The following is a 72,089-nucleotide window of genomic DNA, read 5'->3' as shown; positions in this document are numbered from 1 at the left end:
GACACATGTAGGAACATTTATCTCTGTTAATGTGCTAATACTTTTTGGTCATATATAGTTTATGCAGATTGTTGAATGGTTCTTCTGTGTACAGTGTGTTCACTGCAGTCACCAAGAGACTTACTGTGATTCCCTTTTTATCCCTCCCATCGCTTCTGCCAGACATCAAACATCTCCTGCTCCAGCCATTTGCATATGTTGCTGGCGCGCGCGCAAGCGCGCGCGCGCGCGCGCGTGTGTGTGTGTGTGTGTGTGTGTGTGTGTGTGTGTGTGTGTGTGTGTGTGACAGAGAGAGAGAGATAGAGAGAGAGAGAGAGAGAGAGAGAGAAAGAGATGTGGCCAACCCATGGCACATTTGTAAGTATGGCAGCCCATTATATAATTAATTACTTCGATATCACCCTGCAACAAAAACAAGTAATTCAAATCATCTGGGTACTTATACACAGCATATGTCGAAGTAAATTATATGGTTTGGGATGCAATGATTTTTCACTTCAAACAGGCACACAACACTGCAATCAGTGGAAAACCTTTGCTGACACTGCATCCATCCTTCATTGCCAGCACTTGTAAGCTCTCCACCAAGGCCACTGTGCACAGATGTGGGTCCAGCTTGTGATCTTTCTCACAGGCACAGCATTGGGCGAGATGAATGCATCATCCACTTGAAGCTGCAGAAAGGTTCCAAAGATGTGACGTCACTGGGGGGCAGGGGGGGGGGGGTACAGAAGGATGACTCCTCAAAATTGTACTTCCATGTCTTGTTATGGAGTAGACTTTTCTTATTGGAAGAATAATTGCACACTTTATATATACTCTGGTCAGAGGAGCACTCACATCCCCCAGCTGCCATAAAAAAGACTGGCCAGGACACTGACTATGCAAGTTTTTAATAGCAACTAACCTTAAACACATCAAACAGTCATTGTCTAGATTGGCTAGAGTGCTCTCTACAGCTGTAACAATGTCAGTTACCTCCCCCCCCCCCCCACCCCTCACTTCACAACCAGAGGAAAAATAACTTCTATTAGTTAGCTATATACTGCTTTTTTCTCAGTAACCACAGTTAGCTGTCTTGAGTCAAGGAGTGTTGAAAGCTCACAGTAGGTGGACACACAATACGCACCCTCTTTGGTAAATAGCTCTTACTGCCATTTTTAAGGAATCTGGATGGTTTGATGTCTATTTGAGATACTTTATATAGGCATAAATGTTGCTCTGAGAACAACATGTTTCTCTATCTTTCAACCTATCAGGGACTTGTCTAACCTACTTAACACAAAGTCGTTCTTGAGACTTCCAGAGAATTCAAATGTATATCGCTAGCTAAATATATAAACATATTGTACTTGAGAGATGAAGTACAGATAAATTACTTTTGCTCAAATGTTTCGTTGAGGTCAGGCCTGTTACAATAAACATGTAAGTTGTATGTATTTTAATAATTTATAGAAGCACTTTTATAAGTGAGAATATTCAATGTAATGCTCCACAGAGCTTGCAGTTTTGCTACCTTACATATAAATGATAAATAATTTTATTTATTTTCGAAATAATGACTCTGCCATCGTCTTTGGAAACGCTACAAATCTCTCTGTCAGCATCTTTGGTCACCTCATGAGCATATTGAAGGAAAACATATCATTCTGCAGTTTAAGTGACATACTGTAATAAAAATCTTCTTTCTTCCTCAAATTGAACGATGTCTTTGTTCCTAAAATGGAACACTTCCTTCATCCCTTCCCAATATGGCGTTTATTTGTGTTTTGGGTACATTAAGTGCATCACACATTTTTGTTAGATAGTGGTATTATTTAATAGCTGCTTATAGGCAATATAGTCTACAGATTTTCTAGAGAGCATTGGTACCACTTTTCTAATTGCAAACTTTGTGTAGAGTCATTATTGCACATAACCTCCAGTAAGCCTGTGTCATTTGATTTGAGGGTTTATTGTGACTTGCATCGAGAGTGGGTCAAACTAAATACATTCATACTGTCAGTCTGGTTAGCTATGAGGGATCTTTCCTAAGTGTCAATAAATATACTTGATGAAACTTGCTAAGTGTGTAGAGGGGGCAAAATATTGGAACACATATTTTTTTGTTTGTGGTCAATTTCACTTTTAGGGGGTTAAATGCATCTGAAAAGATAATTTAGCATTTTACATTTAGAGGAAATATCTTAGAAACAATGATAAAAATGATTTTTTCATGGAAGAGTTGATATGTAACTAATTATCTTGAAACCATATAATCAAGTTTTGTAACAATCTGAAATTTTGCAAAATACCTCACCACCATTAAATAATTTTGGAAAATGAAAACTTTTGTTACAACATAAATCAAAGAGGCTTTTCAGTTACAAGCATCCCTCTGTAATGAAACTTCTGTAATTTATGTTGTAATAAAAGTTTTCATTTTTCAGAATTAATTAATTGTGGTAGGGTATTTTGCGAAATTTTAAGTTATTACGAAATTTGATTAAACAGTTTTCAAGACTATTAATTACAAATTAACTTTTATGTGAAAAACATTTTTATATATTTTCTATATTCTGTCTAAACCTAAAATGCCAAATTACTTTTAGGGTGTGTTTTACCACTTAAAAGTGAAATTGGGCACAAACAAAAAAATACAGTTTGCACTACATACCACTAGATATCATCACGATCTTTTATGGACACTTGGGAGTGTTCTCTTCTTAGTACTTTTTTCTGACATGTATTTCCTGTCTCAAATAATAATAATAATTAAAGATCCACAATTCTTACTGACTAGTATTGCAACTCATTGTCTTGAAGGACTCAAAATTAATTTGCTGTCTTAATGTCAGACAGGCACACATTTTCATTTTAGTCTGTGTCACTATACATCATCTCAGCACAGACAGGCGCGTATTTGCATTTCAGTTTGTGTGTTTACACATTGTCTCTTCGTGTTGAAGCTTATATTTTCGATGAGTTACCTCATTGACACTGCTCTGGCATATGTTCGTAATTCAGGTGATGGCGGTGGATTAGTTCTTAATAGTATATGCATGGTAGATGCATGAATATACGCCATTTGTTACATATTTTAGGTGAAATACTTGTACTTGCCATTTGTGATTCTTTACTCATTTTTGATTACATGACTTCTCGTCATGTTCACAGAAGGAAACACTGCTAAGCTAGCATTCTAGATTCATGTTACCTATGAGGTGTGAATGTGCATACAGTGTGAAATACTCCAACAACAATGCAACTTTTTCAATAAATAATTCAAAGCGAAGGGCCTGAGAGCAGGGGGTCGCATAACTAACATTTTGCAGGCTATGCTATGACACCAACATGTTATACTGTCAAAGTATGTTACCCCCTAACCTCACAATTTTTTAACTCTGCTTCTCACTACACCACAGCCCTACAATGAAGGATAATAGCACATGATTGATAAATAATGCAGGTACTTTTGAGTCCTAAATTAATTATGGTTCTCTGCAGGACATGATGAAATTGACATATCATTTAATTGCATTAATAACAAACAAAATAGTTTCTTATAAGAAATACTAACACCCTAATCCTCCATTACAGAGCACTAAGCCAGAATGGAGAGCATATAGTCTGAAAGCAGTGAACCCCTTAATCCTCACAACTACATGAAGTGCAGACAGCAAATGGTGGCACTCACACAATCGAATTATAAATATCGAAACTAATCAGAGGGTGGGGGTTCTGACCTAGAAGGGCATTGGCTGAGATGTAAGTGCCCCATTGCCACACAGCAACTGGCAGGCAGCACAATGACATCGACATAGTGCAGTTGTCTGGCCTACCCTTCCGCTTCGCTCATCCCTCTCCTCACTCCATCCCCTTCTCCAGTATGAACTTGATATGTGTCACCTGTGACCTTGACTATGATATGCAAAATTGTATCAACTATACAAAGACAATAGAAAAAAGTAAGGGCAGTTGCTGAGTAGTGGTTTTTGCCAAACCCACACTGATCCCCCACTCTTCAAACATTCCATTTTCCATGCAGTTTGGGACAACTCACTGCAAAGCCATGGTTGAGTGGATTTTATAACCATGCAGTGAAAAGTTTCTCGCTCACTTTTTAACTTTTAATATATCTGTATGTCCTTACTGTGTGGAGGTGCTTTCTTTCTTTTCAACAGATGCTGCCCCCCTTTCGTTGTCTGTTCATAGAAGGCAGGTTGTACCTGCAAGGCTGGAGGTGTTGAACCATTAGAAATCTAGCGACTTTTTCCGGCGTTGTTGTTGAATCGGCGCCATAGTTGTGCGAGACGCTAAGGTGAGTCATCTCTTCTCATTTATTTTGTCCAGGAAAAAGTCAGTTACTAGTCTAGGAGCTGGTTTTGTACTACAAGTGGCATAACTTGCTGGTGTCAGAGCAGTAGTTACTCGAGCAGTGTCTCCTCACTGAGACGACGCATGCTTGATTACATGCTAATCACTGCAATAGGAAACGAGTCCCTTGTTCACAACACATCTACTTTTCACGAGCTATTCCTCACAGAGTTCTCTCGAGCCAAACAGTCTAAGCCACACCCATACAACAGCTGTGTGACAAGGAGAGTGTGGAGAATGCGTTCTTGTGTTCACAAAATAGTTATTTTCGTGACAAATTGGCGACACACAGGTCTGTGAAAACAATCTTTCCCTATGTGTGGTAAGACCCTTTATATGATGGGGAAATGGAACACTCATCTGACTGGCAGAACGATTGTTGTCCAAGTACACTTAGGTGAGAGAAAATTAGATGTGATTCCCCGGTCAGCTATGCCAAGGAAAGCTGGGAGTGAAGTAAAGAGAGGTATTCTGTGTTAGTATCAGATGGGAGCAGGTATCAGGACTCTTGGTGGAAGATCCAGAAGAGAGTGATCTCCAGTGGGTGCTGATACTGCCTTTTCCTGCAGTTGTGATGGTTTCATCAGCTATGCTCGGGATACCTAAATAGGATGCTAAGCCCAGGTCGAGCTTGATAACGATTATGGAACTATTGAAGACATGGGTTTCACTTAGATACACACCACAGGGTCATGGATCTCATTTAAAATAAAAACAGATACCTCATGTTGTTGGTGCTCATGATGTAGAATTAAATCTTATGCCGCATCCTTCTGTATTCATTGTAGCTACATGCATACAATAAAGCATAAAATGAATTTTTTATATTGATAGAGTATAGTAAGAAATCAATAAATTATTTTGATCCATTTGCTACTTGGTATTTTAAATTAAGACCAGATTTTTTTTCAAAATCACATAAAAGAGAATGACAAGCTTTTTACTGCAGTTAATTTTTATGAGTTTGCGTTTGTTACAATCCTTTAATTCAGTTTTTTGGGTACCAGATCAACAGAAAGACATACCACACTTATAAGGTTTTATCACATTGTCCTGTTCACTGATGTGGACATTGTGAATGCTAATTTTACATTTTGCTATAAAGAAATCGTAACTGGGGACATGTTCTCATATGCCATTCACAATCTCAGGCAACGCTCATATTTCTGTATCTGAAGCTCAGGTTTCTATATTTCCTTAAACATGGTCATTCATTATGTAGTTCAGTAAACTTTGCAGTTGTTGCTAACAACCACTTTTTAGTCTTTTTAAGTACAATGAAATACACACACACACACACACACACACACACACACACACACACACACACACACAGCATAATACTGTTTACTTGAAAACCAAAATATTGTGCTGGTACTTAAGAAATAGAGGGCAGTCAAAATATGCTAATCGATGGTTAAAGAAGGAAAGTGATGTCACAAAATTACAGTGACTAACTTTTGTGGAATGGCAAAAGTGGCGTTAGCCAAGTGGCACCACAGCTATTTGGGTGTTTCCACATACAACTTCACTGACACCTCTCGCGTGACAGCCAAGTGGCACCATTTCTGTTGCCTGCGGAAACCTGGCTATGAAACAGATTCAAACATGCAGCTGAAGTGAGGCCACAGCTAGAAGCATTCAACAATGTCTCTTTGGTTGCATTTATGAACAACCTTTTTGAGTGGCATCATTCAAGTAATGCAACTTTTTCTATGTCATAAAAATTTTAACATGGTTGTAGTTGTTATGTCACCAGCCATCCTCCACCACTGAATAACTACATTTGACTATGGCCTAATGGCTCTGTTTTGAAACACAGGCATTGTGTCAGTTATCATGGAGTAATTGCGCTATATTCTGTTCAACTTCAGTGTATTTTCATTTTGTTACAGAAAAACTGCAATCTTAAAAGATTTTTGGTTCCATAAATTAATAAACTTACCATGTAACAAAAACATGAATTGTACTAACCTTGCAGTTTTTGAGACCAGGCACTTTGTAAACTAGGGATTATATGTGGGAAATAGCTCCTGAGTGTGATATGACAGCTGTCAAACTAAAAATTAGAGGTATTCAAATATCTACATTTACGAATATATTAAGACTCTAAAATCTTGGAACACTGATGTATCTGTGTATAATACAGTTTTTACATGTCAGTTGTTGATTGCTTTGCCATAGCAGACAACATTTTCGTCTCTGAGTGTTTTTTGTGTTTGTGGCCTGTATTTTTACTCTTGCATGAAAACTATTTTGATACCCTACATTTGGTTTTCGTTTTTCTTGTTACTTACTTATCTTAACTCTCGTCACAGCTCTAATATCATAAGGTCAATTCACACATCATGTCACATCACATCACTGCACTGTTCATCACACAACATCACATCAGTTTGATTAGCCCAGTATTAAATGGTGAAAGTGATGTTATGAGTTGATACCTGTCATACAAAAAGTCGAAGTATAGTATCGGAATTGAGGAAATAATAACAACGAACTTTATTAATGACTAAAGCAGACTTCATGGCGTATGATCTTGAACAATTTTGTGTGGTGAAGAGCTGTGAAACACCATTACAAATCAAAGGCATTTATTTGCTAGCGAAAATGTCTACTTAATAATACATCAAAAAATATTTATAAGAAATAAAGAGGGCCTGTTTCATTATCCATTACCTCTTTTTCCCTTGTATAATTAAGCACTTTATAAACAACTCTATTTTTATCCTTCATTAGAGCTGACTTTTTCAATTAAAACGTTATTGAAGGCAAATTGCTTCATCAAAGTATTTTCTTATGTATATAGAGCGTGTCACCACTGTTTTCTCTTACTGTAAAACCTAAATAATTTTCTGCTCTGAGATATCTGACCTTGCTTGTGGATAAACATTCAATAGAAAAAATAACCTGGTTTTCTTGGAACATTTGCAATTTTCCACAAAAAACCAAATGGCAAAATAAATATTAAGAAGAAACAAATGCACAAGATCTACTAATAAAACATGAGTGAATTGAGCGAAAATAGATTAACTTTCGACGTTAGCAGACGAGGACACCATCAAATATTTCTTCCTGAGAAATCTTGACATGACATGATATGATGGTCCTTTGATGGCCCGCTTGAATGCCGCGATTTGAAATGCATTCTGGAATGTTTTGTCATGATGCGACCTCATGGCCACTGTGAATTGGCCCATAACCTACAGCATAACGTTAATACACGCTCATATGTTGCCAGTTGACGACATACTGAAAACTACCACCCATAGAATTTGTGACATCCTGAGTGAACAGCAACTCATGGTGCCACTAAAGATTACCACGAATTGTGACATCACTTTAGCTGCTTGATTGAGTAGTGACTCCAGTCAAGAAAACTGACACTCAGTTGGTACCACTGGGTCTTCAAGTAATGCTCAGGTGGAGTCAAAAAAACGAAAGTGACAAGGCCGCAAGTGAGATGAGAGCTGTTATGGCAGTGGCGCCATGTTTTGCTATTTCCAAACACTCATTTTGAAATTATTCTGACACTGTTTTCAATATGATACCCTCTGGCATTATTTGTACAGGCATTGCGATTGTCAGTGAGGTTCTGGTATTAGAGCTGAGCCAAGAATCCAGCAATAAGAAGAGAAAGCACAAATGTTGGATTTGGTAGTGGAATTCGTGCAAAAATGACACAGAAATATCAAACAAAGTAATGAACATAGCGCTTGCAAATGATGACCCATACATGGAACACTTTAAGATCACAAAAGCTAATTTACTTGTGGAGATGTGGTCTGAGCTCTATAAAAAAATCTGATACATTAAAGATGCAATCTGGCTCAAGTGTAACTAGAAGTGACACTTCGATGTTTGCTCTAATGCAACTACATCTTTCCAATATTTAGGCCTATACCACGTTCTCAAAAGTACAATTTCAAATATTTGTGTGTCGCATTGGATGCAGTGTATGGTGCTTCCAAGATTAATTTCAAAACTAATAATTTTACTCATGTACTCCATATCAGTTAAATAGTGTGAAATACTGAACTTATTTTGCAGCTATGCTTCTTGCCAATACACTAAAAGAGACTACACTCAGTCTGAAATAATACTGCCACCAGAAACCTTGTTACTTCCTGTCTTAAATCTGCAACACAAATGTTTAAAGAGGATTGAAGTTTCCAGTACTAGAATCTGAATTTATTTCCAGTACTGAATTAATTTTCAAGGATTTTGGAATAATGTGAGCTGTTGTGAAATCATAAATCACTACCACTAATTAAAAAAACACCTCTTCTAATAATTTCCGGGTATGCAGCCGGATCCCGTCGACATTCTGCCACGATATTTCGGCCCAGAGACGTCCGGCCATCATCAGGTGAGTACACAACTACTGAAGAGCCCAGGTGCAGTCGCGGTATTTATACCGAGAGAATCGGTATAAATACCGCGACTGCACCTGGGCTCTTCAGTAGTTGTGTACTCACCTGATGATGGCCGGACGTCTCTGGGCCGAAATATCGTGGCAGAATGTCGACGGGATCCGGCTGCATACCCGGAAATTATTAGAAGAACAAATACGCCGGGAAAATTTCAGAAGTCACAAAAAAACACCTGCTTACACAAAAATTCTATCCACACGTCATATAATAGAAACTTCATGTATTTTCACTACATAAATTGACTATTATGCGCTCATAACTGCATTGTTAAAACCTTTATACACCACAAGCATACATCCCATCACTTACCATAATAACCATTCTCAAAACAAAGCTTTTGGAGAGATATTTAATATGGTGTAGTATTGAAACTACAGACTTTCGTACTACTCAAGGATAAATATGAAAACCATCAAGTATGGCATGTTAGCTTCAATTATACTATACGCAGGAAGGCACTTCCACGCACAGACGTAGAACGATAGGTAAACGTGGAGGGGATGAGGTTTGCGCGTGCATGATGGCAGATACTGAGCAAATAAAGTCCGCATTGCCGAACTGTGTTGCTGCAGTCAACAGTCAGGTTAATTTGCCTGTGCTACATCGCATTAGATATTCAAATCTTTAAGGGAAATAACACATCTTGAAACAGATTTCGATCAAGCGACAACATGAGAGAAATCTCACTGCCCACAGCTTTAGTCTGCATGGTGTTGGAAGAGAAGAACATCCAAAGCAGCTTTGTGAAGATGTCAACTACAATTTTTCTCAGACTGACATTGTCTGACAACAAGATAATCGAAATTGGTTGCTATAATTCGTATTTAATGCAACTTCGACTGTATTATGAGTGAAATACAATACACTAGAAAATTAGTTTCAAACTTAAATCGAAATCATTGTATATGGTTGACAACTGTTTCTACAACATGTAATTTCTTAAATTCATATAATTCGTGTGTGTGGGTGTGTCTTATTGTAGTTAAATGTGAATCACTGTACGTAAAAAAGAATTACTGGTAGAAAAGACTAGTGCAGTAGACTATCGTAAAATATTGTCATTGTATATTATTCACTATCAATGAGCGTTATGAGTGTCAACAGTCAGGTTAATTTGCCTACACTACATTGCACTATACATTCAAATCTTTAAGGGCAATAAAATGCATTTTATTGGATTTTCCAATTCGTGCCTTCGAAATTATAGGGGTTACTTGTCACAATACTGGCTTTTTTGACGTATTCGTCCATCCGAATTCTCGCGAATAATTAGGGCATACAGTACGCATGGAAACTTTGACTTCTCCTTTGGCAAAATGTTGAATATTATAGTCTGCATAATTCGTAAGATACAAATCCCTGATCATTAAAGGCTGGGAGCTCCCCACGTACAATGTATGCAATTGATATGTTGACAAACACATTTTGGTAACAATGGAACTTTAAAACCAAGAAATATCATTGCCTTACTCGGTTGCAAAGTCTACAACGTAATACCATCGTCAGTGCTATTTTGAGTCGTGTTGAACCATGTAACGGTAAATTTAGGATGATAGGTTCAGGGCTTATATCCATCTTCACCTCCCTATCAAAGTATTCTTTCTGAAACTTTTCAATGGGCCCAAGAGGGCACAAACGATTGAGTCCCTGTTATCTTATAAGTCTTTTTTCCCACATATCTTTTTACCTACGCCCAAATTAATTCTGTTGGTTTATACTGACATGATATGTGAGTAAATGTAAAACTGTGTGATCACATTCAAGTGACAGGAAAGTAAAATTTGTACGTTCTATCACTTGACTTGTACAAATTAACGAGCTGCAGAAGTTCGCCACGAGTCTGGCTTGTAAGTGCGGAATATTTTTATTTTTAAGCCAGAGCACAACATGTGCTTTCCTGGTGTTTGTACTTCATGTTTTCTCTGTAACAGCTGAATGATAACTGTGAAGGTAATTACAGTGACCGACTTCAAAGTAAGATATTCTTCATTGAACTACTTCTTGAAACTGACAACGTTCATTTCCGAACGATAGCCAGTGCTGTTTATCTTACACCTATAATTTTACTCTCAGCAACAAACCTAGAAGAAGAGAATAGTTATCTGAGAGACTTTTCCTAAGGGAACTTTAAAATCGCTAGTACCATCATTCATTTACCAGCAGATATTCATGGAATGATTCTGATTCACCTACGTTTCATCAGAGTAATACACTTTTGAACAATATCATTCTCATGTATCGTGCATTTTAGAAGGGATATGGTTTGTACCGCACCTACGTCACTTCTTTCAATCAGAAACGAAAATCTTAAAATTCTTTGTACTGACGAAGCCCTACCTCTAAAGCCAATTTTCACATGCATTATTTAACAAGTTGTTGTGATGTCGGGTATTCACTACTTATATACATTTCAAACAGAGCGCATTGATGTATTATTGTCAAAAACCAACTATTTGTGCTACAGGTTTCTTGCGATTTCGATACTTTCCAGGCTACCGAAACCAAATTTTCCTGGAATTTCTATAGCTTTGACATTTTCATTTACTATTCTCTCTTTGACAGAGCACTGAAAGACCTGAGTCGAAACAAGGTCTCAAGAGTAGACACATTCCATTAGAACTACTGACAGCCATGGGTGAGCCAGTCCTGACAAAACTTTACCATCTGATGAGCAAGATGTATGGGACCAGCGAAATACCGTCAGACTTCAAGAAGAACATAATAATTCCAATCCCAAAGAAAGCAGGTGTTGACAGATGTGAAAATTACCGAACAGTCAGTTTAATAAGCCACAGCTGAAAAATACTACCACGAATTCTTTACGCACGAATGGAAAAACTAGTAGAAGCCGACCTCGGGGAAGATCAGTTTGGATTCTGTAGAAATACTGGAACATGTGAGGCAATACTGACCTTACGACTTATCTTAGAAGAAAGATTAAGGAATGGCAAACCTACGTTTCTAGCATTTGTAGACTTAGAGAAAGCTTTTGACAATGTTGACTGGAATACTCTCTTTCAAATTCTAAGGGTGGCAGGGGTAAAATACAGGGAGCGAAAGGCTATTTACAATTTGTACAGAAACCAGATGGCAGTTATAAGAGTCGAGGAGCATGAAAGGGAAGCAGTGGTTGGGAAGGGAGTAAGACAGGGTTGTAACCTCTCCCCGATGTTATTCAATTCGTATATTGAGCAAGCAGTAAAGCAAACAAAAGAAAAATTTGGAGTAGGTATTAAAATCCATGGAAAAGAAATAAAAACTTGGAGGTTCGCCGATGACATTGTAATTCTGTCAGAGACAGCAAAGGACTTGGAAGAGCAGTTGAATGGGATGGACAATGTCTTGAAAGGAGGATAAAAGATGAACATCAACAAAAGCAAAACGAGGATAATGGAATGTAGTCGAATTAAGACGGGTGATGCTGAGGGAATTAGATTAGGAAATGAGACACTTAAAGTAGTAAAGGAGTTTTGCTATTTGGGGAGCAAAATAACTGATGATGATCGAAGTATAGAGGATATAAAATATAGACTGGCAATGGCAAGGAAATCATTTCTGAAGAAGAGGAATTTATTAACATCGAGTATAGATTTAAGTGTCAGGAAGTCGTTTCTGAAAGTATTTGTATGGGGTGTAGCCATGTATGGAAGTGAAACGTGGACAATAAATAGTTTAGATAAAAAGAGAATAGAAGCTTTCGAAATGTGGTGCTACAGAAGAATGCTGAAGATTAGATGGGTAGATCATGTAACTAATGAGGAGTTATTGAATAGGATTGGGGAGAAGATGAGTTTGTGGCACAACTTGACTAGAAGAAGGGATCGGTTGGTAGGACATGTTCTGAGGCATCAAGGGATCACAAATTTAGTATTGGAGGGCAGCGTGGAGGGTAAAAATCGTAGAGGGAGACCAAGAGATGAATACACTAAGTAGATTCAGAAGGATGTAGGTTGCAGTAGGTACTGGGAGATGAAGAAGCTTGCACAGGATAGAGTAGCATGGAGAGCTGCATCAAACCAGCCTCAGGACTGAAGACCACAACAACAACAACAACAACTCTTGCCGACACATACTTCTGCAGCTCGTTCCTGTGTCTTCAAAATGTCAAAAATAAGAGTCACGTTTCTGATCCACGTTCGAAAATGTTGTAAGTACGAGAACAAACCTACTCATCTGCTTGTGAAGCCCCACGTTTATTGCCGTCATCTGACACACATATTTGGAAATCGCACTAAAGCCTGTACAGAGAGAGACATCCACAGCTATGCTGCTACAAGAAAGTAACATTGACAGCTAAATGAATAATTCGGTCTCTCTGTGAATGAACTACATTGTCGCGAAGTACAACAGCGCAGCGTGCGGGAGGGAGATTCTCGCACTGTAGTTGTAACTCGCGGCTAGCTGCTGGGAGAGACAATGAATCTTATTGGCAGCTTGCAGTTAATGAAGAGGGATGAGCAGCACGACTGAAAATTGGGCCTCCTTTCTACATGAAATGAATTTTAATCGGTGGTGTGAGAAGTAAGGGACGTCATCGAGTTATAACTTTTTTAATTTTTGCGATATGGCTAAAATGATGTCACTCGAGTGACGCCATAAGAATTTGGATGTTTCCATATGCAGCTTCGACGACGCCACCCGAATGGTGACCAAGTGGTTTCATGTTTGTAGCATGTGGAAACCCTGCTTAACACATTTTATGTGTCCATCATCTAAGCTCAGCCCAACAGGAATGTTTTCGTTTTCTTGATGTTCGTTCTTAATTTATTACATACTGGTACTCTCCACCTGTAAACATTCTTTAAGTTTCCGTTTGCATACTCTGTTTGTGGTTTTGGTGTTTTATGAGTGAGTATCCTGTTGCTGCCATCAGCAAGGCTATCATTTTCTCCGTATTTTATGCTGCCTGGGAAATCCTTAAATGTCATATGCACTTACTTTATGCCTCTCACTCTGACTGCAACAACATTGTTCTCCCTAGGATTTGTCAGGGCAGTTTTTGCATTAGCTTTACAGTGTTTTCTTACGTTAATAACAAAAAAATGAATTTTATCTCGTTCTTCAGAGAGTTCCAAGTTACAGTAATACAATATATATAGAGCCATCAACAGTTTTATTCAGTAATTTCTTTGATTCTGGTTACGCTAACCGTTCTCAGCAACCGTCTCTTCAGATAAACACCTACTTCTTCAGTTACAGTTTGTGGAGTCGACGTCCATGTTCCACAGCACACTGTCTTATGACTTTAGCCTCACTTGAATCGCGTCATTGGCAGTATGTTGCTAGTTCGCCCACGTTCTACTGTGCATAGGGATGACCACTTTCATTAGTCAACTGTCCCTAATTTCATTGTTCACTGAAGCATATAAAACACTGCAAAAAACACTTCTGCTCACTGTAGTTGCAGTTCAAGATGTATCTCACCAAACGAGAAAATATCTACATTTACATCTATATCATACTCTGCAAACTACCGTCAGAATATGGCAGAGGGTAAATCCCACTGTGTGACTTATTAGGATTTCTTCCCATTCCACTCATGTATAGAGGCTGGAAAGAATTATTGTTTAAATGCATCTGAGCCTACAATCATTATTCTAATCTTATCTTCACGACCCCCATGTGGGCGATACATAGGCAGGTGTAGTATATTCATAGAATCACCATTTAAAGCCAGTTCTCGAAACTTTGTTAATATACTTTCTCGGGATAAATCTATCTACAAGAGTCCGCCAGTTCAGTTACTTCACTATCTCTCTGACACTAGAACGCATCGTTCAAGTGATTTGTAAGCAATCTTCTTCGTAGACTGATTCCAACTGCCCAGCATTTTTCTAATAGGCCGATGCCTACCACATGCTTTACCCATGATTTAGTCTGTATGATCATACCAGTGCAAATCACTACAAAGTCTTACACCCAGGTATTTGTATGAGTCGGCCGATTCCAACAGTGACTCATTGATACTAGAATCATAGGAGACTACTTTTCGTTTTGTGCAGTGCGTGTCTGAACATTTAAAACAAGTTGCCAATCTTTGCACCACTCTGAAATCTTGTTAATGTTAACATTGTCTGCAAGGTCACTGATATACAACATGAACAGAAAGAATCCCAACACACTTCTGTGCGGCACACCCGAAGCTACTTCTACATCTGACAATGACTCTCTATCCAAGATAACATGCTGCATCCTCCCAACTAAAACGTTCTCAAGCCAGTCACAAATTTCCTTGATACCCCTTATGATGGTACTTCTGACAGTAAGTGTCAGTGTGGTCCTGAGTCAAATGCTTTTCGGAAATCAAGAAATACTGCACCTTCGTGACTGTCTTGATCCAAAGCTTTCAGTATATCATGAGAGAAAAGTACGAATTGGGTTTCATATGATCGATATTTTCGGAATCCATGCTGGTTGGCATTGAGGACGTCATTCCATTCAAGATAGCTCATTATGTTTGAGCTCAGAATATGTTCCAAGATTCTACAAAAAATCGATGTCAAGGATATTGGATGGTCGTTTTGTAGAACATTTCTACTACCCTTCTTGTAAAAGGGTGTGACACCGGTTTTTTTCCCCAGAAACTTGCCACATTTTTTGTTTGTTTGAAGGATCTATGACTGATTACAATAAAAAGAGGGGCTAACTCAGCTGCAAATTCAGTATAGAATCCGACAGAGATTCCATTGGGTCTTGGTGCTTTTTCATTTTTAAAGAATTCAGCTGTTTCTCAACACCACTGACACAAGTACTTATTTAATTCGACTGTTCATTGGTTCGAGGATTGGGGCAGTTCTCCTGAGTTCTCCTTTGTAAACGAACATTTGAGAATGGAGTTAAGCATTTCAGCTTCTGCTTTGCTCCTATCAGTTTTAGTTCCTGTCTCATTCACTAGGGACTGGACACTAACTTTTGTGCACTAGAAGCCTTTATGTACGACCAGAATTTCTTTGGGTTCTGTGAAAGATCACTTGACAGCATTCTGCCAGGTAGTCACTGAAGGCATTACGCATTCCCCTCTTGACAACCAAACGCGTTTTATTTATTTATGTGTTTGATTTTTTTTAATTTGTGGTAAGTTCATATGAGACCAAACTGCTGAAGTCATTGGTGCCTAGGATTGCACACTACTTAATCTGACTTAAAGTAACTTACGCTAAGGACAACACACACACCCAAGCCCAAGGGAGGATTCGAACCTCCAATGGGGGGATCCGCGCGAACTGTGGTAAGGGGCCCCAAACCACGCGGTTACCCAGCGCGGTGCGCGTTTTATTCAGCAACTCTCTATCTATAGCCCTACACTTTTTTTTCGCTAATTAGGCGGTAATTTCACTTTCTTTATAAGTTTCTTTACAGTGAATGTATACCATGCATGTTCCCTCGTATTGGGTTGATATCTATCCAGTGCATGGTCAAGTTCCTCACTGAGATATGAGACTACTTATTTTGTATGTAGTTTATTGAAAATACATCTCTTGGTGCTTGATTTAGTTGCACCTGTACTTTAGTAGTCGTTAAACCATTACTGTGCCATTACTGAAATCAGTTTCGATGTAAACATGTGACCTCAAAGAGGTCAGGTCTATTTATTACCATTAGATCACAACTGGGGTTTCTAGCTATCTCTTTTACGTAGTTTCCAGGGAAGTCATTTAGTAATGTTTCACACGATGTCATATCACATCTACTACTAACAAAACTGCGATTTTCCAATTAATTCTTATATGATTAAAGTCTCTATTGACTGTTACTTCACGACTGGGGAACTTATGTTAGCGGGAAATGGGGTACCGACAATGTGGTAGTAGAACAGTGACACACTAGCAAAACTGTTACCTTTCCAGTTAATTGTTGGGTGTTTAAAGTCTCCACTGACGTTTACTGTATGACTTGGGAACTTACATATCTGGTAAATGGGATGCAGACAGTGTGATAGTAGAATGGTGACAAAATGTAGAGATGCGATTTCCACACTGTTTATTGATAGGCGCATATAAATAGCATGTATAACCATAATGAGCATACAGAGCATACTGATCCCTACTGCCTCGTGGGGCAGCAATCCTCATTTACAGAGTCAGATATGTTACACCGCCACACCGCACCGCCTTAGTCCGGAGCACATGAGGAGGGCCTGAAGTGATGAAGGCAGCTGTGTGACAGTGGGTGCGATGGAAGACACGTCCTACTTAGCAAAGTGTGCCAGGTAGTTTAGGTCATGCCAAGGGTGTGACGTTGTGGTACGACTAACGGGTTGCCGCGAGTGGCGTTAGCAGGTAAGGAAGTAGCCTCAGCGACATCTGTAATTGTTGCTGGTTCGGCGGCGGTGTCCGAAGGCGGAGCATGTTGGCGGCGTTGCCTTGCATTGTTGCATCCAGAGGAGGTGTCACAGGTCCGGCAGCAGTGTAAGCTGGGATGGTGAAGGCGAATATTGCATCAGCTGAAAAATGAGAGGTGAGTCCTGTCATGTCAACTTCTGGCGAGACACGAGTGGTGTCCATGAAACTGTGTGACAGTGCTGGCCTGCCCGTGTAGGTAGGAGTAACCATGAGATCGGTATATACGTAACATGACAGATATGTCGTCAGGCAGAAAATTCCGGAGATTCACACGCGCTTGGAAATTTACTGACGCGTCGGTAGAAGCCAGTGGGGCAGGAGTGTCTGTTGTGGCAGGTCCGCTTAAGTCCAAGCCCGTTTAAGTCGGTTCATGTGACTGATGTTTGTTTTCCAGGAATTACAATATCAAAAGTGTTTGTATCATGCTTGAACATTCGACATGGCCCTGTAAATGGCGGTTGTTGGCCAGGTTCCACTGAATCTGTACATATCGTCGCATGAGGACGTGTGACCTGGTATTCGTGAATAAAAATTCGTTGTTACGTGATGGGATGGGGCTGGAATGTAGATGTGCATGACTAAGTCTGTTAAGTCCTAATCTGTGGGGACCATTTCACGTGCTACAAAGTCAGCAGGTAGAGTCAGGGAATGGCTGTATAGTATTTCAGCAAGCGATGTGTCAAGGTCATCTTTATGTGACATCCGAATGCCCAGGAGAACCTATGGAAGGGCTTCCGCCCAATACTTTGAGTGGCACAAGAGAGCAGCTTTCATTGCTCAATGCCACTGTTTCATGAAGCTATTGGATTGAGGGTGGTAGACAGTTGTGTGGGACTGGTGGCATCCACACAGGTGACATAAGTCAATGAACAGCTGGGATTCAAATTGCTGAACATGGTCTGATCTTAACGAGGTCTGGCAGCCGAATTCGACAGTCCAGCTGTTTATAAGGCGGCAATGAGCATAGCCTCCCCCTATTGTGTCATGGAATCTATTATTCACAGAATGTAATGGTAACGATGCAGTTTGGGGAGTAGTTGAAACAGCCCCATTGGAATCGGGAATGTACCATGGAGGGGGAGGGGTGCTGTGTGTGGGGTCTGTTTTTGCCTGATGGCACAGAATGCGAGTCCTGGTCCACGTAGCACAGTCCTTTTTAATGTTAGGCCAGACAAACCATTCTGTGATGAGGCATACAGTAAGATGCACAATACGAAAGATTGTAGAGAAGGTAAAAAATTGTCTTGTGACACGGCTATGGGGCAACTGGCCGGACCCGTCAGTTTCAAACGTCACACCAAACTACTTGTTTGTCGCGCCTGGTAGCGTGCATTGCTGCAGCTGAAGTCCAATGTCTGGTTTGTTAACCAAGCTGTGGAGATTGGATCTGTCGCTTGTGCATCTGCGATTCTATAGAAGTCCAGTTTGACAGAGGTAGCTGTGATACAGGAAAGACAGTCTGCCACAATATTATCAGCACCTTTAACATATGGCATGTCAAAAGTGAACTGTGCTACTAAATCTAGGTGGCAGTGTCTCCTGGGTGCAGAATCTGCTGACAGGTTGCGAAATGCGTCTGCTGATGGGCGATGGTCTGTGTACATGATAAGAGGTCTCCCCTCAACATCTTCTTGAAAAGTGATCAATTGCTTCATATATGGATAGCAGTCCATGGTCAATTGTGGGCCATTTTTTCTGGTGTCGGTAAGTTTGCATGAGAAAAACTCGATTGGTGGAGTGGTTCCACCAATCTCTTGCTACAAATCAGCCCTGATCACGTGATCGTTAGCATCTGACACAATAATTACCTGTGCGTCAGGCAATGGGTGGGTGAAGGTCATGGCTTATAACAGGCGTTGTTGTATTTTTTCAAAGGCCACATGCATTTGTGGTGGCTAATTGAGGCATCGCTTACCAGACGTATTCTTGTCGTGCAGTGTTTGGGTGAGTGATAGCAAAGTCTCAGTGGTGTGTGGCAATTGGCTCCGGTAGAAATTTAAAACCCCCCCAAAACCTATGCAACTCTTGGTAGTTGTTGTGAGGTGGGAGGAGGCGTATCTGGTCAGTTTTAGTAGGAGTAGGACGCAACCTAGACATGACAAATTGTTCAAATGGCTCTAAGCATTATGGGACTTAACATGTGATGTCATGAGCCCCTAGACTTAGAAATACTTAAACCTAACTAACCTAAGGACATCACACACATCCATGCCCAAGGAAGGATTCGAATTTGCGACCGTAGCAGCAGCGCGGCTCTGGACTAAAGCGCCTAGAACCGCTCGGCCACAGCGGCCGGCCTAGACATGTAAACGTGGTGTCCATCAAAGGTCACATTGGGTTGCCAAGGATGGTATTTGTCATCATTTACCATGAACGTTTGAGATGTCAGCTTATCAAGGACGACACGTAGGTGGTCGTCATGGTTTTACTTGTTTTCCAAAAAGATTATGACGTCATCTAGAAAGGCCAAACAAAAAGGCAAATTGAACATTACCCTATCAATAAATCTCTGCTATGTCTGTGCCACGTTTCTTAGTCTGTACAGCATGCAGAAAACTCAGAGAGACAGAATGACGTGATTATCGTAGGTTTTGGTACGTCTTCATAATCTATGAGATTTTGCAGGTATGCTGTTTCACAATCAACAATGATGAATATTTTTGCACCAGTCAAGGTGTGGGTTCAGAATGGGTAGCTGCGAAGATTGCATGGGCATTGAGATAGTGGTAGTCACTGCATTGGTATCAAGTACCATTCATCTTAGGAACTAGTTTAGTTAGGGAGTCCCAAGCACTGCCTGATGGTCTGATTATGCCAGCTCACAAAATTTACTCAGCAAGGTGATGCAGTGGTTCGCACACTGTGTCTCATACAGGAGGACGATGGTTCAAATACACACCTGGTCATCCAGATTAAGGTTTTCTGTGGTCTCCCTACATTGCTTTAGGCAAATGCAGGTATGGTTCCTTTCAAAGGGAACGGCCAATCACCTTCCCCATCCTTCCTTAATCCGAGCTTTGACTCTGTCTCTAATGACGTATTATTGACGGTACATTAAACACTAATCTCCTCTTCCTATTCCTCACAAAAGTTCGTCCACAGCAGCTTTAGCCACTTTAAGTTTATGGGGAGCTAGACAACAGGACAAACAACAGACAGGGGGACCTGATGTGGTTGTAATGTGGTGGTCTGTAGAGTCCTGCATGGCATAGATTGTATGTGGTCTAAAGGGGGATCATGGAGCAAGTCCAGGAAGTGGGGCATGGCTTGATTCTCTCTTGCTGTTATTGTCACACAGCATTATCTCAGAAGCGTACTTGAGTTGGGGTTGTGATGCTTCACTAACCTGGGTAATGTCCATAGTAGCATCACCATGGTAGCAATTGGTGTTGAGATGATGAAGGTCAATGAGATGTTGTTGAGCTTGCATGAAGTGATGTCATGGCATCTACAATTCATCTCCGTAGTTATTCATTGGTGAGGAGAGTGGCCTCGTTGTCGTGATGTAATGATGGGTACTCATGTTCATTTAAGTGTAGATGGCTGAAAAGTGATTCACTTTGAACTTCAGGTCAAGTAGTGTGTTGAGTGGTGGCAACGTGACCAGGGGCGAAGCAGCGCTGGTAAGTAGCGTATCACTGACTGCACCACCTATCAACTGCCAGCTGTCCCTTCATAATGGGTGGGCGCGGTTTTAATTCAGCAGTAGTTGGTAGTGTTGAAGGAAGTCGGCTCCCAGGATTGGTTCAACTGTCTCTGCCATTAGGAATGTCCAAGGTATTTGCCTGCACTGAGGTCGAGTGTGATGTGTGCAGTACCAGCAACTGTGATTACAGAGACACTGACAACGCGCAGTTGCAGTGGCGACGAGGACAGTGCAGAAGGCTCGAGAGCAGGCAGTAGGGTGCTCACGGCTGCCCCGGTATCGACGAGGAAATACGTGTGCAGGCGTCTGTCACGTATGAATAGCCAGAGACCATCTGCCTGTTGAAATGCTACATCATTGCTGTTTTGTTGTGGTATGCATAGGCATCTTATCAGTGAAGAGTGGCCTGGTGCTCCTACTTCTGATACCCATAAGGGGTATGGGGTCGATGCAGGATTGTCTGCAGTTCTATGCATCCTGCAAAATCTGGTTTAAAACCAGCTTTAGCGTTGTTGTGTGTTGGGTGTGGAAGCAGGCGATCACTTGGTTGGCACAGCTTTCGGTTGGACAGATTTGGGGTGGTGGCCAGCTGGGAGAATGGCAACCACAGCTGTCAGGGTAGACGACTGTTGCTAGCTGGAGCCATGAAACGTGTTCCTAGATAACAGAATGCAGCATGTCATTCTCAATGGAGAGAAGTCTTCCGAAGTAAGAGTGATTTCAGGTGTGCCGCAGGGGAGTGTCATAGGACCGTTGCTATTCACAATATACATAAATGACCTCGTGGATGACATTTTTGAAGTTCAGTGAGGCTTTATGCAGATGATGCTGTGGTGTATTGAGAGGTTGTAAAAATGGAAAATTGTACTGAAATGCAGGAGGATCTGCAGCGAATTGACGCATGGTGCAGGGAATGGCAATTGAATCTCAGTGCAGACAAGTGTAATGTGCTGTGAATACATAGAAAGATAGATCACTTATCATTTAGCTACAATATAGCAGGTCAGCAACTGGAAGCAGTTAATTCCATAAATTATCTGGGAGTACGCATTAGGAGTGATTTAAAATGGAATGATCATATAAAGTTGATTGTCGGTAAATCAGATGCCAGACTGAGATTCATTGGAAGAATCCTAAGGAAATGTAATCCGAAAACAAAGGAAGTAGATTACAGTACGCTTGTTCGCCCACTGCTTGAATACTGCTCAGCAGTGTGGGATCTGTATCAGATAGGGTTGATAGAAGAGATAGAGAAGATCCAACGGAAAGCAGCGCGCTTCGTTAGAGGATCGTTTAGTAATCGCTAAAGCGTTACAGAGACGATAGATAAACTCCAGCGGAAGACTGCAGGAGAGACGCTCAGTAGCTCGGTACGGGCTTTTGTTAAAGTTTCGAGAACATACCTTCACCGAAGAGTCAAGCAGTATATTGTTCCCTCCTACGTATATCTCGCGAAGAGACCATGAGGATAAAATCAGAGAGATTAGAGCCCACACAGAAGCATACCGACAATCCTTCTTTCCACGTACAATACGAGACTGGAATAGAAGGGAGAACCGATAGAGGTACTCAGGGTACCCTCCGTCACACACCGTCAGATGGCTTGCGGAGTATGGCTGTAGATGTAAATGTAGATGGTAGAGGCCAGGGCATGAGCCAGTCCAGCCATCATCGGGCAGTCTATGTCTGCACAGAATGTTGAATCTGCTTGGCTGGGATCATGCAAGATCGGTTTTGGTGCAGGTATACTGGGTATCGACTGCACTTTAGTGCTGTTGAGATGCATGTAGTGATGTGGTGGCACCCACAATTCCTCTCCGTAGTTGCCCAAAGTACTCTCATTGATGATGAGATGCAGCTGCTGCTCAGGTGTGTGTGTCTGTCGTCATGCCAGTAGTGTCTTGGCAGTATCGTATTTGTGATAAGTGGAAACATGTAAAAGCAATCTCTAATGAGATCCACATTGTCTCTGAGGTCGTTAAGAAGAGTGGTGAAATTCTCGTCATCCCCAATGATGCCGCTGGCTGACATCAAACACTCGCTGAGGTCAGACCACATCACGGGAGAATCAAGGTGGAACAACGGTAGTTTTGGTTGGTGGTGGTCATCAGTGATTTGATTGTAAGGCACCATCGCAAGGTGAACGTGGCACAGCAAAGGAGACACACAAGGGGCGGGAGCTTTGGTGTGCGAAACAGGCAGGAAAGGGGGTTTGGTGCAGGGCGGTGGATAATGAGGTGGGTCATGTCATGGTGTACGTGACGCTGGCGTCACGTGGCGATGTGCATGAAATTCGGGTGGCTGTTCAAAGAATGGCTGTGTTGTGTGAGTGAAGTCCTGAGACTGATGCAGTAGATAAGACTTTCCCAATGTCAGATGTCTGAAATGGCGGAAAACACATGTGTGAGTGTGCATGAGGTCCCGCCACCTATAAAGGAGGACAGCATAGTCCATTTATTATGCAGCAGCACTTACTGTGTCTCATGGAGTTCGTGCAGACATGCAGTCATCCGAGGCGCGGCTAACGCGGGTGTGACGTCACTCGAACCGGAAGGCAGCGGTATCTGACCTCGCTGAAGCGAGGTCCTGGAAAATGCATTCACGGAGTCCATAGTTGGTTTTGATGCTGGGTGCTGGACTGGAAGCAAATCGGTTGAGATGCCCAGTGCAGCTGGGCATCTGGAATACAAGTGACGTCATAGTCGCTTTCGCGGAACTCGCATTTCGTCGCTATGGTTGTAACAGTATTTGGAAAACTGGAAACCACAGGTACTGAAAGGTGATGTAAACTGTGATCGCACAGTCCACTGACAGATGAATGATGAAACGGAAAGACATAGTGGTATGGCACTGCCCTTTGCTGTTCAACCATAATGGCACTGTGGGAGACGTCCGTATGATTGAGGTCATTAACGCTAATGTCCTAACGTTCATTATCACTGGCTTTGGAAGACGATATGTTTTTCCTGTGCGAAAGTCGAAGGTGCTTAGATTAATGTTTTTACAAAGGCGGGCGGCCATTGCTTTTTGTGTGTCAAATATGTAATTATCGTGAAGTCACTCAGTAAGTTCGAGACTCGTCGTGGCACAATTCGCTACTTGGCGACGCGAGGTTGGTCCAAAAATGTTACGAACAATAAAGGCATTGGGGCTATGTCGTTTGGCACTGTTTTATCGTAGTATCGTCCAAGCCTTGGCAGATATTTAACGACTCCGCACACAGGATGTTCATGGAATTCACGAGCACTTATTGATAGATGTTGTCGACATTGACGAGGAAACGTTGAGGTTGTACCGTTTGTAACGACAGCATTCTTGATGACATAACCGGCGCGGCAGATTTCGACTTAACAGCAAAATCACGGCGCGGCGCGGAAATTCTTGGTCACCACTGTGGGAAATGGGGTATCGGCAATGTGATAGTAGAATAGTGACACAAACAGAGTTACGATTGCCACATATTTGTTAGTAAGTACATATAGATTACAATGTGTTCGCCCGGTCTAACGTAACAGTCGCTAGACTCATTGCTGTAAAAATTGTAGCCGTTGGACAGCTGGAGCAGCACTAGTGCTCTATGTGTCGAGAAAGGAGAACGCCAGTTGCGTCGTAAGCATAATGCTTGTTTTGCATCCCTTTTCTATGTGATTTACGAAATATTTGTATTTTTTTTTTTTTTTTTTTTGCTCGCAACAATTTGTGTAATATTAGAAGACATAGATGTTTCTAAAAATGTTTCTAAAATAAGAGCAACTACAGACAAAAATCATGAATCCAATGGCAAGTTACAACACATTCGTGAAGAAACACTTGTGACGTTGGATAGAATTGCAGATTACCATGTTGATATGAACGGAATATAAACACACAGATTCACACATAAGTCACAGACATGTATCTCTAAGTGGAAAAGAGATTGATGCTCCATTTGTCGTTCCGTAGGCCTTCTGTGTTTTAGTCATTGCCGCCTGGTGCCACAACTACGACCTTCATCTGTATATTATTCTAAGTGGGACAAGCAACTGCCAAATAGTGGGAGAAATAAACTGTCAGTGTAAACCCCAAGACCTCAAAGCCAATAATACTGTCAGAGGTGTTGTCTTATGTAAAATTTGCCATTAGACTTTGCATCCAATGACATATGAATTAGGCTATCAGTTTAGGAGAAATACTGTGTCTTCTGCTTTAGAAGGTGGAACGTATTGTCACTTACCCCACATTTTATTTGTATGCCTTCCACATACCTCTGTAAGGTACGCACTGATGGAAACATAAAACATTCTGCCAAAACTTTGTGCCTGAGTGGTGTATTATAATAAATGTTAACGCAAACACCGTATTTTCGTCTTTCCATCTTACAGATGGCATGCTAATCTGGCTTAACAAGAAGTTAAGGGCGTCTTTTTTTTTTTTAATATCGGGATCCTACAAGCTTCAAAATGTGTTTGTCCTTCTGCACTTCATCCTTCTGTCACAGTTTCTGTTGCTGTCTGTAGTTAATATGATAGGCACTTTCCTTGTCATGTAATAATTTTGCATGAAGTCTAGCGATGTGCAAATTCTGATACTCCACACGCTTTCTCTGACCACGAATAACTGCACTAATTTTACCACTCCAACGTCAAAGCAGGTCTGTAGTGACGATTCAGATGAATTTTTCGCTGAAATGTGGAGAGTTGAACTCGCTGCTTCCGTGCCGTCGGAGTGTTTTACAGCTTTAGACGGATTGTCGAATCATTGTGGCAGTTTCCGGTTCATATAGTCAACTGAGATGGCTTATTTGGGATGTCAAACAGTGTGGTTACTGCATTCCGCACGAGTTTATTAATGTCTACATTCATGAACTAGTTTTGGTCGACGTGTAGCGAACAAGAGTTAACGTCAGTATAAAGGTAAACAGGGCCTTTTTTCATAAGATATTCTCGCCTGCTTTTCACTAGCCATTTTTTTCTCCTAAAACGAAACATTAATCATCAATATGCATGTAGTTTGAAACCGAAGCCTGACGATAGAGTTAAGTAACACGATGGTATACACCTCTCAGGGTGCTCAGAAAACCTAAAAAAAAAAAGACAGATGTGGTATCTTCTTCTTGTTGTTACTGCAATTCGTTGCGCTAAGCTACGCTCCCACTTGCAAAAACCGTTGTACAAACAAAAATAAACAACTACTATTTGCTTCCACGATTGCACCGAACTCAACAGTTTTACTACTGGCCGCTTGGCGTGATGCTGGCGCAGTAGGCAGCAAAATCGAGGCGAAGTGTCGCGACTTTTCCGTTAAACCTTGGTGAAAGCGTTACGAGCATACGAACAATATTGATCCCTACCGCCTGGCGGAGAAGCGATCCTCATTTACAATCAGAGATGTTACTCTGTGACACATAAAAGTGAATTAAGTTTTTCTCTAAAGTTATCGGTTACATCACGAAACGAGTCCGCTGAGCGATATAATGATCCAATTATCATCTTACGCCTACTTCTAATATAGAGTCTTACCCAATCTGTCTCACATGCAACTTCAGTTTCTATCTCTATAGATTAATATAATGTGACAAATACTCCACCTCCATTTCTCATTTGCCTAGTTTTTCGATATACGCTTATATTTTCCGTAAAAGTCTCATTGCTATCAATTTCAGGATTCAACCAGCTTTCTGTACCTAGTATTATGTAAGCTCAACTTTTTTTTATGGGCGCTTCAAACCCTGGCACTTCGGTGCGAATGCTTCGCCAGTTTACCATTAGGATTTCAATACTCTCGCATGTGAGAAGCGTATACAGCGAAGTGAGCAGCTGTTTGTATTTACGTCGTTCGGTCGATGATACACATTTGCTTGTCGTTCGTTGGAAATATAAAGATAATCCTTGGATAAGTGAGCTTGTCTCATATCTTTGCAATACATGTAGCGCGGCACAATAACTATCGCAGTAGCGTGTCGCGCTGCGAGGATTAATATGGCCGTCTATGTTGCGGCCGAGTTTAGGGGAGGAGGGTGGTGTGTCGTAGTAAAATTGTAGTTGAGTTCCCGCTAGGGAGTTCTTATATTCCTTGTTGATTATGAATAATCGAAGAGTTGATCTTCTTCCAGGTGAATGCGATTTATGTTTTTCGTAGAAATGTTTTGTTTTCTTAGTTAATACTTGGAACATATGATTATGACAGTAGAAGTTATCACAATATATGTTTGTAGATTCATATATTCAATCAGTATTTCTCCAAGTTTGGTCACTTATTACTGAACTCGTTGTAATGAAGATGAGTTTTAGTATAACAAACTAATATTATACGTGTCAGCTCACTAATTATGTCAACATGTTTCTTTAAGGGAGTGCAAATGTTGTTCACGAAATTACCTTCTAATTTCAGTGGGCGGTCCAGAAACGGAGGAACAACAACGCCTGAGATTTCAGGTGGAACTAGAATTTGTTCAGTGCCTCGCAAATCCCAATTATTTGAACTGTGAGTTTATTAAGGTTCTTTACTCTGTATTTTGGTTGTCTCCTACTTCATAAACTGATAGAAAGAAATTATTACAATAGTTATGTGTTAAATGCTTTCTATGTCGATACCAGTATATATAACAATGCAGATTGTTTTATCAGTTTCAGCTATAGCATTAAAGTCACCAAATATTTGATAAAATATTTCGTATATTAAATGTGGAATATTTTAGTTTCAGTTAATGATCTATAGATATCACTCTAATCAAAGAGTGAAAATAACATAATTTACCCATCATGTTGCTGATTAATAAAAGCATTTAATGCTTGGAGTGTAGTCATTGCATATAGTATAAATATACAGAGGGGCACATTCTAACAAATTTTGGGTTATAGAGCTTTTCCTATGAAAGCCCCACTTCAATACTATTTTTTTTCGTTTAAATTAGCACTATCAGTGAAAGTAGTATGTTCACCTAGTTAGAAAATTTGCTAGTTAGTAGTAGTAAACAAAAGGTCCACTAATATAGTTCAGTTGAAGCATATTTTTGATGAAATGTACACCTGCCAAGACTAATGCCTTAACACGACATGTGGTAGATGTCTCTTAAAACATTCACCTAATACCTATTAACTTTGTCAACTATATATTTATATTATTGATTTAATACATCTAAAGAGTATGTATGAATAAAAGGCAGCAAAATTACAGGTATAAAATACAAAAAGAATAACTGGAAAAGACATCATGAGTTTTTTATGGTTTGTCTTCATTCTCTTCTGCCATCTGTAATTCAGTTTTTAACCCAGTAGCCTAGAAACTTTTGGACAATCTTTTAATGGTTTCCAGTTCAGTGCAAAACAAGATTTCTTTCCGCTTGTGATAGGGAAAGTTCATTTGCACAGTTCAATTACTCATGCAAGGATCAAACTAAAACATCCAGATTGTATATTCAGTCTCCTGCTGAACCAGCAGAATGAAATGACATTTACTTTATTTAAAGCTGTTGCTCGTAATAAGTTAGTGCTATTAGGTTTTCAGAAAGTGAGCTGAACAGTTCATGAAACATAATCAGTTCCAGCTGTTTTGTGTTTTGTTTACAAACCAACACTCTTTACGTGTAAGGTCAGCTGTTTTCCATAATCATATGCAAGCTGTTAAATTTTATCTGTGTTGTTGTAGTGGTCTTCAGTCCAAAGAATGGTTTGATGCAGCTCTCCATGCTACTCTATCCAGTACAAGAATCATCATCTCAGAGTAACCACCACAACCTACATCCTTATGAGTCTGCTTAGTGTATTCATCTCTTGGTCTCCCTCTATGATTGTTACCCTTCACGCTTCCCTCCTGTACTAAATTAGTGATACATTGATGCCTCAGTATGTGTCCTACCAACCAAAGCCTTCTTCTAGTCAAGTTGCACCACACATTCAGCTTTTCACAGATTTTTCTGTACCTCCTCATGAATTATGTGAGCCATTTATCTAATCTTCAGCATTCTTCTGCAGCACCACATTTCAAAAGCTTGTGTTCTCTTCTAGTCTAAACTGTTCATTGTACTTGATTCACTTCCTTACATGGCTACACTCCAAGGAAATACTTTCATAAGACTTCCTGACACTTAAATCTATGTTCAGTGTGAACAAATTTCTCTTTTTCAGAAATGCTTTCCTTGCCATCACCAGTCTACATTTTATACTCTTTCGACTTCGACCATCCTCAGTTATTTTGCTGCCCGAGTAGCAAAACTAGTCTACTACTTTGTCTCATTTCCTCATCTGATTTCCTCAGCATCACCTGATTTAATTCAATTACATTCCATTATCCTAGTTTTGATTTTGTTAATGACCATCTTATATCCTCCTCTCAATACTGTCCATTCCACACAACTGCTCTTCCAAGTCCTTCGCTGTCTCTGACAGAATCACTATGTCATCGGCAAACCTCCATGTTTTTATTTCTTGCACATGGATTTTAATTCTTACTCCAAATTTTTCTTTATAGTTTCATGTTTTTAACTTCAAAGAATGAAGTCATAAATCTTACTCTTCATCTGCAGCAAAACCTTCCCTTATATACTTTTTAGTGATAAATTAGGTTACAATGGTGTCCGGTTACAATCACTTAGCTCATTACCTGTGTAAATATTTCTTAATCTGTCAAGGAAAAGTAGTTCATCTAATGCAGGACTACCCTAGTTCTAAGTGACGTTATAGTTAATTGGTTTCATGACTTTTTCAATTTCTTCCTCTCCTACTTGTTAAGTACACTTACTTATCCAAGTTCGCACCGAGAACCCAAGTCCAAAAGCAGTAGTTTCATTGCACCTATTATTTCACATAGTAATATATTGTTGCCAGAATAATGGGCTGCAGGGCACTTCAGCAGTGTTAATGAATTCCATAGGTTCATTGAAATCATCCCCATTTATAGCCATGTATTTTTTCCTGTACTTGACTTTCCAGATACATACTACTTTGTGTGACATACAGGGATCAGTACATAACATCATGAACTTATTTTGGTAGATAGTGCTTTTCCACATAACTATTTTTTATGTACATGAGCAGCAGTCATGCACAAATTCCTGACACCTACACACTGTTTAAGCATGGTTGTACCTGGACAATGATGCATTTGCTTTGGCAACCTTCTTGCTTGTGTTGCAGAAAAAATCAGAAGATAAAAACATATGAAGAAAGACTAGTAAATGTAAACGTTATTCCCATATTAGCTATTCATGGTAGACATGCTGTGGAAACTGTCTCGCAGTAATTTTGAGTTTCCTACTCCCCTTTTTCCATGTAATATTGTATTCTTTGACTTGAACTGCATTGCAGTACAGCCTTTGTGCAAAACATAATTTAACAGGACCAAATAAAAATTAAATTAAACCAGGTCACTGACAAATGCTTGCATATGCCTCCCTATTGCTGATACACAAGCTCAAGCATGTACACGCTTCAGCACTGGCACAAGCATGGACTACTGAAATTCAAGCTGGTTGTACAGTACTGAAGCTAGCACAAATTTATCTTACTCTCAAGCATGTTATGCAAGAGTGCTTGCCTAGCATGCAGTTATGTGTGGGGCTCCCCTAAGGTGATTAGACACAAATAAGATTCGTCAGAAAGTTAAAAGGCAATGCTTCAGTAAATTTTTCTTTAGGTTAGGGCAAAATAGCCTCCATTATGAAAACACACCCTTGTTTGATGTGGGTGATAAAAAGAATATCTGCAACAAAACAAAAAATGTTAATAGAACTTGGCATTAGTTTGTTTCTCACTGCCCATACAGTTACTGGTTCAATCACTCTCACGTAGATCTTGGGCTACACTACATGTCAGTCCAACAACATAACCAGTTTTCTCATTTGTTGGCTTCAACAATTCACAACCAAACTGTTACATTCCAACGTAACACTGACCTCAGGTTTTGCTATAGGTCAGTCAGGCACCATATCCAGTTGTTCTGCTTCCACATTAGTTGGCTTTGCCAACTCGCAATCATTCACATTCCCACCTAATCTAGACATGGCTAGGCCACTGGTCATAATAAAATATATATGCAGTAACAGAAAAAAACTAAAAAGTAGGATAAGGGTGAGGAATATGATACTGCTGCCTGTGGAAGCATGCAGGGATATGGTGGGGACAGTGTAGTGGGTGTTAGGTCCAGCATTGGTAGATTGTGTTGGGGGGAGGGGGGGGGGGGTTGGAAGATGAAAGGGGAGAGGAGAGAAGTAAAGAATGTGAAAGGAGAACGCAGTTGAGATGGATGTGTGTGTAGGGCTATAGTGGGAGCAGGAAAGAAATGGAAGTAGTGGGAAGAAACCAGATAGCACATTCTGTGAAACTATCATTGCAGTCCAACACACGTGAGAGTCCTGCACGTAGTGTTTGGTGGCATGAACAGTTACTGTGTGGTCCACCTTTCTCTTGCCCACTGTTTGGCAGTTGTCATTCATTCATATAGACACACAGCTTGATAGTGATCATGCCCACAACTAAAGCAGCGCCGTGATTGCAGTAAAAACAAAAAAAGTTGCTAGGTCAATGACTGCTTTTACATGTGAGCCTGTTTTTGATGGGACAGGACTGCCTGTGGCAGGTCTAGGTAGGTGGCAGTGGGAGGATTCATTACCTCATTAGCTAAGTGATCTACCCATCTAATCTTCAGCATTCTTCTGTAGCGCCACATTTTGAAGGCTTCTATTTTCTTCTTGTATAAACTACATATCGTCCGTGTTTCTTTTCCATACATGGCTACATTTCATGCAAGTACTTTTAGAGAAGACTTCCTGACACTTAATTCTATACTCCATGTCAACAAAGTTCTCTTCAGAAATGCTCTTCTTGCCATTGCCAGACTACATTTTATATCATCTCTACTGTGACCATCAGCAGTTATTTTGCTCCCCAAATAGCAAAACTCATCTACTACGTTAAATGACTCATTTCCTAATCTAATTCCCTCAGCATCACCTGATTTAATTTGACTACATTCCATTATCCTCGTTTTGCTTTTGTTTATGTTCGTCTTATATCCTCCTTTCAAGACATTGTCCATTCCGTTCAGCTGCTCTTCCAGGTCCTTTGCTGTCTCTGACAGAATTACAATGTCATCAGCAAACCTCCAAGTTTTTATTTCTTCTCCATGGATTTTAATTCCTACTCTGAATTTTTCTTTTGTTTCCTTTACTGCTTGCTCAATATACAGATTGAATAATGTTGGGGATAGGCTACAACCCTGTCTCACTTCTTTGCCAACCACTGCTTCCATTTCGTGTCCCTCAACTCTTATAACTGCTATCTGGTTTCTGTACAAATTGTGAATAATCTTTTGCTCCCTGTAATTGACCCCTGCCACCTTCAGAATTTGAGAGAGAGTATTCCAGTCAACACTGTCAAAAGCTTTCTCTAAGTCTACAAATGCTAGAAATGTAGGTTTGCCTTTCCATAATATATGTTCTAAGATAAGTCATGGGGTCAGTATTATCTTATGCATTCCAACATCTTTACGGAATCCAAACTGATCTTCCCAGAGGTCAGCTTCTACCAGTAATAGCATCTCTAAATAGAAAACTACAATCTAATTCATTCATTTAATTTAAAAGCGTGTTAATTTAAGACTGAAAGTGTCAAAATAAACATTTACGTAACTTAACAAATGTCGACAAAATTGCCCATGTAGTTTTGTCTTTCATCACTAGTGTGGTACATTTCCAATCGTGTAACCGCCATTCAGTGTTTGGGCCTCTCTAAACTTTGTCCACAGAGATAAGCCTAAGATTAATCTGAAACAGACATACTGAAGGTGCAGCTCCTTCTGCCAGCAGCATACAGAAATTCCACACGAGATCTGATGAGAGGGTTAGCACTCCACAGGTAGGTGAAAATGAGTTGATACCAAATATTGACTATAACCCAGTCCCCACATCACTATACTGTAGACTTCATACTCGTACCACAATCACCAATGACATCTGTCCTTTTATGCGAGTTCTATAATGCTTAGGGGGCAACAAGGCAAAGACCAGGAATACTGGCCATGAGTTTGTGGCAAAACACAGTGACAACAAGCAATGTTGTTCAGAGCAGCAAATTCTCTTCCATATAGAATTACCAAGAAGGCATACTACATAACCATCCTTTGCTCAGCCCATCTGTGCTACAGGACAGGAAGCTACTCCCATCTACCACATTCCATCAAAAGCAACATTTTGTCATGGTCATGCTATACAGACCTTGCTCTTCTTTGCAGGCAGCAGCTTAAAATCTCCGCAGATTTAACCACAGTAATCATTGCAAGTTTCATGTCGGTCACAGAACACACACTGCCTTAGCCCCACATGTTATACATGTTTCCTTATGTACAGTCTACACTTTATCAATCCACAGTCCCCTATGTAATGACTGTACGCTGCCACCACCATCCTTCCAGTGATGCACGAGAGACAACCTATAATTTTAATTAATATTGTTTATACTGGTTGCTGGTGAGGAGGAAAGCTAGTTATTAGTATTTTATTAATTATCTCATTCATAAGCAGCCATATCACAGTCACTCAAGAAAGTTATAATTAAGCTTTACTTGTTAAATCAGAATCGGACAATGACTGTCCTTGTCCGCAATCTGGATGATTTGAAGCGATCTGCAATCCTTTGTAAATAAAATGTCTTGGTTTTATTGTTGTGTAGTCAGTCAGGAAACCTCAGTTTGATCGGAAAGTTTGCTTTGATAGTTTAATTATCTGATGAAATAATGGAGCTCTTCGACCTAATAATTGCAGGTTCATTTCCAATTCATAGAAAGTTCCCTTCTGATTACCAACGAAACGACACCTCCATGCAAATTTCCAATTAGAGAATTCATATATAATGAAATTCCTTACACACCTTTGATGGAAATGCTCAGTATATACTTTTTTAAGTAGCATACAATATATTTTCAATCTCTTTCTTCCAGTAATCTCGATAGCAAAATTACAATTAATCAATGTGGCTGTTCGGTACAGAGAAGATCCTAGAAGTCCTCTCAACATACCAGAGAGAATATTACAAAGAGTAATTATGCAGTTGTGGAATAGTAATAGTACTGTAAAACTTTGCACATCGATTCTGCGAGTATATAGATGGTAGAGTAGGAAATGTAATTCACTCATAGAATTGTGCAGGGATAATTAGAAGAACATAAAGAGATCACAAACTCGTTGACCGCCACATCCCACTGAAAGGCAAAGACATGCCAGCCAGCAAATGTCATCAAATTGTATACATTTATTATTAGAAAAAGACATTAGACAGTTTATGAAACATAAGATGTGGAGCAACAGTCAAGTGACAAGCCTGAAACTTCAGTAGATACAAAACAACCATCAAATAGTGTCTCAAACCTGCCAACATGAAATACAAAGAAGACAAATGTTTTGTCTATGACATAATCATATGAAAGACCGTTTTCTATTATGACTAATACAAAAATAGTGAAATTTGGGAGTTAAGAAAGTTTTATGAGGAAATGCATGTTTTCCACCCCCAAGCTAGCATAAGAGATAATGCTCATCAAGCCCATGTGGTTCACTTAGTTCATAGTAGTACTGAAAAGGTGTGTAACGTATAATTATACTGTACTTAGAAATGCAGCCTGAAAATTAATATTTCTGTAAAGTATCATTTGATATAATATAATCTTTTTTTTAATTGTAGTGAAAGTTTTTCTGAAATTGTATTTATTAGAAGGATGCCACCATGGAAAAAGTTCGGAAAGCTGTGGTGTAAGAGGTGCCATAGACTGTGGCATGCTTGTCATTGTTAATAAAACCTCTCTTTAGGCTTACTTTTATATTCGATGTTAACAAATTCCCCCTTTCGAGAAAACCTTTCCTTGGTATAGACTTTGCATTTTATATCCTCTCTACTTCTGGCAGCACAAGTTATTTTTCTGTGCAAATAACAAAACCCATCTGCTACTTTTAGTATCTTACTTCCTAATCAAATTTTGACTACATTCTGTTACCACTTGATTTACTTTTCAGTGCTCATCCTATAATATCTTTCCAAAACAATCTTTATCCAGCCATTTCACTGGCAATCCAACTCCTTTTCTGATGACAGAATTACAGTATCATTTGCAAACAAAAAAGTTCTTATTTCCTCCCTTTGAATTTTAATTCCTTCTCCAGTACAGACTGAAAGACAGAGAGCAGGCTACCACCCTGCGTTAGTCCCATCTCCCATATTGTTTTCATTGAATGTTCTTCGACCCTTGCAACTCCTGTGTGACGGGTATACAAGCTGTATATAATCTTTCACTTCCTGTATTTTATCCCTGTTACCTTCAGAATGTCAGTGTATTCCAATTTCCTTTGAGTCTAGAAATGCTGTAAACATATATTTGTATTTCTTTAACTTGTCTTAGAAGATAAGTCATAGTCAGTATTTTGTTGTGTGTTACGTGAGGTCTGCTTCTACTAGATTTTTCCATTCTTCTGTAAATGATTTGTCAGTATTTTGCAGCCATGAATTTTTAAGCTGATAGTTTGATAATATTCACATCTGTCAGTACCTGCTGTCTTTGAAATTATAATCATTTTCTTCTTCCTGAAATATGAGTGCATTTCTCCTATCTCATATCTTGCACATCAGGTGGAATAGTTCTATCACGGCTGGCTGTGCCAAGGATCCTAATAATTCTGAGGGAATGTCATCTATGTCAGGGGTATTGTTACAATGTGGATCTTTGTGTGCTGTGAAATTCTCCTTGCAGTATTGTATCTCCCATGTTACCCTCATCTACTTCCACTTTGTTTTATAATTTAATATTTTGTGCAACTTCATTTATCTTGTAACAGCCACTCTATATGTTTCCTCCACCTTTCCACTTTTATTTATTTGCTTAGTACCTGTTTGCCATCTGATCTATTGATATTCATGCAGTTGCATCTCTCTTCCCAAAGGGCTCTTTGGTCTTCATATTGGTAATCTCTCTTTTCCCCAAGTTATATATGCATTTGTCTTGTGGTCATTCTGCACTTTCTGCCCAAGTCATTTTTTAGACATTCCCATTCCACTTATTTTTGCCACATTTTTTATAGTTTCTCCTGTCAGTTCAATTCGTACCCTTGGGTATCCAAGGATTTATACAAAGTCTTCTGTACTTAAGTTCTGTTGCCTTTACTAATTTATCTCTCATAACTACCCTTTCATCTTCTTCAGTATTCCATTTCCCTGCTTCAATCAAACATTGGCTAATGTTCGTGCTGAACCTCCCAATAAACTGATTCTTTCACTTCATCCAAGTCCCATTTCCTTAATTCTCTACTTGTTTGCAGTTTCTTCTGTTTCAAATCTGCAGTTCATAAGCAATAAAGTGTCTTGCAGTTTAAAATCAGGTTTTGAAATCTTACTTCTATATAATCACTCTGAAATCTTCCATTGTGACCAGTTCTCTTCTTTATATACATTATTCTTATATGTTGAGTTGCAGATAGGCACAATGAAAAAACTGTTACAAATTACGGCATTTGGTCAAAGCCTTCTTCAGCAAAGAAAATGCATACCTCATGTGCACATGACCTCTGCCACCGCCAGCTCTGACTGGAATTCTGGAGTCCTGTTGGAGCTGCTAGTGTTAGCAGTCATGTGTGCATGAGGTGTACTTGCTTGTGCGAGTGTATTTTCTTTGTGCCTGTCTGCAACTAAAGGGTCACCTTTACAATGAGTAACTGTCTATCCTTTTTGTAATATTCTTGATATTTTACCCTATTATCTCCATTGTTCAATCTTCCTATGATTCTTAAACCAAGAGTTAGCCATGATTAAGTTACACTATGTGCAAAATTTTATCAGGTAGGTTCCTGTTTGATTCTTTTCATCCAGTCAAATATTCTATTATTTTTCCTTCTCTTCCTTTTCTTAGTACTCCCAATCTGTCATCACAATTAAATTTTCCTCTATGTTAACTATCTGAATAATTTCCTTTGTCTCCTCATACATTCTTTCAATCTCTTCACCTGCAGAGCTGTTACACATATAAACCTGCCATGGTGGGTGTTATCTTGATTTGGCATTACATAAACTTTCAAAATTAAAAAAAAAGAATATACTCGATTTAGGTTCACAGTGTTGGTTGTTAGAGAATCGGCAGTACCATCCATACCCACCAACAATATATTTTATTTAGGTAAACAAATAACTGTCTTTGTCTTGGGATTTCAATGTATTTTGGATATAAAACACTTCAAAGTGCTTCATAAGCCCTTAATATTGATGCTAATTCATTCTGTCATTGCCAGGATGTCCAACAACTTGGAAAACAGGGGTGAAAACTCAGGGAAACTTGGGAGACTGTTGCATTTAGCCTAAAACTCTTGTAAGGGGATGGTATATGATTTGATTCTGGGCAGACACATTTGCTTGCCTCCTGCTTGGCTTGGTGCAAAACTGGGTGTACCCTCCACCCTCAGACGGGTGGTGTGTGACTGCCACCCACCAGAGTTTTGGCATTCCTCAACCTGTTCCCCCACTCAGTCCAGAGTAGCAGCCAGGTCGAGCTAGCTGACTGAGGTTTGTTTTTGTTAATATGTGATGGTTTGCATGCTTGTCACTGCAGCGTGAATGTGCTACCTTGGTTTTTTATTGTGCCATGGTTTTGTGATGGGATGTAATCCGCACTGATCTGTGATGAATATTTGATGTGGTTTACATTCATGTAAGTATTGCCTTGTTTGGTATCACGATAAGGTCAGAGATGTGTCTTGTGCTTTTAGGGCTGTTTGTGGCCTATTTTAATCCATTTGTTTTGAACTAGGGGTACTAGGACGTGCTAAGCACATTGTAAATTACTGTTGTACATCCCAATAGCTATTGATCTGATTGCATTGTGTACAAATAAGATTTAAAATAGATCTTCAGTGGTAGGCATAAAATAGTGTTACTAGAACAATAACAAGCAGTCATTGGTCATTGCAGGCCTTTGAGAGGAACATTGCAAAGCAGGTGGCCAGAGAGTGGGTGGGGAATGTGGTGGTAGGCAGCTGGGGCATGAGGCAAAGAGACTGTCATTTCTGTCATCATTAGCTAACACTTCTGATGCTGCTGTGGGTATTACTCAACATGAACTACTTCCAGTTAGATGCAAACACAGAAATTTTATTGCCTTCCTTAAAACCCAGGCAACAAGAGGTGAGTGTGGGGTGGAAATAATTTGTAAAAAAGAAAGCACATGTCTTCAGATTTTTTAATGGCTCTCCATCTTTGTGAAGTCTTGGCCACATCTCTCCATATAGTTTAGGTGTAATCCTGCTTTATGCGTATTTTAAACCAGGTCTTACTCAATGAACTGGGAGTGTGCATTCACCACTTGTTGGACTGAGAATCCAAAGGTGATGGCTCACAAAAGACAACTCTGAAAATTTCAGTGTTCAGATCCTGCTCAATAAAATGAAATTCTTGCTCAGAAGTATAAGCAGTCTTGCCTTATCCAGTAATCCAGGGGCAGGAAGCATGCTGGTCTCAATGCTAATCGCCACTAATAGCCGTGACTTCAATGCTACTGCATCAAACATGGCTTCTGTGGTGTTGCCCGCCACCTGGATGCACTCAAGGCCATGAGGTTGATGCTGCTGCCCACGAGTTTCAGAACTGAGTGCAGATCATGCCAGTAAGGAACTTCATCAAAGAATTTGATGGGGATTGTGTTCACATCAGTCATAGACTGTAATTGGGGTCAAAAAGTGGATGTGAAAATGCGAAGAGGTTTATTGAGTCTGCTTGCAGTATCATCTATGGCAATGCCAGCCTTGAAAAAGGTTTCTCTGACAACTGCTTTCTGGTCAAAAATTTTATTGGAGCCTCTTTTGTAACTGTTCGTGCTGTTAATGTTAAAGGTTGTGGGGGTGTTAAATTGTGACTATCACCAAGCAGCTCATAGTTTCCAAAATGCACAGGGGAGGTACAGTGAAAAAGTAGCAGAGGAAAGGGCAGCTCAAAAGACCTCAAAGGAGAGTGGGAGAGAGAAGAAAGTGTGCAGAGAAAAGCTAAGAGTGTTGCAGAGTATGAAAACAAAACTCGAGGAAAATGCTGAGAAAGAGGTTTCTTAGATTGAAGTAGTAGTTTTCTCACTAATAACCACCTTTGTGTGATTTTACTTAATGTTCAAGTACATTTCCTCATCAGACTAGTCTATTACTGTTCCTTCCACAATCATTTTATTGAAATTGTATTTAAATCTTATTCTTAGAGTTCTTTGTAAAATTTGCACTTCAAGACCAAAATCGATAATGCTCTTTGTTTTTTGTCTGTGCGCTCCCTACAGTTAATTGGTCACAGTGCAAATATGTTTTAATAACGCTTTACTTCCTTTGCAACCTTGTCTCGTCCTAATTTTCCATTAGCTTTTTTTTAAAATTACATTATAAAAATTTTGTTGTCAGGTTCTAGTTGTTGTTGTTGTGGTCTTCAGTCCTGAGACTGGTTTGATGCAGCTCTCCATGCTACTCTGTCCTGTGCAAGCTTCTTCATCTCCCATTACTTGCTGCAACCTACATTCTTCCGAATCTGCTTAGTGTATTCATCTCTTGGTCTCCCTCTACGATTTTTACCCTCCACGTTGCCCTCCAATGCTAAATTTCTGATCCCTTGATGCCTCAAAACATGTCCTACCAACCGGTCCCTTCTTTTTGTCAAGTTGTGCCACAAACTCCTCTTCTCCCAAACTCCTCTAGTATGTTTACTTTATTGTGGGTAGAATTAAAGTTGTTCATTTTAGAGTTTTTCCCTTCTAACTCAGAGTGTAGGCCTTTTACATTCCTTATATGTTGACAAGATTTTTAGATTTTGTCAAGAAATCAATCAGAATAAACTGGTTGGGGTTTAAGTACAGTATGACCCTGGAAAAATTGAAACTTAGCTAGGAAAACCTGGCAAACTTTTTGTAGAATCGCAGGACACCCTGATTGCATTTCTTAGCTCCCATTGAAGAGATGAACCTTCAAGGAGGAGTAGCAGCTAGAATCGTTTTCTTACAGTTACTGTATTTTTAACTAACTCTTCTTAAACTGTTTAGTCTTGTGGAGAAACGCCTCATCTCTAATTCTAGGCTGACAGTTTTTTGGTCCAAGCAGTTGGAAGAAACAGTAAATTGCTTTAAACATAAAATGGAAAATGAGAAGTCATCAGCATGTTTTAGGCATACTTAACAGTTAGTAATAAGTGTTAAAGCAATGGTATGTTTGAATCCAGTCAACTATGACTACGGTGTTTTTATCAAGGACTGATCAGTAATCCAATTGTTTTTATTTCAGTTTTGGCTCAACGAGGTTATTTTAAAGATCAAGCTTTCATCAACTATCTCAAATACCTTCTCTATTGGAAAGAGCCTGAATATGCAAGATACCTGAAGTAAGTAATCATCATTTTGTGTGTATATTCTCTGGAGGGCATTTTGCTTTCATCTAGGTTCTGAATTTCTCTGTGGTTCGTAAAGTAAATTAAATTATAGACCCCCTTATAAATAGCTGGGTAACTCAAAGGTTGTAGGAAGTAAAGTGCATCCAAAAGATAATGACTAGTGAAGCACATTACTGTCAGTCAATTTTTGGGTTGGTGATAGCCCTAAGGCCCCTCTCCAATTCAGTCTTCATAAAATGTTAACCCCCACATTACATGTCTGAAATATGCTATGAAGAAAACTTCCAAAGCAGAAACAATATGGAGTATATCCTTGAGTGAAAGATATACATCTTTATTTGGCTGGCGTATCAGCCCCATTGTTGTAAACTGAAGTTGCAATGTAGTCATGCAAGGGGCCTGTGACTGTAAGGTAAATTGTGAGCCCCTCTTATATACAGCTATGATGAGTTGCTTAAAAACAACAGATCTCTTGTTGTTGAAAAAATTATATTGGATGCATTTTATGTTTAGCCCATACTCGGAACATATGCCAGACAAAATACAAAGGCCATGAGACCACAAGCAGAACATTCACTAGACATTTTTAAAAAAAATAGAAAACACACAAAATAATAATTCACAGTTAAGTTCTTGTGCTAAACAAAATTCCTTCACACACAGTGTAGCCCCTCCTTGGTATAATGTCTATGTACATGCTCAACTGTTGGTGAGCTGCCATTAAAAAACCCAGCTACTGATAGATGTCAGCAGATGGCATATTTATATGGTTATAGTGGTGTTAAAATTGTAAAGGAAAGTAAATAGATAAATTAATAACTAAAGCAGTATTAGAAAAATGTAAAGATAATAGGAGCAAAATACCTGTGAGAAACTAAAAGGAAATAATGAAATATATAAACAATATATCAATAAATTGTGTTACTCATTTAAGGGCTTGTTGGAAAAGGATGAAGAGAAAACAGGGGTAGGGGGGGATATGCTGTAGAGTTGATAAAGTGCAAGGAAAATTTAGTACGAGCATGTTCTTTTTAGTTTTCACAAATTCATATATTTTTTTCTGTATGCATCTGTATTATAGGAGGTGGCTTGGTAAACACTGTCTTTCTCATTACTGCTTAGATCTTTGTAAACAAGTTCAGAAAAACCTTTACACTTACGTATTGTATTTTAACTTTGTTGGTGCAGTGGCATATAATTGAATTTGTAAATGCATATACTGCCTTTAGATATTAGATATTTCATTGTTTTATTAAAAATTGCTAGTAAAATTGCACCATATGTCCTTCAAATGATTTTCTCACTATATCTGAAGTATCCCCTCCTCCCTCTACCCATCTGGGCTTATGTGTACATCATTTAGAACTTACGGTGGGTCTATCTTTCATAATTTTGGATCTGATTATGCTATATAATGTTTAATAAATCTTATGCTATGCAAAAGATAAGTATAGGTAAAATTATGTACGTCTGTGAAACTTAAACATGCTAACATTACATTTTCCTTGTACTCGTATCTGTTCTGTACTATAAGACTCCAATTCTCCCATGTTCGTAGTTCTCCTGCCCATCTGAATTACTGTCTCCTTTTCTCAACCACAGCGTTTTATCTCCCGCATCAGCAGCCCAGGTCAGGGCTTATGATAGCGGTTTGCATCCAGTCCCTTCAGTTTGAACTGGAGTCCTACCCATTACTACAGCTCCTTGAGGTCAATTCACGTACAACTCCATGATGTACACCCAGCCTGCAGATTCTTCTGGAACTTTCACATGGCCCTAAGGACTCCGTTAACCGTGCGGCTCTCTATCACTTCCTCTTGATTCTTGACATGTACTGTGGCCATGAAGTGGTTTACACAGACGGCTCGATGTCTAATGATCATGTAGGCTTCGCGTATGTTGATGGAGGACATATTGAACAGCACTCCTTGCCAGATGGCTGCAGTGTTTTCATTGCAGAGCTGACGGCCATATCTTGTGCTGTTGAGCATATCTGTTCATGCCCTGGTGAGTTATATCTCCTGTGTACTGACTCCTTGAGCAGCTTACAAGCTATCGACCAGTGCTACCCTTGACATCCTTTGGTAGCATCCATTCAGGAGTCCATCTATGCCCTGGAATGGTCCCGTCGTTCAGTGGTGTTTGTGTCGACCCCAGACATTGAATCCCAGTCAACGAACTTGCCGACAGGCTGGCCAGACAGGCTGGCCAGACAGGCTGGCCAGACAGGCTGGCCAGACAGGCTGGCCAGACAGGCTGGCCAGACAGGCTGGCGTCCTCGAAACTGACCTGTGTTCTGTCTGAAGCCACAGGGTTTTTTCAGCTTTAGGAGATGGAATGGCATAACAGTACACACAACAAACTGTGTGTCATTAAGGGGACTACAAATGTATGGAAGTCTTCCATGTGGTCTTCTCACAGGGAGTCAGTTGCCCTCTGCCGGCTCCGCATTGGTCATTTATGGCTAATAAATGGTCACATCCTCCATCACGAGGACCCACCTTGGTGTCGCTGTGGCTCACAAATGATGCTTGTCACCTATTGCTGGACTGCCCACTTTTAGCCACTCTGTGCTGTACTTTTAACTTTCCAGCACCCTACCTTCGGTGTTGGGCGACAGTGCCTCAACAGCATATTGTTTTATGCTTTATTCGTGAGGGTGGGTTTTATCATTTGATCTAAGTTTAAGCTCATGTCCTTTGTCCCTCTGTCCCCTCCACCCTAGTGCTTTTAGGGTGGAGATTTTAATGTGTTGCAGAGTGGCTGGCCTCTCCTTTTTATTCCTATGGTCAGCCAGCCATGATAATCTGCTCTCTTGTTTTGATGTCTTCTACATCTCGGTGTTTTTATTGTCAGACTTTGTCCATTTTAGTGTTTGTTGCCCTTCTGTCATTTTTGTGGTTTTCTCCTTTCTTCCAGCTGTGTTCTGTATGTCTCGATTATTTTACTCCCACCCTTGTGGATTTTAATTGGAACAAGGGTCTGATGATGTAGTAGTTTGGTCCCTCGCCCCCTCTCTTTTAAACCAGCCAACTAACCAATCCAATTCTCCATTCATCCCTTTTTCACAAGCCTTTAAATTGTGTGCTTCATTGATGTTTTTTTGTTTTTACACTCTTAGCTACTGCCTTGTAGTTTCCTTCATAGGTGTTTTTATCTTACTATCTTCACATTTTCCTAATATTATTTTTGCTATCAATTTCCCATTATTTACAGCCTTATAACTAAGCCACCTGATGGCATACATTGGTAGCAAGATCTTGTAATGGCAGCTCACAGTCAGTTGAGAACTTACATTGAGAATGTATTTAGGTGATGCTGTACTATGTATGTAGGCATTTTGTTTTGTATGACAACATAACTGTAATTATTTTAAATATTTATTAATAATGTACTCACAATGTCTGATGGACATTGTTTGTGCTCTCATGGCCTTTGTATTTCATTTAGCAGATGTTTTTAACATGGGCTACACCTGAAATGAGTAAAATATAACTTAGCAATGGATTTAAAAAAAAAGAGCAAAAAGGAGCTCAGTACAGCAGCGTTCAAGAAGTGTTCACCTATGAGTGTGCGTGTGCCGACTCCCAAATCCGCAACTTCTGTGGGTATTCTTATCTTTTTGGCATTATCAATTCATCGAGAAGTGCAGGTCCATGGCTTTTACTGACGTTCTGATGGAATTTTCGTTTTGTTATATTAATGATGAATAAAATAAAGCATAATATGTATTATTTTTACATTTGAGCATTGATAAAACATACAAATGACACTAGCAGTAATTATGATTAAAGGATTTCAACATTATACAGCCTCTTCTTAATGTTGATTGACACTGCTCCTCTTTCGCTGCAGCCACTTTGACATGATGGTTTGTTATGTACTTACTACAGCGTTGACCAAACGATGTTATGATGATGACATGTCTCTTAATTTGGTTTACTTGTTACTTAAAGTTCAATTAAACAGAACACCAAATTTCTACATGGTTTCTAGTGTCATTATAGAAGTAAGACTCCCATGTAGAGTGTAGCTTCTGTCTTCAGGGAAATCACTCACAATATGGTATTCATTTCAGCTGATTTGATTATAAAGTATTAAAAACAAAATTTAGCACAGAAGTGCCAACCTGAAAATTAAATGGAATGTTGTTTCGTACATAGAAGATAAGGTAACATTTGATCTGGGTAGTATGAATCTGGAATAATTCTGGCGAAACATTGTTTCGAAATTAATCCGTGTCTTCTTACTGCTATTTTAATTAATCATAGCAATCATATTGTACAGTTATATGCCACTGGAAGGACTTTGTTAGAACACAAGTTGCTCCATCCTCTCCATTTTGTCAATTTCACCTGAATGTTTATTCACATTCCTTTCAACCATTCGTCCCTGGGCCTTCTCATTGATCTCTGATCATCTGTCTCCATCTCTTCAATCTTCCTAGGCAACCTTGTCTCATAATTTTGTTCATGTGCACATACTATATCAATCTTTTTACCTATCTCCCCTTCTAGGGGTTGCTCAAGTTATCTCCCTGCTAACTCTTGTCATTTCTCATATTTTCGACTTTTGTTGCATCCACCCAGTTTCTCAGAACCTTCATTTCACTTGCTTGTACCTTGTTGTGCTCTGTTCTTCATGACAAACATTTCTGCAGTGTAGAATGGACCTGGTATGTAGTATGTTTGGTATATTGGCTGCTCACGTGTGTGTTCAGTCATCTTTCTCTGGGTCTCAAGTCATGTGGGCATCCCAGGGAATGAACTGGCTGACCGTTTGGCTGGAGAAGCAGATACTTAAATCCATTTTCTTGCATGATTCCAGCTGCGGATATGTGGATGTGAGTCAAATCTCTTTGCCCAAAAGTGGAATGCCATCTGGATCGTTACTGCTCATAGTAATAAACTCTGCAAACTGCAGCAGACTCCTTGATGGTGCACTCTTCGTTTCACTTCTCTCAGGAGTAGTCCACTGTTTGATGCCGTTTACACATTCTTCATACCCCGCTCACCCATTGTTTCCTCTTATGTAACGTTTGACCCCTAAAATGTGGTTGTGAAGGCAGACTGACAATATCTCGCATATTAGTGGAATGTTCCCTTCTTTCGGTCCTTCATGTTATGTATAGTCTTCACAAATTCCTTAAATTTAATATTAGCAGATCATCCACAGATGGTTCAACTGGTCCTAAATTTCCTCTGTGAAAGTGGTTTTTATTTCCAGATACAGGGTTCTGCTTTAGTCTTGAAGCAGTAGGTTGGTTGTGAGTGGGACTTCTTTTACAGTCTTCTCGGTCTGTGACCTCACGACTGCCCCTTTTTTCAGTTTTTTGATTTGGTCTCACTTTTTATGCCTTTACTGTGTGTGTTTAATGTTCATTATTTTGTAATTCGACTCCCATCACTGGATCCATCCACTTTCAGCACATCCTCTTTCTTCTTTGACTCACTTCGGGATCATGGGACTGCTGACTTCGCCATTTGGTCCCGTAACCCCTCTCGATCAATCAATCACTCTATCTGCTCACATGTGTGAATATTACCAAACTATCAGTTCAGTAAGTCATGGTTGCAGAACATCTATGAAACAATGGAAGGACAAACAGCATGGAAGATCAGATCAAGTTCTTGATAAATGTAGGAATACATGACAGTTTGAACCATATTACTTTTCTTGGAAGATGCACTGAAGGAAAGCAAGCAAACTTTGGTCCTTAGTGTTTGTAGATATAGGGAAATGTTTTTACGGGAGTACAATTCTCAAAATCCTGAAGGAAGCAGGATAAAATGCAGGGAACATAAGATGGACTACAATATGTACAGAAACTACTGCAGTTAAGAGACGAAGAACAAGAGAAAATAATACTTGAGAAGTGTGTTATATAGTGCTGTAGCCTGTTCCCAATGTTATTCAGTCTGTACATTAAGCATGCAGTAAAGGAAACCAGAGAGAAATTTTGAAAATGAGTTAAAGTTCAGCATAGAGAAATAAAAACTTTAAGGTTTGTCCATGACATCGTAATATTGAGGAGGCAGAAAACCTGGATAATCAGTACGACAGAATGAATAGTACCATGAAAACAAATTCGGAAAATTAATACTATCAGAAGTAAAATAAAAGTAATGAAATTCAGCTGAATTAAATTAGATCATTCTGAAGAACTTAACTATGAAAGAAGACACTAAAACTAGATTAATTTGGTCTCTTGGGCAGCAAAATAACTTGCATGGGAGTGAAATGTGGGCAATAAACGTGTCAGACAAGAAGAAAACAAGATCTTTTGAAATATGGTGCTGCAAAAGAATGCTCAAGATGATGTTGGTAGATTGCTTTACTTGTGGTGAGGTACTGATCGGAATTGTGCAGAAAAGAATTTTGTGGTGAAATTTGAGTAGAAGTGATCTGTTGATTGTGAGCTACCAAGTGATTTTTAATTTTACAGTGGAGAAAAGATGGAGGGAGGATTTAATGATAGTAGAGAATGACCGAAGAGTGACTAGAAACAAGCAGGTTCAAATTTTGCAGTAGGTTTGGAGAAATGAAGAGGTTTGCACAGGCTAGGCGAGCATTGAGAGCTGCATTGTGGAAGTCTTTGGACTGAAAACCACAACAGTGGCAGCATCACCTCGATACTGTTTTGGAGATTTCTTTTTTTTTTTCATATCGCTCCTCTCACTTCTTATGAAACTTAACAGCTCACCCTCCAGTTTATCTCCTTATCATTCGTTCCATTTACCCGTTTCATACATCCCAGGTATTTCAAACTACCAATCATTTTCAGCTGCTCTACCACTCAGTTTTACATTCTTGGTTTGTTTAAATTAATATAAATTAAAACATTTTTGTAGGAGTTACATGTTGGAGTTAAGATGTTTCGACCTCCTGCATATACTGGGAGGTCAGTTGTTTCAAATGGCTGATTTATAAAGAGCATAAAATAAGTGTTCTTGTGTATTATCAGGCTAGGACTTCCTTCATGGTATTCCCCACCATACCTATTAACTCCCAGGTGGGGGAAGCTTTCATTCAACTGAAGAGTGAAAGTGATACTGACTTTTAAATAAGTGTTACCATATTAGGCATAATATGTAAAATGAAGAGGAAAATAGAACATTGGAATCACAATTTTATGATGTAGCTGAAAGTGTTAGTTAAAATGGAACTAACTTTTAATGTGCAAAAATTCATGTTAAACAAAACTTTCATTTAGAAGCAGTCAATCAGATGTTGAGGGCTTGCAATTAATCTCGAACGGTTAAAGAACAGAATTATAGTGACAAGTGACAGAACTCAGTGTTTGAGAGAACAACTTGCTCTATGGTCCTTTGTGCGGTTAGGTTTTTCTCTCTCCCCCTCCCCTCTCTCTCCAGTTGGTGTGTACAGCATGAAACATGAAAGTGGAACCTTGCAACAATTATTGAAAGGGTTGATACATTTCTTTGCATTTGCCAGGTTAATCTGTGATTCTGGAATGTACAGTGGATCGACACAAGTAAACAGCTATCCTTGGAACTATATCCACTCCTTCATGCATTCTAATGTGTGTAAAATATTTTACGCACCACACAGTGGCATGGGGACACACATATAAAGATATTGAAATTTGCAAGCTTTCAAAGCCACTGGCTCCTCCTTTCGGCATAAAGATGGGAGGTGAAGGAAGAAGGGCGAAGGAAAAAGAATGGTAAAGTGTAGGAAATGGGGAGAATTTGGAAGTCGCGCAGAAACCCAGGTCAGGGGTGACTTACAAGAAGGGATGAAAGGAAAGACTGACTGTGACTGCACTGGATGAGATTTGAAATCTTGGGATCTTAGAGGTAGAAGATAGGATAATACACTAGACAGAGATCGAGATCGAGAGAGAGGATTGTGCATGAGACTTTTTACAGCAATACAACACAATTCTTATCCAGTCTTCGCTTGACATGATTACCCTGCTGGCTGAGTTCAAAAGATTTCCTGGGCCATCACATCTAATCCTGATACTGCTGATCTTTCCAATAAACAGCTAGTAGTACACCTCTTGTGACTCACTGTTATCCGGGCCTTGAATTTATTAATTAGCTGCTTTGAAATGCTATGACTTGCTAAAATCATGCCCTGAAATGAGCTCTTTTCTGTCCAAAATTGTGCCCACCACAATACAATAGCCTTCTGTTAGCCTCCCAGTCTCTGCATTATCTGTGTCGGACCCTATACTCCTTCTGCACGTATTTCCCCAACCTATAACTTCATCTGTGCTGTTCCCACTGTAACACTTGCCCTATGCACCTTCCTATTATTACCTATACCAGCCCTGTAACTGGCAAAACATGTGCAGTCAAAGTTAGAGCAACTTGTGAAACAACTCCTGTTGTGTAGCAGCTCTTATGTAATTATGATGCCGGCCGAAATGGCTCTACGCACTAGTCTGGAACGGCACGACCTCTACGGTCGCAGGCTCGAATCCTGCCTTGGGCATGTGTGTGTGTGATGTCCGTAGGTTAGTTAGGTTTAAGTAGTTCTAGGGGACTGATGCCCTCAGAAGTTAAGTCCCATAGTGCTCAGAGCCATTTGAGCCATAATTATAATGCAGATGCATAGATAAAAATAATCTAATCACCAAGTGGCAGCAGGGGAACACACACAAAAGGATTTAATGTTTACAAGCTTTTGGAGCCAGTGGCTCCTACTGCCAGAAGAGTTGAAGGGGAAGGAAGAGAGGTGAAGGAAAAAAACTGGAGGGGTTTAGGGAAAGGGATAAAATTCTGAAAAGCCGCCCAGAACCCCAGGTCAGGGCAGACTTACCAGATGGGGTGAGACTCTTGTTCGGCCTTTCATATTGGCACGACTACCAAGTTGTCAGTTAGAATGACTGGGCACAGGTGGAGAGATATACTGCCACCACAAAACATTCTGTTGCAGAGTATGCTCTACAACGTGAATCAAGACCTCGGTGCCTGGTTTACCACATGTGCCATCTGGATTATTCTGCCAGACAAGTCTCTCTCAAAACTGCACTGGTAGAAAACGGCATCACTTCATGACCTTGGTTCTGGCCACCTACCTTTCCTTATTGTATGGTAATTTCTTTGATATCAGAGTTTCTTCTCTGTAACTGTTCTTTTCTTCACTCCCTTTTAATTTTCTGTATCTTTCATTTTATGACCTGTTCCACCACTACTACTACTACTACTACTACTACTACTACTACTACTGCCCCACTCCAGCTCTACCACATATGGTGCACTTTGCTTTCTGCTCTTACTAACTTGTGCACAATTTTTGTCAGGGTAATACACAAGACAGAGATTACTATCTGCCACCTCCAGGCCCTCTTAGTTTCAAATCTCATCAGGTGAACCCCCTGTGGGTTCGGGGGTAAGAATAGGCCCACGGTATTCCTGCCTGTCGTAAGAGGCGACTAAAAGGAGTCTCAAACGTTTCGGCCTTATGTGATGGTCCCCTACCGGGTTTGACCTCCATCTTCTAAATTCTTCCGAAGAGCGAGCTGATTGGGGAAGGGCGCCTTACAAGGTGCAATGTGTCCATCGCTCATTACCATCTCTAGCTTGGTTGGTCGTCGTCGCATAGCTGTCCCGCCCACTCACCATCTCTAGGGCGTGGCTTTGTTCTTGGGTGCGGTTTTTGCAGTCTGCTCTGCTGTGTCGCTTTATGCGCCAATGACGATCATGGGCTACATTTCACCTGAAATCCAGCACGGTAGCCAGTCCGTTGTGGTGGGGCCGCCATGTACCCTGTCGGTTGTAGCCCCCTGACAACACAGGGATCGCTCTACTGATGCCTGCGCCGTTAACTCCCCGCGTATGCCAAGGAGTAGATGCCTGTCTCCTTGGGGCATCGGGACTCCCGGCAATGGCCATCCTGCCAGGTGGTCGTTGCTGAGGCTGGGTGGCGCCCGTGGGGAGGGCCCTTGGTCGGAGTAGGTGGCATCAGGGCGGATGACCCGCGATGAAGCGTGGTACATCGTCTCTTGCTGGCGGCCAGCTGCCAGCAGTCTCTAAGCGTTCTCGGCCTCAATACAACGCTCAGGCATATGATCCACAATCGTTCCCCTCCCTGGCCACACCATGGGAGGAACGAAAGGCTACGGTTGGCAGCGAACCTTATTCACCTCGCTATTTAGTCTGTACACGAGTCGATGGGGAATCGTTTATGGCGACCAAGCCTCAGTTTTTTGTCGAGCACTTGGAGGACAAGTTTGGGGAGGTGGAGGGCTTGTCCAAAATGCGCTCTGGGGCAGTATTGATCAAAACGGCATCCTCTGCACAGTCACGGCGGTTACTCGCTTGTGACAAGTTGGGGGATGTTTCCGTCACGATCACACCCCATAAGAGTCTCAACATAGTCCAGGGCATTATATTCTATAGGGACCTACTCTTGCAGTCAGACGACGAGCTACGCGCCAATTTAGAACGGCGGGGTGTTCACTTCGTCCGGCGCGTCCATCGGGGTCCGAGGGATAATCAGGTAGCCACCGGTGCCTTCATCTTGGCCTTCGAGGGTGACGTCCTACCCGAAAAGGTCAAGGTGATGGTCTACCGATGTGATGTGAAGCCCTATATCCCTCCCCCGATGAGGTGTTTCAAATGCTGGAAGTTCGGCCACATGTCATCTCGGTGTACTTCCAGCATGACATGCAGAGATTGTGGACGCCCTTCACATCCTAATACTGCATGTGCGCCGCCTCCCATCTGTGTGAACTGCGGCGAACACCATTCCCCTTGCTCGCCAGACTGCAAGGTTCTACTGAAAGAACGGAGGATCATGGAATATAAGGCCCTGGACCGCATGACCTATACTGAGGCTAAGCGGAAATACGAGAGGCTACATCCTGTGGCTCTGACCAGCTCCTATGCCACCGCTGCCAAAACAGTAGTTTTGTAATCTGCTGCACCGATTCCACTGAACACTCTGAGCCGGAATACTACACCTGCCCCCTTGATGGTGGGGGTCACTTCCCCATCTGTTGCTCCTGCACCACCTACCTCAGGAGCAACGACCCCCCAACCATCGGGGACACAAGTCCCCAACTCTAAGCCGGAGAAGCGTCAGACTTCTTCGGCGACTCTCTCTCGCAAGGGATCCCTCGGGTCCCTCCCTTCCCAGGTTTCCACCTCTGGGAAGGGTGACGTCAGCCAATGGCTGAAAAGCAGGCCAGCGGCTGGTCGCAGGGCTTCCCGCTCCTCCTCCGTCCCGGAGACTGACTCGGTGGAGCCCTCCCAGCCAGTAAAGCCCAAGGAGCAGAGAGAGAAGACGAAGAAGAAGGCCTCTAAGGCCAAGGAACGCGCGGTGGCATCCACCCCACCGCTCCATACAGGCTCTGCGTCTGAGGATGAGGTGGAGATCCTGGCGTCCGCTGAGGACCTGGATCTCGCCATACCCTCAGACGCCAAGGACGCCGATTGTACTGGTCCTCGATCGGTGACAGCAGGTGACCCAGTGACGTGATCTGCCTCCTCGGTCCCTTCACGCCTATTTCGCCCATGGACAAAGTGATTCTCCAGTGGAACTGCAGCGGTTTTTTCCACCACCTTGCTGAGCTCCGCCAACTTGTCAGCAGTCACCCTTTCTTCTGCATTGCCCTCCAGGAAACGTGGTTTCCGGCAATGCGGACCCCTGCCCTACGAGGGTATCGGGGTTATTATAAGAACAGGGCAGCTTATGAGAGGGTGTCTGGTGGAGTCTGCGTCTACGTCCTTAACTCTATCTACAGCGAGTGTGTGCCTCTTCATACACCCTTAGAGGCTGTCGCTGTAAGGATGTGGACGCCTCAGCCTATTACTGTCTGCAGTTTGTACCTTCCGCCGGATGGTGATGTCTCTCGTCATGTGTTGGCTGCATTGATAGGACAACTGCCGCCTCCCTTTGTGTTGCTGGGCGACTTTAACGCCCATAACCCCTTGTGGGGTAGCGCCGCGATTACTGGCCGGGGCAGAGATGTCGAGACTCTTCTGTCACAGCTTGACCTCTGCCTTTTAAACACGGGAGAGGCGACCCACTTTAGTGCGGTCCATGGCTCGTTTTCGGCCATTGACCTTTCTATTTGCAGCCCCGGCCTTTCACCATCCATCCACTGGAGGGTCCATGACGACTTATGTGGTAGTGACCATTTCCCCATCTTTCTGTCACTGCCACAGCGTCACTCTTCTGAACGCCCCTCCAGATGGGCTCTGAATAAGGCTGATTGGGACTTATTTACATCTGTCGCAGTGATCGCACCTCCTTCCACTGATCCGATTGATGCGGTGGTTCAGTCGGTCACCACCAGCATCGTTTCTGCGGCGGCGTGTGCGATTCCCTGTCCATCCGGGTCACCTCGGCGGAGGACTGTGCCGTGGTGGTCGCCCGAGATCGCAGAGGCGATTCGAGATCGCCGGCGGGCTCTTCAGCGCCATAAGCGGCACCCGTCGTTGGAGACCCTCATTGCTTTTAAACAGTTCCGCGCCCGAGCCCGACGCCTTATTCGCCAACAGAAGCAGGAGTGCTGGGAACGTTATGTTTCCACCATTGGCGTCCGTACCTCTGCATCGCAGGTTTGGGCCAAGATTCGGCGACTCCAAGGCTATCGGCCACCTGTCTCTGTCCCTGGGCTTTTGCTGAATGGAGCAGTGTGCACCGACTCCGACACGATTGCGGACCGGTTGGCAGAGCATTTTGCTCAGTGTTCCGCGTCAACGAACTACCCGTTGGCCTTCCGCTCCTGGAAAGAGCGGTTGGAAAGTCGGAGGCTTTCCTTTCACACGCGCCGCGCAGAGTCGTACAATGCTCCTTTCAGCGAATGGGAATTCCAGAGCGCACTTTCTGCTTGCCCTGATACGGCTCCTGGACCAGACCGCATTCACAGCCAGATGCTGAAACACCTCTCAGTGCCTTGCCAGCGACGCCTCCTAGATCTTTTCAATCGCGTCTGGGTCGAGGGTGTTTTCCCGTCTCAATGGCGGGAAAGCATAGTCCTCCCCGTATTGAAACCTGGCAAGAACCCGCTGGAGGTGGACAGCTATCGCCCCATAAGCCTCACCAACGTTCCTTGCAAGTTGCTGGAACGTATGGTGAGCCGGAGGTTGAGTTGGCTCCTCGAGTCTCGGGGCCTTCTGGCTCCGTCTCAGGGTGGGTTCCGTAAAGGCCGCTCTGCCGTCGATAATCTGGTCTCCCTGGAGTCTGCTATCCGTACAGCCTTTGCGCGCCGCCAACATCTGGTTGCCGTCTTCTTCGACATGCGGAAGGCATACGATACGACTTGGCGCCATCACATCCTGGCCACACTTCATGGGTGGGGCCTTAGGGGCCCGCTCCCGATTTTTATTCAGAATTTTCTTTCGTATCGTTCCTTTCGCGTGCAAGTAGCTGCGTCGCATAGTTCCTCCCGGGTCCAGGAGAACGGGGTCCCACAGGGGTCTGTCCTCAGTGTGTCCCTGTTTTTAATTGCCATCAATGGGCTCGTTGAGGCGGTGGGGTCGTCCGTCGCGGCTTCTTTATATGCGGACGACTTCTGCCTATATTACAGCTCCAGTGGCATCGCCGCTGCTGAACGACAGCTGCAAGGTGCCATCCGCAAGGCGCAGTCATGGGCTGTAGCGCATGGCTTCCAGTTTTCGGCCGCGAAGACCTGCGTTATGCATTTCTGCCGGCGTCGCACGGTTCACCCTGAGCCGCGCCTTTACCTTGACGGTGAACCTCTTGCTGTGGTCGCGACGCATCGGTTCTTGGGACTGGTGTTCGATACCCGGTTGACTTGGCTGCCCCATATTAGGCAGCTGAAGCAAACATGCTGGCGGCACTTAAACGCTCTCCGTTGCTTAAGCCACACCAGGTGGGGTGCCGACCGGTCCACCCTCCTCCACCTATATCAAGCGCTGATCCAGTCCCGCCTTGATTATGGGTGTGTGGCGTACGGTTCTGCCTCGCCTTCAGCATTGCGATTGCTGGATCCCATACACCACTGCGGGATCCGCCTCGCCACGGGAGCGTTCCGGACAAGCCCCGTCGACAGCATACTGGTGGAGGCTGGTGTCCCTCCATTGCGGTTCCGGCGTGACCGCCTTCTGGCCGCCTATGCCGCGCACGTTTATAGCATGCCAGGGCATCCAAACTACCGTCTCCTGTTCCCGCGCTCGATCGTCCATGTTCCAGACAGGCGGCCCCGGTCAGGGTGTCCCATTGCGGTTCGCCTCCGGGACCTTCTCCGTGGCCTTGACCTTTTTCCTCTGCCGCCTGTTTTCCGGGCCAATCTCCGTCTGCCCCCGTGGAGTGTGACCCGACCGTGCCTTCGGCTCGACTTGGCACAGGGTCCGAAGGTCTCAGTGCCTCCGGAGGCCCTCCGCCGCCGCTTTCTTTCCATCCTGGCCGAGTTTCCGAACGCGGCGGTGGCCTACACCGACGGTTCGGTGGTCTCTGGTCACACTGGTTACGCTCTCACTCTACGGGATTATTGTGAGCAACGGTCATTGGCAGCTGGCTCCAGTGTATACACTGCCGAGTTGGTTGCCATCTATCGTGCCCTAGAGTTTCTCCGCTCCCGCTCAGGTGAGTCCTTTGTCATCTGTAGTGACTCCCTGAGCGGTTTACGAGCTCTTGACCAGTGTTTCCCTCGTTCCCGTCTGGTGATGGCCATCCAGGAGTCCCTCCATACTCTCGTCCGTTGCGGCCGCTCTATCACCTTTGTTTGGTCCCCGGGTCACGTCGGCATCCCGGGTAACGAGCGGGTTGACGAACTGGCGAAACAGGCGGTCAGTTCCCCGGCCATGGAGATCGGTCTTTTAGAGAGTGACGTCCGATCCGTATTGCGGCAGAAGGTCCTTGCTGCTTGGCGTGATGAGTGGCGCACCCTGCCCTCTCCCAACAAACTTCGGGCAGTCAAGGAGACAACCAGTGTGTGGCGCTCCTCCATGCGGGGGTCTCGCAAGGACGCTGTCGTCCTCTGCCGGCTCCGCATAGGACATACCCGGCTCACGCACGCGTATCTCTTGTGCCGTGACGACCCGCCTCTCTGTCGCTGCGGATTGGCCCTGACCGTGGTACACGTCTTACTCGACTGCCCACTTTTAACTGCCCTCAGGCAGACGTTCGCGCTGCCTGATACACTCCCTGCTCTTTTAACCGATGACTCTACTATGGCTGACTTAGTTCTCCGTTTTATTCGAGCAGGGGGTTTTTATCATTCAATATGAGAGTCCCTTTTTATTTTTTTTTTAGTGTCGACTGTGGCTTTTGGCCTGGGGTTTTAGTTTGTGGTGTTTTAATGTGTCCCTTGGTTGTTGGCCTTTCCAGTTTTATTTTCATGGTCGGCCAATGACCGTCGCACTCTGTGTGTCTTTTAATCTCTTTTCTCTGGTCTTCGTCTATGTCTTTCTTGTACTGTCGTCCCTTGTCGTCTCCGTTATGTGTTTATTTCTTGTTGGACTTTTCTTCGTGTATTATTATGGTCGTGGAACAAGGGACCGATGACCTAAGTAGTCTGGTCCCTTTAACCCCCACAAACCAACCAACCATCTCATCAGGTGAAGGACACAACAATCATGTCTTTCCTTCTCAGCCCTTTGGGTAAGTCTCCCCTGATGCAGGGTTGTGGTTGATTCTTCCAAACACTCCCCATTTCCTAGACCTCACCAGGCCATTCCCTTCATCCCTCTTCTTTCACCATCAGCTTTTTCTGCCAGAAGGAGCCACTGGTTCCAAAAGCTTCTAAATTTCAATATTTTTATTATGTTCTCCTGCCACTGCTTGGTGAGTAGGTTTTTTATCTGGCCAATTACATTACATTTTCAAAAATTTACTTCCATTGGTATACTAAGTTACATGCTGCTTGTTTTCCTTCAGCACCATGGCATCTATCAGCAGGACAATGAAGCATGTCACACAGCTCACATTCAACATGTGTGGTTGAAAGGACCACCAGGATAAATTTACTGTGCTCCCTTGGCCACCACTCTCTCCAAATTTAAACCCAGTCGAGATTCTGTGTTACTACCTTGATTGGGCTGTTCATGTGGTGGATCCGCAACCAAGAAACCAAGCACAGATGGCCATGGCACTGGAGTTGGCATGACTGCATATTCTTGTCGGAACCTTCCAGAATCTCACTAACTCTCCTCCTGCATGTCTAACAGCAATCTGTGCTGCAAAATGTAGTTTTAAGGCTTTTGACAAGTGGTCACATTGATGCTGAATTTTCTTCCTTGATCCTCATCTGATAATTTTACTTTTTTTTCCTACCTCTTCATTGAATATCCAAGTTCCACATTTGATTCCTGCTCTGTTGCTATTTCCTTGCAACAAAAGAATAGGAAGTGAAGTTCAAATCATTTCAGTTGCATATGTTAAGATTTCTGTGTTCAAAATGAAGTAATATATAAATTTATTTTCAGGTACCCAATGTGCCTGCACTTCCTAGATCTCCTACAGTACGAGCACTTCCGCCGTGAAGTTGTGAGTGCACAGTGTGCCAAGTTCATCGATGACCAGCAGATCCTGCTGTGGCAGCACTACACACGGCGGCGTACGCGTCTTCTGCAGACGCAGGCAGAACATGCCCAGCAGGTGGCGGGCCAGCAGCCGCCCTCGGCAGCCATTGCAGCCAACGGTCAGGGGCAGACACAGAAGGCGTGACGGCTGGTCCTGGTGTGACCGTGTGGCACGCGCCGTGGCCCGAGATTGAGGCTTTACTTGGCCACTCACTAGTCGGAGGACCTTTCCTGTGAATGTTTGTAAATAAGAGAATTTGTTAGAGAAAGTGAAGAGCGAGTGTGGATTTTGTGTAAGTTCTTTTGCAGACAAAGTACGTACCTGTGTTTCATACAGCCATTTTGCAGTGTGGTTGAACATGCTTTCTTTTTTATTTATATAATGACAGAGACTTAAGTTATGAAGGTAAATTATGATTCCTGTTAGTTCAGAAGTTATTTTTAAGTATTTTGTGATTATGTTAAGATCTTGCACATCCTACTGAACATTCCTATATGCCTGGGAATGTGGAGTTACCTTTTATGCTCCTTTTTATCTGTGTGTATGCATTGCAAAAACTCTAATAATTCTGTGTGTGGGAGTCAGTATGAAAATAAATGTATTTTTGTAACATACATTTATTACATTTTCAATGCTCAAATGACATTTATTTTATTTTTCACACCACATATAATGAGATTGTTCCATTGTTACATAGCTTATGATGAGAAATAAATGTTCTGTTTCATTGGCATTTTCAGATGTTTTGTCATTATCAAACTTCGCATCCTTCTATGTATTAATCATCTGGTTGGCGCGTCTCCTCATTTCACGTGAATGGCCATCCTGTGACATTTACACCACAATTTCGCCTTCACATAATTATTATTTCTAGACAAACCATCGGGTAAAAAGTGAAATAAAACAGCCTGTAACTGTGTTAATTATTTTGGTAAAAAAGTAATAAAGATATGAACTTTTTTAAAATAGTTACTTCAATAAACGTCAATCAGAACAAACTTCCATCTGCTGGTCATTGGCATCACAGGAGAAACACAAAACATTCTGACGAGAATGCTTCTTGGGAACATTATGTCCACATCTGCTGCATGATGTCTTTGTCATTACATTTTTGTGTCATCAATGTTTGTGACATATTCCAGGTTTAGGTTTTATGTGAATGGGCCCAACTTCTTTGAATCTTTCTAGAAGTTATACATCTTTAGGAAGGCTTGTCAGCTTTGCTCTTTGTATAAGATGAGTGTCCATAAGACTGTATGATAGGTTTTTAAGAAAAAAAAACTGTCACCTATCTTTATAATCTGGGCTGTTGTGAGTAAAGATGATATTCGAATTTAGTCCAGTGATATAAAGATGGTGGTAAAGTAATGTGATCGGCTGTCTCTTGGTTGTTCTGGCTAATGTATATAATACATCTGATCCACAGTATCGAAATTTACTGCCAATTCTTCAGTTTCAATGTCAATTACATTTTTGTCATGCATTTTAGACAGGAGGATCACAAGTCTTTTTTGTGACAGTCATAAACAGAAATTGTACTGAAAGCCATTGGGTGCTGTCTGTTGTAACATTATTGTTTGTACCCTTTATGGAAGTTACCAGTCTTGTGACAACATCTTCAGGTTTATTTGATTTTAGGTATTGCCCAGCCAACTGTTTGCCACACTACACTTCATAATTTAGGGTGTAAATATTTCCATGTAACTAAGGATGTATATTTTGATACCATACTTCACAGGCTTAAATGGAATGTACTGTACAAACCCACAACACCCTCTAAAAGCTTGCAGCATTTCATCAATTCAAACAAATTCACTGACTTCATAAAGAGGAATACAGTTACTTACAAATTTTCGGTGACATTTAGTACTGAAAAGTGACTGTTAGACATACGAGTGCAACTGCATGCCCCCAGTTCACAGCAATTTGCACGATTTCCTTTCTTTCTGCCAATTAAAAAGTGCCTGTTCTTCTACAGTACTGTCTTTACAATCATGAGCTCGAGAATGGTTAGTACCATTGCCTTTTCATCCAATTGATCTGTTACTATGAGATATAATGTCGTCTGTCATGTTTTCAATGATGAACTGATACAAGGCATCTGAATGTGTAAGTGCATTTTTGGCAGACCCTTTTCTCCTAGTTAAAATTCTAGTAATGTTTCTAGCACTTGTTTTTCCTGTAGTTAGGAGCTGACTAATCGAGTGTTCCATTGTCTTTTACAATATAAAATTTGTAGCTACCTGCTGTAACTTCATGTGGAGCAGTTTTCCAACTGTCATCTCCCACCTGCAACTGTTTAAATTCACTATTGTGTCCATCAGCTTCAATAATTCCCTCTTCTATATCGAAATCATCATCAGATTCATCACACGTCAACTCATCTTCTAAACATCCGTTTGTAATCTCTTCAGGATCCATTACATCATTACTTTTCCTGGAATGAATGTATCCATAATGAAACAAATCGTAAGCACGTAAAGTTGAAAAATACAGGATTAGGCATGTGCCGGTAATCACACAGCAAATGCTGAACTGAAGTTAACAATGGTGTTGTAATTAAAGAATGGCCAATGTGGTTTCAAATGAGGTCACACACGCCCCATCTTCAATGAAGATAGCATACTATGTGCCATACTAACCTCCTACTAGCACCAGCCAGTGGACTCTCATAAATCTAAAATTTGTGGTGAGTATGCCATGGTGTGTCCAACAGAGGGTCAAATTGCATTACTGGACAAGAAATAACTGTAACATATTAGTCATGCTAACACGACAATGAGTACCAGTCTTGGAACTTGCACTGCTGCTCATGATCATCCCCAACCCGGTAGCAGTTCCCTTCAATTTGTTGCCTGAACACATTTGGCAGACTAGTGTTCACACCCCAGATTAGAGTGAACAGCTGTTCTAGTGCCATTTCTCAATGTCTACTTTGATTCCCACGTAACTCCATTTGTTTCTTTGTTAGAGGAGCGGATTCAAAAGCCTGTGCAGCAGATTTTAATTTCCAGTGTCTCCCTTAAACTAGTTACACCACATCCATTGCCTTTCCTTTTGAGAAGGAAAGTGGTAGCTTTGCCTCCATCTTTGTCTAATCCAAAGATGTGCTCCATCTCAGATTTTATTGTTGATGGGACATTTAACTGTGATCCTGTGCCCTATATTTTTCATGTCCTGAGAGATCTCTATTAATGTAAACTTTAGTATTGTAGTATAATGTGATGTGGCTTTATCTTGCAATGAAATTCACAATTCTCATAGGTGCATGGGTAGTAGAATGTGTGATTCAACCACTTCTTGTAGCTTGAAGTCTGGTATTGTTAGTTCCCTACAAAACAACCCAAATTGCACAGGGCTTTGTGACAAACTAACTTCATATTCCAATAAAGCCTGAGAATTTTTTGTGCATTAGTAAATACTATATGTGTTTATTGTTTTGTTCAACTGACTTATCTCTTAGCATCATTTGCTGCTGACATTGATATGGATGTTGTTTGACATTATTACAGTGAGAACAGTAAATATTGAATCACCGTACATGAGAATGAGGGGCTTCTGACAAAAAGATTGACTATTTTATTTGTGGAGATGGAGCATTGTAACTTAGAATGAATGGCTGGTATTGTTGCCTACATTGTTTGCTCTGTTGATTTTAGTACCCCTCTGCCAATTACTGCCTGAGACCAAATTCGAACTCGATGCACATACTGCACCTGCATGGGTTGTTGAAAAAATTGATAGAAATACTTGAGACTTAAGATCAAATAAGACAAAAGATATTGATAAGATTCCCCAGAATTTCTAAAACTGTTGAGAAGGTGTCCTGTAGAATGTGAGTCTGGCGATGTACCATCTGACTTTCAGAAAAATAACATCCTCAAGAGTCGGAAGTCTTTAAGAGCTGACAAGTGAGAATTACTACACAATCACCTTAACAGCTCATGTATCCAAGTTGCTGACAAGAATAATATACTGAAGAATGGAAAATAAAATTGAAGATGTCTTAGATGATGATCAGTTTGGCTTTACGGAAGGTAAAGGAACCAGAGAGGCAATACTGATGTTGATAATGGAAGTGAGACTTAAGGAAAATAAAGACAAGATCACAGGATTTGTCGACTTGAAGAAAGTGTTAGACAGTGTCATGTAGTGAAAGATATTTGAAATTCTGAAATAAGTGGGCTTAAACTTGGGGGAGATACTGGTAATATACAGTAAGTACAAGAGCCAAGAGGGAATAACAAGAGTGGAAGACCAAGAACGAAGTGCCCAGAGTAAAAAAGGCTGTAAGACAGAGGTCTAGTCTTTCGCAATTACTGTTCAGTATATACACTGAAAAAGCAATGATGGAAATAAAAGAAAGACCCAAGAGTGGAATTAAAATTCAAGGTGAAAGGATATCAGTGATAAGGTTCATTGATGACAATGTTATCCTCAGTGGAAGTAAAGAAGAATTACATGATCTGCTGAATGGAATGGTCTAATGAATACAGAATATGAATTCAGAGTAAATCAAAGAAAGCCGAAAGCGATAAGTATCTGGCATGAGAATTATGAGAAACTTAACATCAAGATTGGTGATAACAAAGTAGATGAAATTAAGAAATTCTGCTACCTAGGCAGCAAAATAACACAAGATGGATGGAGAAAGAACATAAAAAGGAGACTAGTTGTCTGGTCATAGAAAGTAACTTATAAACACAAGAATCATGGTAAAATAATGCATGTCTATGCACAAGTTATGCGCAGAGTTTATCTGCACACTGCTGTGTTTTTGTGGTGACCGTGATGTGGTACAGGGACCCGTGTTGGGAACAGATGCACGCCCTTCATGGAGATGGTTGCATGGTACATCCCATCTTTAACAGTGTCTGACATGCTGACTTTTAAATTTTCTGCACTGGCTCCTCCACAGATGCCAACCCAATTGATGTCATAGCACATTGCTCCCACAGGAATGACAGATAAAGTAGTGTGTGTCAAGTTTCCCAGTAAGGAAGAGTTTGCGTTGAGTGTGGGATTGCAATCTCTGTCCTCTACATCATCTGCTGTCCTAAGAAGTAGCTATTGTACATCATCCTCCGCCTTCCCCCCTCCTGTAAACATTCAGCCAAGAGGCACATGTCAGTGTGTACCATCCCATTCTGTCATCATCTTCCTCGCACATAATTGACTGTTTAAAAAGAATATATCATAAATACCTAAGAGTGCTTCAATATTACATATTTTGTGATAACAAATCATGACATTTGTATCAGTATGTATTACCTGCTTTAGTGAGCATTGTCACTGAGATTCAATAATAGTTTTCCCAAACAACTTTAAAATTATCCTTTTCATTTGTATCAGGGTGTCTACGACCCGGGAGATCCAGGAAAAACCGGGGAACTTTTTGAATACCGGGAATTTTTCATTGTTATTGTTCTCAGTTAAATTTTTGTAATTTTGACTGGTAAGAACCAATATTCTAACAAAGGCTATTACTGTATCCTGATACTGCAGAATAATACTGCAGCAATAAAACATGAACGAGAGAGAAAACTGAAATAAAACTTAAATTGCAAAGGAAATGTGCCTTATACAGCAACTAAACACATTGTTAATACAAGCGTCTGCCAACAGCAAAATGTGTCAAAGGCTTTAGGAAGACTATGCAATGCTTTGTAACAATAAATTGCCTCCTATGAGCAAGACGTCACAACTGTCAACATTAGATTTGTTTTAGCAGTTATGAGTGGGATCATGCGCATGCGCAGTTGCGTAGTGCCTTCTTCCACTTGTGGCTACAAAAATGTGGCTATTGGCTGTGTAAGCAGTTGCAGGAGGGAAAAAAGGGGGGGGGGGGCAGTTAGGTGCTACCAGGAAAAATTTTATTGGTGCACCCAAGCTGCCAGATTGCACAGCAGCCCTGGATCTAGGAGTGGGGGCGGGGAAGGGGGGTGGCAATTTATATTCTTGAGGAAAAAACCTTGTTTCACAAACCGCCAAGCATCCAGTGCACGTTGGTCTGTCGATTATTCATATGACTTTGAAATGTGCCCCTGTCGATTTTTGAACATTGTTGAACACATTCTAAGTTGATTTCTGAATGAATCAAAAGTTGATTTGTGAATGTGTGCATAGTGTACGTGATGTCTCTGTCAGTGGAATCCTCGTCACATCTAGAAATAAACTCTCCTGCAGACAGAAAGGGCTATACGAGCTGAGCAGAGTACAGCCGAACAAAAGAAATCCAACCACTGTCTAATTATGCGGTTGATTGGGTTTGTAAATGATTACCAGCAAAATCCATAGATTCAGACTACCAGAGTGCAAATAAACAACTAACAGGAATAACAGGTAAGAAAGATTACGTATTATCATCACGGTGTGCCCAAGAAAATGAAATTTTGGAAAAAAAAAAAAAAGCCAGATCGATATACTAGCAAGTGGGAGACGTAAAGTCTCCAGCTAGCAGCTACTTTGAGGTTTATTCTGGAAGTAGCGCAGAAAATGCGTTATACGAACACGTAATAACGCCTAACCCGAGAATAATCACGGGATAACAGAACTGGTGATTCTGGCAGAGTTAGTAAAGTTAACTGGTGAATGAGCTTTGACACTGGCAGGAATAGGTGCAGAATTAGTGATGACAACATTGTTTGTTAGAACGAGGAAGGAGAAGAAAGGGTGACATCATTTAAATTATGCAAGAATATGTTGTGGTGGTGGTCGTCGTCGTCAGTCCTGAGACTGGTTTGATGCAGCTCTCCATGCTAATCTATCCTGTGCAAGCTCCTTCATCTCCCAGTACCTACTGCAACCTACATCCTTCTGAATCTGCTTAGTGTATTCATCTCTTGATCACCCTCTACAATTTTTACCCTCCACGATGCCCTACAATATTAAATTGGCAATCCCTTGTTGCCTCAGAACATGTCCTACCAACCGATCCCTTCTTCTAGTCAAGTTGTGCCACAAAGTTCTCTTCTCTCCATTCTATTCAATACATCATCATTAGTTACGTGATCTACCCATCTAGTCTTCAACATTCTTCTGTAGCACCACATTTCGAAAGCTTCTATTCTCTTCTTGTCCAAACTATCTATTGTCCATATTTCACTTCCATACATGGCTACACTCCATACAAATACTTTCAGAAACGACTTCCTGACACTTAAATCTATACTCAGTGTTAACAAATGTCTCTTCTTCAGAAACGCTTTCCTTGCCATTGCCAGTCTACATTTTATGTCCTCTCTACTGCGACCATCATCAGTTATTTTGCTCCCCAAATAGCAAAACTCCTTTACTACTTTAAGTGTCTCATTTCCTAATCTAATTCCCTCAGCATCACCCGACTGAATACTACAACATTCCATTATCCTCGTTTTGCTTTTGTTGATGTTTATCGTATATACTCCTCTCAAGACACTGTCCATCCCATTCAACTGCTATTCCAACTCCCTTGCTGTCTCTGACAGAATTACAATGTCATCGGCGATCCTCAAAGTTTTTATTTCTTCTCTATGGATTTTAATACATACTCCAAATTTTTCTTTTGTTTCCTTTACTGCTTGCTCAGTATACAGATTGAATAACATTGGGGAGAGGCTACAACCCTGAGCTCACTCCCTACCCAACCACTGCTTCCCTTTCGTGTCCCTCGACTCTTACAACTGCCATCTGGTTTCTGTACAAATTGTAAATAGCCTTTCGCTCCCTGTATTTTACCCCTGCCACCCTTACAATTTGAAAGAGAGTATTCCATTCAACATTGTCAAAAGCTTTCTCTAAGTCTACAAATGCTAGAAACGTAGGTTTGCCTTTCCTTAATCTTTCTTCTAAGATAAGTTGTAAGGTCAGTATTGCCTCACGTGTTCCATTATTTCTATGGAATCCAAACTGATCTTCCCCGGTGTCGGCTTCTACTAGTTTTCCCATTCGTCTGTAAAGAATTCGTGTTAGTATTTTGCAGCTGTGCCTTATTAAACTGATTGTTCGGTAATTTTCACATCTGTCAACACCTGCTTTCTTTGGGATTGGAATTATTATATTCTCTTTGAAGTCTCAGGGTATTTCGCCTGTTTCATACATCTTGCTCACCAGATGGTAGAGTTTTGTCAGGACTGGCTCTCCCAAGGCTGTCAGTAGTTCTAATGGAATGTTGTCTACTCCCGGGGCTTTGTTTCGACTCAGGTCTTTCAGTGCTCTGTCAAACTCTTCACGCAGTATCGTATCTCTCATTTTGTCTTCATCTACATCCTCTTCCATTTCCATACCATTGTCCTCAAGTACATCGCCTTGTATAGACCCTATATATACTCCTTCCACCTTTCTGCTTTCCCCACTTTGCTTAGAACTGGGTTTCCATCTGAGCTCTTGGTATTCACACACGTGGCTCTCTTTTCTCCAAAAGTCTCTTTAATTTTCCTGTAGGCTGTATCTATCTTACCCCTAGTGAGATAAGCCTCTACATCCTTAAATTTGTCTTTAGCCATCCCTGCTTAGCCATTTTGCACTTCCTGTCGATCTCATTTTTGAGACGTTTGTATTCCTTTTTGCGTTCTTCATTTACTGCATTTTTATATTTTCTCTTTTCATCAATTAAATTCAGTATTTCTTCTGTTACCCAAGTATTTCTACTAGCCCTCGTCTTTTTACCTACTTGTTGCTCTGCTGCCTTCAGTACTTCATCCCTCAGAGCTACCCATTTGTCTTCTGCTGTATTTCTTTCCCCCATTCCTGTCATATTATGCTCACCCAAAAACTCTGTACAACCTCTGGTTTAGTCAGTTTATCCAGGTCCCATCTCCTTAAATTCCCACCTTTTTGCAATTTCTTCAGTTTTAATCTACATGCAAAGAATATGATGATTCCAAATTTATATAAAAATTTTGCACTACTACTTTTCGATCTCATGCTCGAGAAAGTGGAGCGTATGAATGAAGTGTAAAACTGTTTCCTAACGTAAAGCTTTTTGCTTGTAGTTGACCTAGTAGGCGTTTGATATTGGTACTTCGTGAATTATATTCTGCTGTGTTATAAAAATGACCATTTCTGCCAAAACAGTCCCGTTTATTTGGTGTGTGTTACAATTGCTGCAGTATTGTAAAGGCCTATTTTGTTTTATCTCGCAGACAGTGACAAAATATGGGTAATCAGGTCGAGAAACCTCACCAGTCTTGAGTCTGTTTGTAATTACAGCTTTTTCAATATTATACAGCGACATTTCGATTTTTCATGTAGCAAAACGTTTGACGAACTTTGATGAGGTAACAGATCCTTTTGCAGAAAGGAAAGCACTCCATGTAAAGCTGTAGCAAGATCAGGGAGAGAGAAATTTTAGGAGCAAAGAATTGAAGAAATGTGTGCTGTCTTGCTCGTCTTATCTCTTTACTGGTTTTATGTATCCTATACTTAATTTTACGTCACATAAAGCAGCAAGTTGTTAGCTAATAGGGAATAGTGTGTGCAAATTTTGTGAAGGATTTTTTTTTTCGTCCTGCGAGGGACGCCACTATCTAATATTGCCCCAGTTCGGAAATATCGTAGATGCGGGTGTGATGCACAGAGCAGTCTGAGTTGTTTCAGGGAAGTGGGTAGTGTCAACGTGATCCCCGTGTTTACATTCAGTGATTTTGCTGTTTCCTCTTTGTCTACTGCCCTCATGTCAAATGAAAACAAAATTGATTTCTTTGGCCAGGAGCTATCATGTGAATTAAAACACATTCACATAATTATGGAAGGCTAGAATACATTATTAGTTTCAGATTTTATTTTATTCCCACCGTTCTGATAGCCAAGCATTAATTGCCATGCAGAACAATGAAGTTATTTTTTTGCTGAAGAAATTTTCTTTTATTAATCTTTACTGCTGAGGCAGTCAATATATTTGAAACAAATGGTTTAATTTCAAACTATTGGCAAGTTTCAACTGTTAGGTGCATTTCAAGTGTACCTTTACATCTTCTAGCACGTATGGCATTATGCCGTAACAATGAACCAGACATGAGATAACAAAGTACTGGTACCCAAGGAAATTTACGCCCCGAAAACACATTGAAAAGCTTAGTATCAGGTCAATGCCTACTTCACTGGGAATCTGGGACTCATTTAAAAATCAGCTCTTTGATGACGAGCCATGTAGAAGAATTTATAGCCCAGAAGATCACACTTTTGTGCCGTTATTAAAAAATTTACTGGCACAGTTGTGTGATGTATCTTAAAACGTAATACGTGAATAAAAGACCAACATTATTTGTGAAGTCTTAGCTTCTCTTTCACCGTATTGGCCTTAGAGACCAATATTATATGTGAAAGCTATGTTTTTCTTGTAGCAACATTATATATATATATATATTAATTTAAACCATTAACTTTTCCTGTTCATGTGTTTGCACTACTTAACAGTGGTGTTGCTATTGGCTGACTACACCACATGTCCGAGCTGTGAATATCCGCTGTCACTGGCTGGCGAAATCACATGACAGGAGCTATGACTGGCTTACAAATACGCATCAAAATCTCAATTTCAATGCTTCAGAAAGTAACATGCAGTATTTGGTGGATTTCGAATTTATACTTTCGTAATATGAAAATATGCAGTGTATATGTTACTGCACATCAAACATCTTTCCAAAAGGTGTTTCTCCCTTGACTTTAGTTTTCTAAAGCGCTGGGAATTCTACGCCCATGTATAAAACAATAACCATTCAAAAGATTGATAAGTTATACAGTTCCGAGAGAGAACATACTGTCAATTAACAGGGAAAAACTATGTTTCCACCCGGGAGAAAGTGTATTTTTAACAGGGAAATCCGGGAGAAACTCGGGAATTTTTTTTTGTCCGCGTATACACGCTGTGTAATGAACACCAAATTTTCACTTTTTAATTGGTTTAACTTTCATGTAGCAGTGCTTGAAAAGCGTTATTAAAGTAATATTCATTAAGAGCTTGACCTCCAGCAAAGTTATGTACTTTAGTCCAACTTTTATAGATGTCTGTACACTTTTTTGTTTTGTTTTGTTTTCACTCTTTTATTTACTTATGAGCCTGACAAAAATCTTCTATAAAGATGAGAAAATATTTCCTAATTCATGCGTAACATTGATTCTTTTCCATATATTTATGGATTATAACAGACTTTTTACTAAAGAATAATTTGCAGGGTTTCTCAGAGAACCTTCTCTTTTCTCTCCTGTGTAGCTCATTAGATCATACTTAGAAGCTGAAAACACTTCAACTAAGTGTAAAGTAAAAATTAAGATGATTAGTGGAAGGCTTACAGAATAAGTGGAAGGAAGGTTGGATCTAATGTCCCGTTGACATCGATGTCATTAGAGAGGGAGCACAAGCCCAGATTGTGTCAAGGATGGGGAAAGAAATTGGCCGTGCCCTTTCAAAGGAACCATCCCGACATGTAGCAGGAATGATTTAGGGAAATCACAGAAAACCTAAATCTGGATGGCTGGACGCAGGTTTGAACTGTCGTCCTCCTGAATATGAGTCCAGTGTGCTAATCACTATACTACCTCACTCGGTCTGAATAAGCATGCTGAAGTTGCAAGGTTGAATAGAAATATCAGGCTATTGATGGATTTCAGTTAGAGTGTTTTATGAAATCTGATAATCCTTTAACTCCTTCAACAATGTCAGTGTAGAAGCTGTCCTGTAGTCCTATTTTGCACTAATCTCACCTTTGCACTGTACTAAATTTCTATGGAAAATAACTAATCCAGAACGCCCTAGAGCAAAATTTCCACAAGCTCTTCCTTCGCTTGAAAATTAGGACCTTCCAGAAAGTAAGTTCCATTTGTATTTCTTTCCTTCCATGCCAGCACTACAATCACAGTTCAGCACATGCAAGGCAGTTGTTTTGAGTCAAGGAGACCATCACACCATTTTGGTTCTCTGTGTGTTGTTTACGTGATGTAGTGCTTGTTATTAATAGTGAAGTTGGTTGAAAATATCTCCATTTGTGAGATTAGATCTGTAAGAAGAAAAAATGCCTTACTACTCAAAATGCAACATACTGCCATCTAATGCACGCTTTCACAGTTAGCTATGCATTACACTAAACTGAGTATGAAGAATTCCATCTTTCTCTTAGATGTTCTGACGATGAGTTTATCTCAAAATATGTCAATAAATGTGAATTGCTGAACACCGAGAAAGAATTTTTCTAGTGATTTAATAAACAGTGTAAAGTTTTATAAAAAAAATTTAATTGATATTCAATAGCAGTTTTGAGAGGTTTACAGAGGAAGTACAAGAAGTGTCCAATGGTAAGGAGGTAGGTCTGACAGTTCATGGAGCTGAACTCGTGAAAGGAAACCTTGAGTTTATTGTGCCTGATTGTTTTAAGAACTTCCCACAAATTTTGCAATCACTTGTTTACAAAATTGTTTTTAAAAAACTATGTGCATTTTCAGTGCCAAAAATTCTTGCAGAGTGATGCAAAAAGCTGTGTCTGGGCAGTGCACTATGCTTTTTCACATGTCACATCAAAAGTGGTGGTGATTTTGTAAGCTGGATAGTGATCGAGGTTGACACTTTAGTCACTTATGAAACCCCTTCATTGAAATGGCAATTAGTGCAGTGGTGGAGGCACTTGGTGTCACCAGTAAAGACTAAAGACAAACAATTCTTGACATCTTGAAAAGTCATTTACACAGTCTTTTTTTGACAGACACAACTTACTACTGTCGAAACAGTTGATACAAATGTTTGCTGTGAGGTTCTAATAAAACTGTTACACAATACGGAATAAACACTGCAGAAAACACACAGACAGTATTGTTTTGATTCATGACAATGCTTGACCTCTCAATGTGAACAAGAAATGGCACCTCTTACAGGACTGAGTGGAATTAGTTTGACTGCCCCTTGTACAGCCCTATCTCACCCATAGTGGCTTCATCTCTTTCTGCACCTGAAAATTTATCTTGGTCAAAAATTTGGCGACAATGAGCTCAAAGAACATGTTACCATGTGGTGGACAATATCCTACGAGGAAATAATACAAAAAATTGTTCCCTGCTATAGCAAGTGTCTACAGAATGGTGGGAGCTACGTAGGAAGATAGTTTAAGATTTGGATTATTTTCCAGTAAATAGTTTCTCTGTATCTCTACTCATCTATATTACCAAATTTAACTTACCTTTTGGACACTCCTCATATTGCTATAGTTCTGTCTTTATCTCCTCTAATCTCTCTATATCCCTGCATTTCTATAATTGTTAACATACTGCTTTGCACAGCTACTACGTACCTGAGGTTCCATTTTGAAGCTCTTCCCTGGTCCACATACAAACACCATACAGTTTATCAAGAGTACATCTTTGTGATTGGTTCTAAGCTAGTTTCAGTTGACCACTTGTAGTGATGGAGACATGTGGCTAGAATAAATTTTTCACAAAAATTATGAATGTTGTGCAATATGACATCCAATGATTAGAAGATGGATGCCTCTGTAGCTTTTGCTCATGAACCAAGGCAGGGAAAGGTGTACCTAGCAACAAGCAAGATGCCTGTCATTGGAGCAGAAGTAGAAAGAGACATTCAACCAGCACTGTTTTGTAGTAAATCATGAGTACCTATAATATTAAATTTAAGAAGGAAAAAGAGGGAAATGGTAGATATTAATCACTGGTTGCAAATGCTAGGTGTACATAATTTTCTGAACATGCAAGCGATTAAAATAATAACAACTAGGATGTCGAAAACTGACCAATGGTAGTGCCCTTGGTGGGGTGAGTGGGTGGAGAAAGTAACACTATGGCATGTTACTAACAAAAGAGATGCTGGTGTGAGGTTGGTTGAAATACTGGCACAGTACAAGGAGAACGATCTGGTGCAACAGTGGAGGCATTAGTGGGGTGCCACAACACATCTTGGTATCCAACAATGCGCACCTTCTAGCTGCCATTGTTGGTGAGAGATCAGCTGCCAGATTGGGAGACTCCAGCCAGAAACAGGAGACAAATAGATGTTTAATGTCTAAGCTGTGCATGGAAGATCCCAACTAAATTTGTCAGCAACTTAATGTGATTTTGCTGTAGAGGCTCTGGATGTGTTGAGATAACAGGTTATCATCGGGGTGTTGTCTGATGTTAACTCAAAAAAATATCATTAACAGCCGCTACACATTTTATTATAAAATGAGCTACAGCTCTCATAGCGTCGTCCTGTAGTAGCAACACACCCTCGGCATGGGTTGACAGCAGCAAAGCCGGTGGTGCTGATGCAACAGGCAGCCAGCTAGTAGCTGGGCTGAAATGCAATCTCATGACATTCCAGCACAGCTCAGGGCAGGTTGCACCCACAGATGCAGAAGCCCTCTGTGAATCTTGCAAAGGAAGCCAGCCCCCAGCAGCAGTGTCAGCCCTTGCAAGTGGAGGTGTACAGCACCTGCTTGCCTGCACAAGTACAGAGGGGTTAACTGGATACTCTGCACTGGTAATGAAAGGCTGCCCTTCATGGCATGAGGAAGAGGCCCAGCTGCTGCTAAAGTGAGCCCGAAGATGGTCCACCAGCTGGAAGGCCCCAAGTCCATGAGAGTGGATTTAGGATAAGAAGTCAGCTTATCAGTAGTGGAGCCCAATTGTCTGGCAGCAGCCTGCAAAATCATGTCACTGTGTACCATGGTGTGCTGCCAGATAGACGCCTTTGGCTCAAAATGATGGATATTTATCAGATTCGGTGCCCATTTCAGCCAAGGCATCACCTCTAATCTTGTACACCAAAACATGGTAGCGGCCGGAAGTTGTGGCAACTGTCCTGCCCTTTGCTGTTGTCAGCCCACTTTCTGCTGTGTCATTGGTACTGCAAGCACTGGCCCCTAGCCTGCAATGTGGAAACCAGCTGGAAGTATTGCTGCTTCTGGTGTAATGGTGCTTTGGCCCACTTTATGCCTACTGACAGCTGTGGCAGTATGAAAATTATTTCAGCAAAACAGTCTAGATTACATAGTATTATAAGTTAAGGTCAAAGGGAAATCATGGAAAAGAAGACAGTTATGGAAATTATGAATTTGCCTAAATATTCAAGCTTGTCTGACATTTGGCATTACCCCCAAAGGCCTCACACTTAAAGTTCCCATCTCTGGTATAACATCCCAGCTTCCTCAACCAAATTATAATGTCCCAGGACTTTCTGCACCAAATTATAACATTTCAGCTCCTCAACACCAAATTAAAACGTTCCACTTCAATTTGTTTGCACTTATAGCGATCCCAGCTTCCTCAACCAAATTAAAACGTTGCATTAGGAGGTGTCTGCTTCGTGCAAAAGGTCTTGAGTTCATATTGACGACAACAAGTATTTCTTCATTACAGACGTTTATTTACAAACAGAACTGATAGACTTCACAGACTCAACAACTGACTCTCAGAGCTAACCGCACTGCATATCCGAACTGAACTGGCAACTGACAACTGCTAGGTGTATTAATATCTTTCCAAACAATGAGAGTCTTTGACAATGTTTTGTTTACAATACGATAGC

At 41.1% G+C, this 72,089-nt stretch overlaps 1 protein-coding gene across 1 annotated transcript; it reads left to right on the top strand.

The window, feature by feature from the left end:
- The first annotated feature begins 26,659 nt into the window (after window positions 1–26,659).
- On the top strand, window positions 26,660–57,332 carry LOC126284628 (mediator of RNA polymerase II transcription subunit 31-A). The gene is made up of 4 exons (XM_049983698.1): window positions 26,660–26,868; window positions 27,147–27,239; window positions 40,027–40,123; window positions 56,503–57,332. The coding sequence occupies exons 1-4, from the start codon at window positions 26,838–26,840 to the stop codon at window positions 56,741–56,743; spliced, it is 462 nt and encodes a 153-aa protein (XP_049839655.1). The 5' UTR covers window positions 26,660–26,837; the 3' UTR covers window positions 56,744–57,332.
- The last annotated feature ends 14,757 nt before the right edge of the window (window positions 57,333–72,089 follow it).

Source organism: Schistocerca gregaria, chromosome 8, assembly GCF_023897955.1.
Source record: "Schistocerca gregaria isolate iqSchGreg1 chromosome 8, iqSchGreg1.2, whole genome shotgun sequence".
NCBI lineage: Eukaryota > Metazoa > Arthropoda > Insecta > Orthoptera > Acrididae > Schistocerca > Schistocerca gregaria.
Note: the sequence above shows the minus strand (reverse complement) of the source record. Positions and strands in the feature narration are given on the sequence as shown.

Coding starts and splice junctions, on each gene's coding strand:
- LOC126284628 (XM_049983698.1), top strand. CDS start 26,838: ATGAATAATCGAAGAGTTGATCTTCTTCCAG. Junction 26,869..27,146: donor AAGAGTTGATCTTCTTCCAG/GTGAATGCGATT, acceptor TTCTAATTTCAG/TGGGCGGTCCAGAAACGGAG. Junction 27,240..40,026: donor AAATCCCAATTATTTGAACT/GTGAGTTTATTA, acceptor TTTTTATTTCAG/TTTTGGCTCAACGAGGTTAT.